At 46.6% G+C, this 70,557-nt stretch overlaps 3 protein-coding genes across 5 annotated transcripts in view; all 3 read right to left on the bottom strand.

Annotated features, from left to right (window-relative positions):
* CCZ1 (CCZ1 homolog, vacuolar protein trafficking and biogenesis associated) overlaps positions 1 to 4,064 on the bottom strand; it is a 17,151-nt gene extending 13,087 nt beyond the window's left edge. The window contains exons 1-4 of one of the 3 annotated variants that reach the window (XR_006415067.1): positions 3,880 to 4,064; positions 2,374 to 2,471; positions 978 to 1,071; positions 531 to 605 (exon numbers count right to left, since the gene is read on the bottom strand). Coding sequence is in view for 2 of the 3 variants with exons in the window: in XM_044433620.1 (XP_044289555.1) it covers positions 531 to 605; positions 978 to 1,071; positions 2,374 to 2,471; positions 3,880 to 3,990 (378 nt within the window). In the remaining variant the exon portion in view is untranslated. The remainder of the gene's footprint in view (positions 1 to 530; positions 606 to 977; positions 1,072 to 2,373; positions 2,472 to 3,879) is intronic. The other 2 variants (XM_044433620.1, XM_044433622.1) reach the window with 2 other exon arrangements.
* Positions 4,065 to 13,941: 9,877 nt separating this feature from the next.
* LOC123025152 (parvalbumin, thymic CPV3-like) lies at positions 13,942 to 16,238 on the bottom strand. Its single transcript, XM_044433663.1, has 3 exons — positions 16,178 to 16,238; positions 14,991 to 15,123; positions 13,942 to 14,086 (listed from the first exon to the last, which is right to left on the bottom strand). Exons 1-3 carry the CDS (start codon positions 16,236 to 16,238, stop codon positions 13,942 to 13,944), a joined length of 339 nt encoding a protein of 112 aa, XP_044289598.1.
* Positions 16,239 to 27,642: 11,404 nt separating this feature from the next.
* LOC123025151 (parvalbumin beta-like) lies at positions 27,643 to 36,352 on the bottom strand. Its single transcript, XM_044433662.1, has 4 exons — positions 36,292 to 36,352; positions 31,027 to 31,159; positions 28,322 to 28,431; positions 27,643 to 27,668 (listed from the first exon to the last, which is right to left on the bottom strand). Exons 1-4 carry the CDS (start codon positions 36,350 to 36,352, stop codon positions 27,643 to 27,645), a joined length of 330 nt encoding a protein of 109 aa, XP_044289597.1.
* Positions 36,353 to 70,557: the final 34,205 nt, after the last annotated feature.

Here is a 70,557-nt window from a genome sequence, read left to right as displayed (position 1 = left end):
GTGGCCCTGCTGTGCAGGAGGGATGGAAAAGTCTTCCTGTCCACTTCCTCCAGTATTATTTACAACACAATTCAGAGGTCAGGTCTACACCACTGCTCTGCTCAAGATCACTGCTTTGCTATGAACCTGAGTACTGCCCAGGCATCCTCTCAGATTTGGGGCAATTTAGTCTTTATTCCAACACTCCTCCTCTGAGGTGTTTCTTTCCATTGGTATTGTGCAATATAGTATCCCTCATCTTGTTTTGAACAAAAGCTTGAGGGCTAATCGTGTTGTGTTATTAAAAATACATTCGAGTTTGCATCCACACTTAGAAGATAGCTGCAACTAATAGCAACAGCAAAAATGACATCAAATCTATGCTTGTGTAAACGAACTGATTTGCTGAATTCATTGTGGTTATCACAGAACTTCACAATAATTTAACTCACGGAAATGACAGTTCTAAACAAAATGAGGTCACATTAGATTTACCTAATCAGAAGACAATGTGCAAAATATTCTTAAATATTGAGAATAACAGTTATTACCAGTAGCTCTTCTTCTTGATATTCAACAACTGGTTTGCCATCTTTGTGTTTTTCTATGATGGGGTTTCGTACAACCTTGAAAGTGGAACAAGGACAGAGATTTAGAGCTACTAGTGCCATTTTTAGAAATTAATTATACAGTGAAAGAGAATCAAAATATTTATTTGTTTTAATTAATAAAATGTGTATGCCATTCATTACTTGCGTCTCTGGATGGCTTACAACATAGATGAGAATAAAATAGATAAATTGACTATTCCACGCTGGCTGCAATTAATAATACAAACAATAAAATCCAACGCAATGAGCTCTGGGGGCATTTCTGGTGGAAGAGAGTGGAAAAAACGGTTTAATAATGCATTCCTCTTCCTCCCTTTAAAATATTTAAAGAAGCTTTAAGAAGTCCTAATGGAATGTGTCATAAAATAGCATCACACAATTATGTACCATAACCATCCAGAAATTTTCTTCAGGTTCATTGAAGAACTGTCTATTCTTCTGGGTATGGAGTGATTTTGCAGGTTTTGTAGGACTAAAGGTCCTAAGGGAGAAATATTATATGAATGAACATTTCAGACGTACGGGCATTTTCACTTATCTATGAACTATGAAGCAGGGCAGCAATGTTTAATTGATTAGTAGGTTAGATTAAGGGTACAATCCAGTGCACCCAATAAAATGGCAAGATTACAGATACCCGTGCATGATGGGAACAAAGCTCGCTTCCACACGACCTCTACCACACGAAACATTTGGAGGGCTGTCTGTCCAGCCTCAGAGTGGACAGGAAGGAACAGCAGGTTCTGCCAGACTCTCTCTGAATGCTCCCATTTCTTGTCCCCAAAAGCATGCCTCCAGGAGCATTCCCAGAACCTCAGAGCCACACCAATGCAACTCCGTCTGCACCTGCTACGCAGGTGGGCACTCCCACCTTGGAATCTCAGCTCCATCCTTGGAGCAGCTTCTTGAGGCTGGAGCTGTGATTGGAAAATCCTATGGCCATCCAGAATGTGTCTAGTGACCATGGATCACGCCGTAAGGATTTTTTAAAAATCGTAACATCAACAAAAGGTGACTCAGTTAATCAGCAACAATTTCTAGGAACTGCAAGTGGCTGGTACCAACACACATGTCCAGGAGAAACGCTCCTTCTTAGCTAGATGACGTGTGTACATGATGTTGCAGGCATTAAGAACAAAGGAAGCACACTTCTTGATTCACAGGTGCTGGTTTTACTAGCAGGCAGGCTTAATCGGAAGCCAGCTTAACTTAGCCTTATGAATCTTCACTTGTCTAGGCCCATTTAACTATGAGGTTCAGAATTATCACAGATCTATCCCCTTCAATGCCACCTGCTCCCAAAGGGGAGAAGCAAAGCCGAAGAAGGCAACAGGTGAGTGCACACCCCTCATTCCCACTGTGGTTTATGAAGCCATGATTCCTGGTTTAAAGTGACATCTGACAGCTAAAATGGAATAGCAGCTAGCAGGTTGAAATAGGAGGAGAGCCCAGGTTCAAGTTTCACTCAACTGTGAAGCCCACTGGACAACGTTGGTCAAGTCTTTTCTCAGTAGTAAGGCTGTTGGAAGGATAAAATGGGACATGGGAACCATGTAAGTTGCCCTGAGTACTTAATAAGTAATCAATCAGCCAAGATCTGTATGCTCAATTGGCTTGGACTTCTTTAAATTGGGCGATGGTCCAACAAATGACAAGATTATGATGCTGGATTGTCACGCCTGAACACCATTTGGGCAAAGTGCTTCTCAAAAGTACCTTTTTGTAAAGCATCTAGGAAGCTTTATGCTCCCAGTAAAAGAACAATAAATGTGGAACTTAGTACCTTGTGAATTGTACTATGGCTTCACATAATCCAACACTTCTAATTTTTTCATTCTTTTCTACTTCATTTGGGTAATAAAAGAGAATCTTTTTTTCTTCCTGAAAAAAGTAAACAGTGATGAATCAAAATATACAAATATTAATATGCTTCAATGATGCATGAAGTCTTGACACCTCACTCTTGCAATGTCACGCATTTTCATTATGCCTGAATTCACTATACATATCTAAAATAAGTATTATGGTGAATTTTAAAAAAAGATTCCACAATAGTCCAGAGATATTTAAGAAATAATAAGTGTCTAACAAGAAAAGATGCCAAAGGGCTGTCTCGGATATTTGGACACAAACATTTTCTCTTCCAAGCCAATATAGGTTAGGGTTAGTTAGGATTGGACTTTCTTATTGTCTCTTTTAGTTCTGCTCTGATTTTACCAGAAATGCATGGATGTATTTTAAGTTTGTGTTAAGAATTTTATTAGAACTCTCTCTTTAAAAAGAACGGCAGGACATTAAAGGTGGGATATAAACACAATACAATGATATTGAAGCATCTTAAATATAACAAATACATCCCACCTGTCTTTCACTATAAATAAATCCTTCTCATATTATGTATTACATTTCTATACTGCCCAATAGCCAAAGCTCTCCGGGCAGCTTACAGAAATTAAAAACCTTAAAACTGCAACCTTGTACAGAATATAAAAACAGTTTACATACAAACATGTAAACAAGCAGTACACCCATGCACACATCTAAATACTTTTAGCATTCAATCACACCTGTCCCCCACCTCGGAGAGGCCATGTGCCTCACCATCCTGCTGAAAAAAAGGTTCAGGGGCTTTGATGATCTCTGTTGCATCTGAGCCCCCTGGAGTAGCTAGCTTTGGCCTACATGGGCTTCACTGCTGTTGCCCCCTCCCCAATCTTTACGCTTGACGTTTTATTCTCAAATTTGATGCCCTCCCCTTGCCTGTCCAGGCATCTCTCTTTACAAACAGGAATGTCCACAGGAGGCAGCATCCTTTAAACGCCCCCCCGGGGGGGGACTTTAAGTCTGTGCCAACCAGTGCGTTGCTTTTGCCCTGTGAGCCTGAGCACCAGATCTTTTAAGCACCCAGCACCATCTATCAACTGAAAAGCAGAACGCAAAGCATCTTAAGGTGCTTTCCTATGCATGCTGAGGGGCGCGCGGGGGGGGGTGTCCTACAATTCCCAGCATCCCCCAGCCAGTGGGGGGATGCTGGGAATTGCAAGGCTCCCCTGCCCCCCGCCTCAACATGCACAGCACTGCGTCCTAAATAAACGAAACGTTAAAATACCCGCTTCCTGCCAGCGCCGCATCCTTCCCACGGCTTTCATGGCAGCGGCCTCCTGCCCGGCCAGTCGTTCCCGCGCCCCCAAACTCTTTTTTAGCCCCCGGAGCAAGCCTTCGGCCTTCCCCGCGGCTGCTCCGCGCTCCCCGACCCCGATCCCGGCCGGCCGGCCGAGTCGGCCCGTACCTCGCCCTCCTTGGGGCCCAGCCGCGGGTTGTAGATGAAGAAGCTGAGCAGGGCCGGCGCCAGCAGCTTCTCCTGCCCGGCAAGCCCGGCCGCGGGCGCCGCCGCAGCCATGGGGGGCCTGAAGGGAGAGCGCCTGGGGCCGGCCGCCGCCGTCGCCGAGCACCATCGGGAGGCGCGGGAGGCGAGGCGAGGCGCAGCTCCGGGCCCGGCGCCGACGACGGACCGCCCTGTCAGCCCTCTGGCCGGCTCCCTCCCGCGCGGCCTACCCGCGGGCCCCGCGCCGCCCTCGCCCGCGCTTCCTCCTCCGCCCCGGAAGCGCCGCGCCCGCCCTGCTCGCCGCGCCCGGGCCGCCCTTTCCCTCGCGGGCCGGCGGTCGGTGGCTGCCTCCCCAATGTCGCGCTGCGAGCCCTTCGCGGCCGGGCCAGGGCCGCGCGGCGCCAGGAGGACAAGCGCGCTCGCCGGGCCCGGGCCCGGCCCCCTGGCGCACGCTCCGGCCGGGACTGCGAGGCCCGCACCGGCGGCTCCCGGGGGCTTTCGAGGTGAGGCGAGCAGCGGCGGAGCGCTGCAGGCCGCGCGGCGCCCGTGGCCCCCCTTGAGCCTGGGCGGCGGCCGGAGCAGGGGCCCCTGGGGGGCCACACGCGGGGCAGGAAGGCGCCCGCGCCTCCTGCTGCCGTGGCCTGTGGAGGCATCTTGCTGCGGGCGCTGCCGGAGCGAAGGCCCCCAAGTTTGGCCGCTCATGCCCCATGCTGCCTCCTTGGGGCCTGCACGCTGAATCCCTGAGCGTGTGCAGAGAGCCTCGGGGCTGTAGGTGTAGGGCTATTTTTAATCCACTGGCTTGTTTTGGAGGGAGTTAGGTAGTCCTTCCTGATTTGGGTAGTTCCTCTTCAGTTCCAGGTGTTTTATAATTTTCTTTCGGAGACCATGGTGAGCTCTTACTTGTTCGTTTCGTGACTTCCCACCTTCCCTCCAAGGAGCCAGGATGGCGCACACGATCCTCTTCCATGTTAGGGAAATAGGTCAGGCTGAGAGTCACTGGCAGCATTCAGTCTCCAAGTGAGATGTAAGAAAGATGCAAGAAAGAATTTGAATCTGAGTGCAATGACAACCTCAGTCTGGTGCTCATCACACTGAATCCCCAGTTCTTAGAAGCTCAAAAATCACAGAATTGTATTCGTTCATGTTTTTCCAGCAAAAGTCTATTTCTCTCACTGCCCTTTCGTAATGCAATTGCCCTAAAATGCACTTGTTGCCTGATAATGGCACAAGCATACAGTCTCCGTGTTTTATTTATCTAGAAGAGTTATGCCAAAAACCTTGGCTGGAAAACAACAGTGCGGTTCTTAATCCTAAAGAAACGTGGTGTAAATCTGGTGCTATTACAAAGGGATTTCATGTACAGCAGACGTGTAAATCTGAGCATCAGTTTAAAGATGGTGTTACTGTTAATGCCTTCATCGTAAAATGTTTCACAGGATGTGCTAAGAACTGTGGCTTTTTATGTTTCCTTATGACTAGAGGCACAGAAAGGGAGAAGAAGGTGGTAATGCTGCTTAAAAGCAAACTGGGAACCAAGATGCACAAGGAAACAGCCCGTTTTCCCATTGCAAGGTCAAGCCAAGCAGGGTGAGGAAATTGAGGTCTTCTGCGTGTTGCTGGGTCACAACTCTCATCAACTCACTGACCATCTTGGCTGGGGCTGTTGGGACTTGGTGTTCTGCCACATCTGGGAGGCCACAAGGTTCCCACCTTTGAAGTAGAGGACACTAGGGTTAGTCACCAGTCTCCATGCAGGAACTAGGCACATGCAGACTTGTGGCAGAATTTTCTGGAGCTTTTGGGAGCCAAATTAAATGAGTACATGCCCTCTCTCTTTGTGTAGAAATTTTCCTATTTTTATGTCTGGAGGAGAAACACCTGTAAAGCTTGCTAAGAGTTCCTTCCTTCAACACCCTTCTCAGTAGGTGTTCTTGTCTAGAGAACTTTAGACAAGTTCTTATCTAGAAAAATTTGCTTCCTAGTTCCCTAATACTGACAGTTGTCTCAAAGAAAGTCCATTGCCTATCCCTTGAAGGAGGAGATGATCTCATAGCCTCCTGGAAGGCCTTTCTTATCTAACATCACTGGGCACCGTTCACAAGCTGTGTGTCAGGCTGAAGAGATTGGTTTTCAGTTCGAAACCCAATACTGGTTTCCCCACCGGTAGAGAATTTACTGCCTAAGAGGGAGAAAGAGGGACTTGTACATGCACAAGGAAAAATTAATGCATTTCAAATATATAAACTGCCTTTCCTTTAAGAGCTCAAGGCAAAATTGAGGGTCTTAAACCACGACTCTGTTCCGTCATCATAAGAACAGTCCTCTGAGCTGCGTGAGATAGTGACCGGCCCAGGGTCTCCCAGTCAGATTTGTGGCTGAGCAAGGATTGGAACCTGGTTCAGAGGAGGTGTTCAGCAGTAACTAGAACATCTCACTGGATCCAGTCACAGGCTTCGGTGATTTCTTTTGACCCCGGCTTTACCTTGATTTCTGATGGCTGAGCATTTGCCAAGGGTGATAGTAAAGCAGGGGTGTGTGTGCCAACTAGAACCTCCGTGAAAGATATTAGGAGGGTGAATACCCGGAGGAGGGCTTTCTCTGCGGTGGGGCCCAACTTATGGAACGCGCTCCCCAGAGAGGTCCGCCTGGCGCCGTCGTTATTTGCTTTTCGGCGCCAGGCCAAGACCTTTTTATTTAAACGTTATTTTAAGTGTTAATGTTATTTACTGATTTTAAAATTTCGCCAGGAAGTCTCCACTATTTCATGCATTTGTATGATGGAATTTATTTATGATTGGAAGCCGCCCCGAGGCTTATGCAAAGGGGGCGGCATATACGTTGTCTAAATAAACAAACACACCTGCTGGAGGAGTTCTTTTGCTTCACCTGTGCAACCTGCCTCTCCTGTTGGCCCATGCAACAGCGATGCTGAGAAGGTGAAGCGTAGAAGGTCACAGGTGAATGACATTGAGGAGGCGGAGGAGCAGCAGCAGCCGGTGACCATGGTGGTAGTCTCAACACGGGGAGACTGGCCATTGAGTATATCTTGCCCTGGGCATTTCCAGACCTGCATGCAGATTTCTTCAGGGTGCAGATGATAGATGGGACCAGCCTGGTGGCCTTGATGAGTTTTGTGATGTTAAGTGCACGAATCAGGCTCTTGTTGAAAGAACTCCCTGCAAGTAGAACACTAACAGAGCAGGTTGAAGAACCTTCCGGTTTGTGTGCTAGCTTTCCCCCTGCAGGGATACTTGGAGGAACATTTGAAAATGGCATCTGAAATTGGATCACAATCTGGCAGGCCTTCATCTAGAGGGACTGAGCATGCGGCCACAGAGATATAAATGAAAGCTAAGGTTCCCCTTTGGTTAATGAGTTAGGATAGCTATGAGATAAGCTTGGCCACTGAATTCTGCCAGGTGAATAACAGTGAAGTCGGAAGCAGATGACCTCAAGAACTTAGAAACTACAGATTAAATTGACGAATGAGAGAACATTATTTTGTGTTAAAAGGGCAAGCAGGGATGTGTTTTTTTTAAAATAAAAGTTGCAATATTTAAACATGCAGCAGATGGCAACAATTCTAATGTACAAACAAGTTAGGAGGAAAATATGATTGTGTGTCTGATTTCATCTCATCTTCTTAATTGTCTGTGTAGTAACACCAGTACCTTGACATTTGCAGAGCGACATTAGATAGTTCCCCAGTTTGAAATTTGATGCCCGTCCTTCCCGTTATGCAAAATTAAACTGCTTGTCAAATGTCCTTAAAATGAAATGGGACAGTGGACGAAAAAGAGTAAAAAAGTACACTTGTTCGGTTAGTCGCAATTGGAGGAGCAGAGAGAGTTCTGAAAAACAGGATCGTTTTATTTTAAACAGCATGACACCGGACTTTAAAATGTGCTGGCAGTGGTTCTAAATACTACGATCAGCATTTTCATCAGCTACAGGATATCAGACATAAACAAATACTGCCATTAATCATCTTGGGCGTTGGAGATGACAGCTGTGTGAATTAGCACAGTGGCAAAACGAAGGATCGGTCTCCCCACTTACCTCCAGTTCACTTCAGGATACAAAGTGCATGTTTTCTTTGTGAATACTCAGACATCTTATCTAGGGAAAACCAGGATGGATTATTCTCTGATAAAACTTAAAAGCAAATGTTCTGTACATTTCAACATACTTCCTCTTCCAGGACATCCAACATTCAAAACAACCTGTCAGGAACTTCCTGCTTTCTAAGTTCCCCCTGAACTCTGGTTTCTGAAATGCAGATTTTTCTATATTTGACTTGTGGTGTAAAAGTAAGCTATATTTTAGATGGACAAGGAGTTTTCATAATGTTTATATTTTGGACATACAAAGGAGTTCTCATAACCCCAAATGTGACCATGTGCAATTTGTAGTGTAGTTGCTTTGCAGTCACCAAAAAAGAACATTTCTTGCATGAGTTTGTGGCGAACATGTACCAGAGAAAATATATGAGACTGGGATAGCTCGGCCTGGTATAAGATAGTATATTTTGGTGGAATTCAGGCAATTGGTTGCATGGAACAAGGCCTTTTCCATGATGGTTACACCCAGGAGAGATTCCTCACCCATTACAGAACTGAATTATATGTCTCCATAATGACAAGTGGCTGAGGGTTTTTTTCTGCTGATTAAATGTTTTGGCTGATGCAGATGCTTGCTCAGATTTTCATAGCTTAAGGAATTTTCAGTGTACAGTGGAACCTCGGCTCACGAACGCCTTAGTTCATGACCAAATCAGGTCGTGGACAAAAATTTCATGAAAATTTTAACATGGGCCGCGAACTCCGCATTGGGTGGCGACCAAAATCGCAGCCATCTCCCCCAGCCCCCCAGTGGGGAGATGGCCATGATCGCAGCTGCATTCGTGCAGGGAAGATGTGTGCGATCACGGGCGCGCTCCTGCAGGAAGGACAGGCACAATCTCGGCCATCCCCCACAACCAACGTGATCGCAGCCATCTTCCCCCTCCCGAGTGCTGGGGGCAAGGGGGGGAATGCTCGAGATCGCGCCCATCTCTCCCCCAGCACACCCTGTTCATGCCCGTCTCTCCTCCCAGCGGCCGGGATGGCGGACGCATGCCGGGGTGGAGGGCATGATCTTGGTCGTGCAGGGATGACGGGCATGATCTCGGTCGTGCTGGCGGGTCGGGCAGATGGCCGCGCTTGTGCTTGGAGTGGGGTGGGGGGAGATGGCTGTGATCTTTGTTGTTGTCACTTTGCTTCACATTTTTCTAATTTAAAAAATGGTTACAGAACAGAGGCTTCGGCAAGGGGCGGCATAGAAATGTTCTAATATTAATAATAATAATAATAATAATAATAATAATAATAAACCTTATTTACATTGAACCTTATGGGGAAATTTAACTTGGGTCACGACCAGAGTCCTGGAACAGATTAAGCCAAGGTACCACTGTATTTGCATTTGAATGGTATGCTGTATATTCACCTGGCTTTGTCTGGGTTGAAATAACACTTTGCTTCATACAGTGAAGAGTTCAGGATTTTCATGGCTGTTGAAATTTCCCCATTGAAGCCTGACATAGTGGTTAGAGTGTTTGACTGGGATTCGGGAGATCTGGGTTCAAGTCCCCAGCTCACTGGGCGACCCTGTGCAAGTCCCTGGCTTTCCGCCTAGCCTACTTCACAGGATTGTGGTGAGGCTAAAATGAAAAGGGGGAGGAGAAGGAGGTTCATGTAAACTGCCTTGGGTTCTTGCAGAAGAAAAGCAGGATAGAAAGAAATAGATAATAAATAGCTCAATATCTAGGCATGGTCTCTGTCATGGTGTAACCTGTAACATCATGAGGGAGAGGTCTTCTCATTGGTTCCCCAGGAAGCAGGGCAAGAGGACACCCACATAACTCTCCCTTCCCAAATGAGTAGGGAAGTCCACCACCTAATGTCTGAAGATGAAACTGCAAGCACAAAACGTACGCACACACTTAATTAAAATGAATGTGTGCACTATAAAAACCATCCACTCTGCAAGTGTCCACTGCTAGGCTCTCCTTAGTGTGCACGTAAAGTTTCGGGTGTCCAGGTTTCACAGTCTCGACGCTCTGACCAATAGATCCACCATGTCTGTTGATGGTGGACAATGTACCGTGTAGATTGCAGATGGAAATATTAAGAGTAAGCAAAAGCTCTGCTGCTGTTGAGTAAGCAAGAGCAAAGGATCATACGATTGGCCATCAGCAGCCCTGGAAGACCATTTCTTCTCATAGCTTCCTGGTAAACTGACCTTCCCATCTGCATAATACCTGGATGGTGATATCCCTCCTTTGTTTCATCAGGGCTAATCTGAAGGTTGGTGATTGCTTTTGAATGGTTGCTGAAGAGCTTTACCTTATGTGTGGGCAGAAGCTGGATCTCCAGATGCTTTGGACTTCAACTCCCAGAAGCCTCTGCCATCATGGGAAATGATCGGGAACACTGGGAGCTGAAGTCCAAAACATCAACCCATTCTTGTCTTGTGACATTGGCTGTTGGAGAATAGTCTGGCATTTTTGTGTGTGTTTGTCTTTTGTACTCCCTTTGGTATAATTTGCTATGGTGCTCCACTTGCTGCGGAGCTTGGGCAGGATGGTCCAGTTGTACCGAATCCTTGGTCCGATCCAGTGTAATGCTTCTTGTGCACTCATGTTCTTAAAGAACATAGCAGCGTGTGGGAGCCATTGATATTCCAAGAGAAAGGTAAACACAGGAGGAACGGATCAGGAGGAATCTGCATGTTACAACACTCCTTGAAATAATTATTATTGGTTTATAAGTATGTATTATTGGTGAATAAATCAGATACACCGGGTCTTAAGCAAGAATAGAACAGGTTGGATTGTTCTATCTTGCCAAATCAATATGATCAAATGGTTAACAGATCTTAGGTTATGTCAAATTCAGCAAAACAGAAATTAGGTTTTGTGTAAACCATCTTGAGATTCTATAATGATTTGATGGTATATAAAAACTTTAAACAAATAAAGGAAAAGAATGTTTCAGGTATATTGAATGGTCCAATATCTTTCTTTTTAAGTAAGGGGTTGCGTACATCAGCCAGGTGTTGGAGGTATAACATAGTTAATGTTTTAATCTTTTCTCAGTACCAATATAATATCCACACAGGTTGCATTGCGTATGCTGTTGTGTATTTTTTGCATTAGCAGATATTCATATGTGATGTACATGAGGCTGTTCATCCACTGTATCCAGATGAAACTGTAGTCTGAATTCATCCAGAAATGAGAGGTGATCTCAACGCAAGCAGCTTTTCTTTTTCTCTTTTCAGCCACATAACCTCTAGTGCTGTGCCATGGTGGAATCACATAACTACAAAAGTAGGAAAATACCTTTTCTTTCCCTTCCAGAAATTATACTTCATTTTCCCCACTTGAAAAAGGGTGCTTTCGAAGTGAAATGAGACGATCACAACATTTTTAAGGAAATTGTAAACAACTAGGAGGAAAGATGAGCATGCAATGAATACTTTGAGCAGAAAAGTTTGCATAAGAATGTGTGGGAGACCCAAATGTGTGTGACACCATCAAGTATGGCTGGTGCAGCACTTTTCATTGTCAGCCCAGTACCAAGACTTGCAAAGCTATTCAACTGCTGAACCATGAGAAAATCTCAAAAAAGATGGGGGCCCAGTGCTGGAGGGACCATTGACAATATTGCCGGCAGATAGTCATGTGCTGAAGATACTTGGCAGGAATCCTGCATTTACTCGACCAACGGGGACAGCGCTGAAGGCAGAAGCATGAGGCCAAACAGATGAAAAAGACATGGCAGCCCATGCATGTTTAGACAGAAACACTGCAGTGACTCCCAGGATTCCCCAGCCGGTTGTGGATGCTGGGAGCTGGGGCACTTCTCTGGCTACATGTGCGTAGGGCAGCTCTTCCCTAATCTAGTTTGTGAACAGCCCAGAGAGCATTGGCCGTTGGGCAGAAAAGAAATTAAATAAATAAGTAGATCATTTTCTGGAAATCCTCAGAAGGTCACGCCCCTTTTCTTACAATGATCAGTCATTTGGTGGTTTTCTGGGCTGATTTCCCCTCTTCTTAAAGGTTGAAATGCCTCTTCTAAGGCCTAATCACCAACAAGAAGAGCTTTGGGTACAATAGGCCGGCCCTTTTGCCCCCCCCCTTTTGACTGTGGCTCCACCCATAACTGAATTTCAGCCCCCGAGAGCTTCTTAAAAAGGGAATTTGGCTCTCAGGCTGAAAGAGAGCCAAGAGCCCAGTTTAAAAGAGGGATAAGCCCAGAAAGAGAAAGGACTGATTAACGTGTCTAATTTTCAGAGCACTGATTGCTAAGATGACAACCAAGATCAACACTAACACAGCTTTGTCTTTATTAACTAATGGAGCAGTTCCTCATTAAATCTCTAATGAATAACACACCATCAAGAGGAAAACAAAATTAACAAAGGAATCTGGGTTTACATGCTTTGGGAAGAGCTTCTATAGAAGCACCAGTTCTTCCTCTGCACACGGTCACGTTCGGCGCCTTAGGAATGGACCATTTCCTGGAATTCTGCAGCAAAGGAAAGAAAAGCAACTTGCAAAGCCAATTTGCAGTATGCAGACATTTGCTTGTTATAACAGGGCAGCCTTGGGCCAAGACATTTTGCTGCCTGAGGCAAAAGACAAAACTGCACCTTTCTGAAGCCGACTGCATTGGCGGCTGAACTCTTATTTCCATGCTTGTACTAGGATGGCAAATCCAGACCGCACACTAAAAAGCAGAGACATCACCCTGCTGACAAAAGTGAGTATATTCAAAGCTATGGTTTTCCCAGCTGTAATGTATGGCTGTGAGAGTTGGACCATAAGGAAGGCTGAGCACCAAAGAATTGGCACTTTTGAGTTACGGTGCTGGAGAAGACTCCTGAGAGTCCCTTGGACTGCAAAGAAATCAAATCAGTCAATCCTAAAAGAAATCAACCATGACTGTTCTTTAGAAGGTTAGAAACTGAAGATGAAGCTCAAAAACTTTGGCCACCTAATGAATTGGAAGGACTTGCTGAAGAAGACCCTGATGCTGGGAATGATTGAAGGCAAAAGGAGAAGGGGACAGCAGAGGTTGAGGTGCCTGGATGGGGTCATTGGGGCGGTAGGTGTGGGCTTGGGTGGACTCTGAGGGATGGTGGAGGACAGGAGAGCCTGGAGGAATGTTGTCCATGGGGTCGTGAGGAGTCAGGCGTGACTTTGCCACTAAACAACAGCAACTAGGATTGCAATTTTTGCCACACCTGAGCAAGGCAGGTTATTTCAGGGTTGCAGGACAGGAACAGGACATGAACAGTTGTGTCCTCCAAGAGGAGGGAATGGCTTGGGGGCTCTTGGGAGGAAAGACCGGAACTTGCTGGCCGCCCCCTGAAGCATCTCCTTGCCGGAAGCTGTTTCCTCACTCTGCCTCTGGTCTTGCTGGCCTTGTAACAGGCAACATCCGAGCACCATCGTGGGGGACTGCAATGGTCTACCTGGAGCAGAGCTGAACCTTGCTCAGCCCAAGAGCTGAGTTCAGTTTTGGAGAAATTCTCTGCTTTCCATTGGCAGGTGGAGCTGAAGGCAAAACGGTTCGGGCCCAAAGGCAAGGGGACGAATTGAAGTATCAAAAACAACAGCTCAAAGTGCTCATTAAGAGTTGCCTTTAGGAATGGGGGTGGGGGAAGCCACAGAAAAGCTCAGAAGCCATGAAATGATTGACAAATGATTGGAGGAGCAGGGAGGGCCTTCTTGGGAACTCCAGGGGGCTGGATTGGGCCCCAGGAAGGCTGGGTTTGAACTGTGGAGCTGAGGTTCTGTGTTGAGCAAGTCTACCCATCCTAGCAAAAGGGAACTTCATGTTTCGGAAGCAATCCGGCAATACCCGCTGAGAGGCACCAATGCATGCAGCTCCCTGCCTTCAGGGCTCCCCAGAGCTTTGGTCCTCAGGAGACCAGAGTCCCACCACTTCCCCGCTGCAGTGCAGAGATGGCACGGTCTTACATGGGGCCCTCAACCTCAGCCAGGTCCATACCTTCAGCTCCAATTTTTCCGTCTCCATCATGGTCAGCCGCTGCCAGAAATGTTTTGGTTTCTGTCGTTGTTAGCACTCGGGCTCCACACTCAAACCTCTGGAGGAAATACCTAGGGAGAAAAAGCGGAAAAGTGGCAAGAAGGGCCAGTCGAAGGGGGCTTGGGTGGCTCTCCATCTGCTTTCTCCACCAGGGCAAGTGTGGGGAGGCAGGCACTGGTGGTATGAAGGGGATTCTGGTGGTGGAGCTGTCCCCACACGGATCTCTACAGAGCCACGCACGATTGCACCGTTGTGTTATGGAGGGACCTGGAGGAACATGTCAAGCTTGTGCATGTGGCAACCAGCTCCGCAAACCTCCAGTCTGAGTGGTGCCCCATGGAGATTTCCCCAAGCTGCCTAGGAGTCTTCTCCCCACACACGCTTGAGGACATTGTGGGGAAGGGGGAAGGAAATGGTCCCTGCCAGGGCCAATAAGTTTCTGACATGTTCCCAAGAACAACACCCAAAACACCCTTTATTGCTACACCCAATAAAGTGGACCTTAAATAAAACCAAACCAAACTTTGCCCCATAAATCTAGAGCTATCTCAGGAATGGCATTTAAAATCAAGACAACTTTAAAGGAGAAAAGCTGAACTTGACTGATTTTATTTAATCCATGTTATTTACTTAATAGATTTACTTCTTCCCTTTTGCAAGGAACTCAAAGAACCATGCCAGTTCTTCCTCCTCTCCTCTTTATCCTCCCAACAACCTGGTGAGGTGGGTTAGATGGCGAGCCAGTGACCGACGTAAGATCACCCGGCGAGCCTCAAGGTCAAAGGGCAATGAGAACACGAATCTCCCAGTTTACCTCTCTAACCACTCTACCACAATGGCTTTAATTCCCAGCTGTTTTCCAGAGGAAACATTTTGAGACCTGAAACTCAACCCTGTGTGGGAGTGTGTAGGATTGCCCCTTAAACCATTTTGAAAGAGGAGAGAGCACATGGGAAGGGTGAAGGTAGTCCTCACTTGAGTTCTTCTTCCTCAATGAAACCACTTTGATCGTTGTCCAGGATCCGAAAGATCTCCTTCACCTGGTTGCTGCTCTTTTTGGACATGCCGCTGATCTGGAAGAATTTTTTGTGGTTGAAACTCTCAGGAGCTAAGAGAGAAGGAGGAAACTGTGGTTAATCAGGTGTTTGAGGCCAAATTATGTCCACTTCTTTCTGGCCTAGCCATCCCGCCTGCAAAGATGAGCAAGGTCCTTATCCATCTTGCTCCTGCCTGTCTTTGCAAGTCATTTAGATTTCCTGCATGCATTCAAGTTTGCAAGCACAGCCCGGTACCCTCAGGAGAAGAACTGAATAAGTGGAACATCTTTATAAACTTTGTTTTGTCTTGCTCCTGCCCTGCACAGGAGCAAGCTTTGGATTGTGCCCGAATATTCATTAATATACATGAAGGGTTAAATATCATCACAGACTATACATATATGCTAATGCCAGGTCTATGCAAGTTTGCTTAACTTTAGTAAATCGCCTTCAGTATACTACACTGGCCACATTTTATAGCTCTTGGAGAAAGCCCAGAAATATGTGATTGGAAGCCTACTTTGATGAATAAATTTTATTTTCCTACATCCAGATTTGTTCTCTCCTTCCCATTGGGTTCTTTTGGATGTTCCCCAGTTCTGCTGGACCCTGATTACGGCAATTAGGACTAGATGGACTTTTGGTCTGAACAAGCATGGAGATGTGTCCATACTTCCAGATGAATGGTTCCAGTCATGCAACTGGTGCATCTCCTCCTGAAAACAAGCTCAGTCCTGAGGATGGGCTGAATCTGAGTTGTCAACAAAATGTGGATTATCCTGTTGTGCTGACAGGCCATGGTTTGTTAGGTGCAAAACCCCACAAGACAGCCTATAGCTTGCCACTGGTTTGTGAGCTATAGGTTGTTGTTAACAAACTCTGGTTTATTATCACAACTACATTTAGACGACTTGATAACCCATGTACCAACAATAACACCTGGTTCAATGACAACCCCCAGTCAACCCATAATCAACCCTTGAGTTTGGGATATCATGTTGTCTGAACCCACCTCAAATCTCTCTGTCCAGAACCTCCATAGCATTCTGTGAATTATGCTGGACAATTGCACAACGTATTTCTATTCTGGAAGTGCTCGGCCTTTAGTCCCACAGATGTCCTTACCTTGGCAATCTCTGAGTGCAGCAGCGATATCCGGAGGGCTGAGAATGTCACTGATACTCATATTAATCTATTCCAAAAGAAAATAAAGAGCAGGGAAGTGAATCCATCCTTTTGCAGAACTGCAGGATGCACGACAGAAGAAAAAGCAAGCAAAAGAAGAACAACAACTTTGGACTTTTAATTTATCTTGATGCTCACTTTACATTTAAATTGTCTCCATGGTCACAATTACCTCTTCTACTCTGGCCTACCACAATGCAATATTTACAGCAACACCATGGGAATATATATTTCAGGATAAACAGAAAGGAGATAATAAGATAATTTTTTAAAAAAATCATGCTGGCTGAAAAATGAAAACAAAAGGATAGCAATAATTTAGCTTCATCCATCTTCCAGGCAATATTGATGTTATTCTATGCTGCCAAGATGCCTCTGACTTTTGGCAACCGTATGAACAAATGCCCTCCAGGACAGCCCTGCTCAGCTCCTGTGAACCCACATCCAGACAGTGGAGGGTAAATAATGGATGTTAATTCCATCTGGGATTGGAAACTTGGACCTGCTCATAGATACTTCTTCCCTTCATTCCATTAGCTGGCTTCTCTTTTATGGTTTCTTCAAGCAGAGAAGAAGTAAACAGATAAATAGCAAAAACAGAGATCCATTATGGAGAGACAGTAATATACTTACTACCTAGACGGCATGGGAAAGGTATATGCTCCACAAGCCTATGCATGTCTACTCAGAAGTAAGCCCTAGTACATTCAATGGGACTTCCTCCCAGATAAATGGGTATAGGATTGCAGCCTTACTCTCTTAGCTGGATCCTCACCTTTAAGGTTTCCCTGAGCAGGGAAGAGGAAAAGAGGGATAAACAAAGAGCTGAATCAATACCAGGAAAAGGCACTTTTGGAAGAGAGCTGTTTGCCCAACTTATATAGGATTCAAAAGGTGACAATAGCTACTCAGGTTACCTTTTCATGGATTAGATGCTCAATTTGAGACCCTGCTCAAATGTCTTGCTTAACTAATGAGCTGGGTTTTTTCTGCCTCCTCTGTTTATACCAAGGAGAATATAGTCGAGTGAACTAGTGGTGCATTAATGCATCAACTTGATGACAACGCGTTCATGCATCGACTTGAATTAATCCTGAACAAGGCCAACAACCAGGAAACCTACATGGGTGATTCCAAGAGCTGAAGTGTTACATCCGTGCTCCAAAATATGGTTAATCTTGATTATGCTTTATTGAAATGAGCAAAATTATAGTCATGAACTACAATAGTTACTGTATTGTTTCCTGTCTGACATGGATCGATTTATTGGGTCTTTTATCCCATTTCTGTACCACCCAAGAACTGAAGCTATTAACAGTGTCTGCTTTTTAAAATTTAGAATTAGAAAAAGAAAGAAAAACAGAAGAAAAGAAAAACTGCAAACTTTAATACCTGTTTCTGGGCAACTTCTTCTTCCTTCTCTTTCTCCTCCTATATTTTTATTTTATACTGATAACTTTAATTTTGTATTTGTAAATCAATGTATTTTTTGTATTGTTATATTTAATGGTAATTTATTATGTACTATTGTATTTCAATGTATTTTATCATGTTGTAAGCCGCCCCGAGGTTTCGGCAAGGGGCGGCATAGAAATGTTAATAATAATAATAATAATAATAATAATAATAATAATAATAATAATAATTTAGCCATAGTTACAATTAGCCTCGGTTTATCCGGGGTCAGACATGAGAGCATTGCAGCAAGCTATGGCTGCTGGTCCCAGTGTTCATGGGTGGTGTATCTCCTCTGGATTTCATTCTCAACTGCTCAGGAGCTATTCATGGTGCTGAAACTATACCAAAATCAGGTTCAGCAGCATGGCAGCGCCTTAGAAGTCCACACTGAAACCCTTCTGACCTCAGAGCTGCCAGTTTCGGTTGGCGCACCTAGTTAGTAACAAGAGCATCTGATCTCACGGCTGCACGGAAGGGAGAGAAGGATGTGGCAAGTGATGTGCCCAGGGCTCGTTCATGTAACACTAAACCATGGTTTAGCATCATTTTAGGGAAGCACCATGTTCTGCTTTGCATGCAGAAGGCCCCAAGTTCAACCCCTGGGCGTTTGGCTGTTGCTGCCAGTCAGTGTGGACACTATGCGGTTTCAATGGCCCCTTGGCTCAGCTTGAAACAGGGCAGCTTGCTATGTTCCTTTGTCCAAATGCAGCCAGCGGAAGGCAGCTCAGCTTCCAATGTGCAGAAAAGCTGGTTTTATTCCCCTGTGCTGGACCATAAGGAAGGCTGAGCGCCAAAGGACTGAGGCCTTTGAATTGTGGTGCTAGAGGAGAAGGAAGGACTCCCTGGAGAAGAGCCTAATGCTGGGAACAATAGATGGCAAAAGAAGAAGGGGACGGCAGAGGATGAGGTGGCTGGATGGGGTCACTGAGGCAGTTGGTGTGAGCTTAGGTGGACTCCAGGGGATGGTGGAGGACAGGAAGGCCTGGAGGAATGTTGTCCATGGGGTCACGATGGGTCGGACATGACTTCGTGACTAACAACAACAACAATTCCTCTGCGAGGGCTCATCCTTGGAAGGAAATTGGAACTATCATCCCCAAGGACTTCTCTCTCACCTAACAAAGGCAGCCTGCTATTTGGCCAGAGAGAGCCCTCCTAGGATTTGAGAAGGACGCTCTTCAATGACCTACTCTTCCTTATGCATCTGTGCAAGTCATTTCCCAAATGACTCAGGAATGTGACACTTTTGAGGATGGCCAGAGCTGGGGTAAATCTAGCTGGGTGGGTGTGGGCGGTATATAAGGGGCAATCTGAACGGAACTTTTAAAAGTCCTCTCCAACCGACCCCACCCCGGCTGAGGTGAGGCGGGCAGGATTGCTCTCCATGGTGCTGAAGTGAAGTGAAGTGAAGTGACGCCGTCCTCGGAGCAGGACCTGCCGCTCTGTCCCAGGCCTGTCTCAGCCAGCTGCCTCACCCTGAACCCTCTCTTGGGGGATCACCTCAGCGTCTGTCAGAGGTAGAGATGGTTGGCACCTGTCAAGAGCCCAGATCCCAGCCGGGGAGGACTGGCAAGAGCTTCCCGGAGTCACTGCTCTTCAGAGTTGAGCCTACGCATTCACATGCCTCTTGCAAGGCCTCAATAACAATCTGAGTGAGATGGAGGTTTGACGGATGTGTACACTGCCTGCCAATGCAGGGTGGGACAGAAGTAGGTATACAGCACTGATCAGGTCATATTTAGTCTCTTAGGTGCAGGAAATGTCTTCCATCAACATTCCAGCATCCCTGGCCTGACACTGGGATGCAAATTCTGGTTAGCACCAACGTCGAGAAATGCTTGCGAGATCAGCTCCTCCAATTTGTCCACTGTGTCCATGACTCGATCGGTGGTGCATCCCTACATTTGGCCCACCCTGTATAATTAAGGGGGACTTGCAGTAAAACAATACAATGGAAAAACTGAACATGCAAGGGGAAGAAAGCTGTGGTATAAATATAAAATAACCATCATAATACAAGATTGAAACAATACTGGGGAAGTCAGCAATTCTTAAAAGAAAAAGAAAAAAAGAAAAAGAAGGTCTTTTTCCTGGAACGCAAAGGACATTGGAGACGACCTGTGAGTGGATTTCACAGGTGGGCAGCTACCACTGAGAGGTACAACTTTGTCAGAGAAGGGTTACAGTTCAGGGGTTCAGCATATGCTATCCAGGCAGTATGCTCTAGACTCAATCCAGGTAGTACATGGAAGTATTGATCTCGGAATCAACACCTCTTCAGGCCCGCAGCTTTATTGTCCCTTAAACAAGGACCAAACATCTTGCTGCTGCTGCTTAGAAATGGAAAATCAGTCCAAGGCCCTGCTAAGTGCACAGTCATTTTACAAAATTATCCTCAAGGTATCAAATGATATTCCTTTCCCCGCCATTTCCATAATTGTCCACTAATGTGGTTCTATAAAATATTTACATATTTGTGTGGGATAAACAGTATTAGTTACTCAATGTTCTAGTCGATCCGTTGTTTTGCCTGGGTGGATTGAAGTCCCTCTTGTCTGTTGCCTGGGTTTGGGGGAGAGCCAGACTGCCTCAAGCTGCTGTTGAGAGCAACCGTTTGCTTCGTCGATGGGGGTCTCTCCTCTGGGAGCTTTGTGCCAGTTTCCCCTCGCTGACCCCATCTGTATGAATCCCTTAGGGCACAGACCTATGGCCTCGTGACATTGCTGGGGCATAAGATAAGTTGGGGTCCCAGCTCGGATTTTGGAAATCCCCAGTTCAGTGTCCACCCCAGAGGGCCCTCCCTACACCCTCTTTGCTGGTGTGGTTCTTTCCATCTTCAGGGTCCTCGTGGGGCGAGGACCAGGAAAGGGAGGCATTGCCGATCTTCAAGGCATCCAAGCCTCTCCTCCTTACAAGGAGGGGAAAAATAATTAGATGGCCAAAACTGGATGTCTAAATGTTTTGGAGGGCAAGAAGAGAGTGGAAGCAGCCCTAGACACCACGCTTGCACTGGATGCCTGCAATCCTCCTAGTGGGATTTAGACCCTTAAGGATTTCTTTCCCTCTGCTGTTTAAGAATGCACCAATAGAGAATACAGATAGATTTATAAAGCTGTAAGGACTGGGGAAACGGTGCCTGAATGGCTACTGAAGTGTAAAATAACCTTGCACATTCCTTTTCCTCTGCATCTATTAGAAACTGTTGAATAACTAACCTGAACTACAAAGTCAAGAGGCAATAAAATCAACTCAGAATGTGACAAAGAAGAAGTTGCCAGGTAGTGGCTGTTCAGAACGGGATCCTCTGAGTCTGAAACTGAACACCAAGGTCCAAAGTGATACTAATCCTACCTGAAAGGTTGGTTATGAAAGCAGAAAAGAACTGCGTTTCAAAACGGAAGGCTGTTCTTCTGTATAGTGATACAGGCAGTATTCTATAGTGGCTGGCATTTATTTATCAGCTGCTGATACTCCGATGCATTGCCTTCTGTCTGCCTTAATTAGAATGAATGAAATCATCAGGGGCTAGTGCTGCTGATAAAAGGGCATCTTAATTACATACACCTGGTCAAGGAAATTTCAGATAGGTTGGGTTTCCTCCATGCTAAATGGTCTCTCTTTGTCTTAAAGCATTTTCTTTGCTGAAGCAATTGTCATTCACAAAGCTTAGCTACAAAGAAGTAAAGTAGGAGGGTGTCCTTTGCACAAAACTGAAGAGTGAATTAAGACAAGTCCTGCTGGGAGAGGCGAAGGCAGGAGAGGAAGAGAAGAGCAACTATGAGATGGATTGACTCCATGAGGGAAGGAGTCTTGAATTTGGAAGTGCTGAGCAGGTTGTCAGTGGTAGGACATTGTGGAGGGCGTTCATTCATAGGGCCACCCCAAGTCAGAGATGACAAGGAAGAAACGAAACCTACCATGACCAAGATGATCTAAGTTTATTCAATACTGTGATGAGATATAAATGTAGAATATAAACAAGTGAAAGAAAGCAGGCACTCCTCTGATCTGTGGCTGTGTATTTGTTCTGTGTCTAGGCCAAGCATAAAAGATAATGTTTCTTGCCTGCACATGGTTGATATTCTGTAATTCCTTATTTCTGGGGGACAATGGAGGGATAAAGCTGCTCAGTAAGGCCAACAGACTCTTTGTCCCAGCAAAAGTGGCTCTTTTCTACAGAACGGGGAAGCTCTGGTGCTCTTCCTAACAAGCTGAAGGCTGTTAAGCCTTGGCACGGCTTCAAAAAGGTATTCTGGCTTTTGGAGGCTGGGAAATTCACCACACTACCTGTTGAGGCGTAATAATGTCCCTACCATTCTTCTGCTGGAGCTCATTCAATATACCTGGGAACACAAGCGGGCCACCGCTATTGCACACCTGTCGTACTTGTGAGAGTCCCACAAACAGCTGGCTGGCTGCTGTGTGAACACAACAGATCTTTGGCCTGATCCGGCACGACTCTTCTTGTGCTTTGAGGAGCTGGAGTCCAATGCATCTGTTGGCCGGCAGCTTGAGGAAGGTAACGCTGCCGTACACGAACAGAGCTGGGTTTGCTCAGGTTGGCTGAAGGTCCCTTAAGGAGATGCTGGCATGAGCGCCATGTGTTTGGCTTCCCTTCAGGGCACATCCAGTGAAGATGAAGGGTGAGCTGACCCAATGGCCCTTTGAGCACAAGGGCCATTTCCATTTTGGAGACGCTCCTGGGGATTGCATTCCAGGGAAAGCCAAAAGGAGGAGGCAGTGTGGCAAAGAAAGCCCATATGTTCACGCAAAGGCCCAATCCTAGACGTAAGGAAAGGCCTACAACTCCAGACATGCCTCAGCCACCCTTCTTCCTGTCCAAAAACAGACAGGGTCACATCCCGGAGTCCTTTCTCCTAAACCAGCCTTCCCCAGCCGGGTGGCGTTCAGACCACAGCTCCCAGAATTCTCATCTGGCAAGGCCGTTGACTGGGGATTCTGGGTGTTGCAGTCCAAATGTGTCTGGAAGGCACAAGGCTGGGGAAGGCTATCCTAAACCAAGCCTAAGGAGAGACATTTCGAAAAAGGAGGAAAATGAGTCTAAACCAAGACAACCAATCAGTGGTCAAGGAAAAGGAAGTGTGGCCAGCTGGGGCTGCATTAGGACCCCCGCTGGGCCAGACTGGGCTTTCCCACACTCATTATAGATGTTTATCATGCATCTATGTTGTAAGCTGCCCCGAGGCTTCGGCGAATGGGGCGGCATAAAAATGTTTTAATAAATAAATAAATAAATAAATAAATTTATTACATTATGTTATACCCTGGACAGCACTGTATACCTTTCTTCCTCCTGCAAAGAACCCAAGGTGGCTTCCAAGCTTCTCCTCTTCTGCAATTTATTTCACAACAGTCCTGTGAGGTTGGTTAGGATGAGAGTCTGCAATTGGCCCAAAGTCACCCCGAGGGCCTCATGACTGTGTTGACTAGAACCTGGAGCTCCCAGATCCCCAGTCCAGCATTGAAAAGACCACCCCAGGAGATGGTCCTTCCAGGGTGGCTCCTCCATCAGCAGGGCTGTGCATCCACTCCAGCTTTTACTCTGAACTTTTAAAGAGCTAGGGTTCAGCGCCATGGATAGCCCTTCAAACTGCTGACAAAAATCTGGAGTGTCTGTACAACCCTGCCGTCCTTGGAGTCACCAGCCTCCATCAAGTTGCTGGCACAGTTTGCTGGACCTGGGCTTTCTTCCTTTTGTTTATGAAAAATCCCAGACATTAAATTTTATTAGCAGCACAATCATCCGAGCAGTTTATGCTCTGTACTGGACACACAACTTTGTGGGCATATTTAAGGCACATCTGTTGCAATTGCTTCTGTTTTGACAGTCATCTCTTTTATGAGGATTGTGAATTGCCATCCTTGACCCAAGAAAACTATTTCGTGACCTCAATGCTCCACGCAATCTGGTTACAGGAAGCTGCACAATCAGGGACAGAGGCCTCCAGATTGCTGAATTATTCAGATTTTCCCTGTTAATTGAACAGTAACTGTGCCTTAAAGGTTAGAGGATGATGAAAGGTTTAGAAAAACTCCCTTGAGAATCGGATAAAAAATGTTGAGCCAAGAGGGAAGGTTCTGGCTGAGTACTGTTTATTATTCCTTTCTGCTTCAGCTCTTCTGTTTCTTATCTTTAAAAAAAATGCAGTGGATGCAGAGAGAGGCCGGCGGATGCATGAAGCGTGGGTTCAAGCTTGGGGTTGATGTCAAAGGCCTTGCCACTCAGGGCCTCCCAAATCACCACCGAGAGAGGCAGGTGATGGGGAAATGGCGACCAGACCTTACATCCACACCTGGCCAAAGCTGAAGCTACTCACTGCAGGATCCTCCCAGGCCAGCTTGCATAGCTCATTGCTTATTTTGAAAAACATTTTACAGTTGAAGCTGACAGATGCTCAGTGGCTTTTTCTTTAGATATTTATTCTGCTTTTCTGCTGCAAATTGTCTCCCGAGAATATGTGATTAGCATCAGGGCAGCAGAAGCAAATGCCATTTATTCTTCTAGTCAAGATGGCAGGGTGGAGAGACAGTATGATGTAGTGGTTAGAGCACTGGACTGGGACTTGGGAGGTTCTGGGTTCCATGATGACATTGCAGTTATAACCCACCTTAATTCCTCTCATGCGGAACCCAGGTCAGCTTGCATAGCTCATTTCATCCTCACAATAACCCCCCTGTGAGGTAGGTTAGGCTAAGACTGAGCAACTCACCCAGTGGGGACTTGAACCCGGGTCTTCCAGACCCTCCATCCAGTACTCTAACCAACTCACTGCTCTGGTTTCCCTAGAAGCAGGCCAGCGGGGCTAATTTGAGGAGAGCCAGTGTGGTGTAGTTGTTCAGAGCATGGGACTGGGACTCAGACGATCTGGGTTCTAGTCCCCACTCGGCCATGGAGCCAACTGGGTGACTTTGGGCCAGTCACAGACTCTCAGCCCAACCCACCTCACAGGGTTGTTGTTGTGGGGATAAGATGAAGGAGGAGAGATGATGTAAGCTGCCTTGAGCCCTTTGTAGGAAAAAGGCAGGATACAAATCGAAAAATAAATAAATGATAAAGAACAACTCCCCAAGAGGAAAGGACTCCTCATGAGCAAGGGCCTTCTTGTGAAGAGGGCTTTCAACCTGAGGATTATAACTATCTACAGCTGGAGCTTATGAACTGTGGCTGCACCATGTTTCAGTTTTGGGCTAGCTCTTGCCGGAGCAGCAGGATCCTTTGAGCTCCAATGTCGTGCTCTCCTGACCCTTCTGTGGGATTGAGCTTCGGAGTTACCAGCCCTTGGTCTCCTGCCTGACTCTGCTCCTTGGACTGTGTGTTGCGCTTGATTGTCTCCGTTTTGGTCTTGGCTGTCTCTTCTGGAAGCCACCTGCTTGCCTGGTAATGCGTGTTGAACCATTTGATTCTTAACTCTTTGGGTGTTTCCACATATTTGTCTTTGAGACATATCCAGTTAGAGCAGCAGAGTCTGTTGTCACAGACACCTAGGATTCAGCTTGGGCAAAACGTTAAATGAAAAGTTGTACTACCTTTCAGAACATAGAGGTGGGTTTCTATTTCACAACCAGCCCGGCCACTTCGTCCTTTTGGAACATGCCCACTCAGGACAGAATTATCGAGGGAAAGCCCTGGGTGCTGTGAGTTGTTTCTCTTTGTCGGGGACAGCTTTTCTAGAAGAAGGCATGAAAAGTTTGGCAGAGAATTGTTGATAGAACTATCTGGATAGTTTCAACTGCGGTATGGTGAGCCTGTGAGTAAAACAAGAGTGCCATCAAGTGGTCAAACATTTCTGAAGAATGCACAGTTTATTGTATTATCCTTAACTTCCCATGCTGAGCCACAGACAAATTCCTTTGTCTTGACTTGTAATTAAGGGAAACGCCAAGAGGTGTTGTGGGACGGGGCTCGCAAGGATGCCGCAGGGTCAACTTTGGGCTAGTGAGATGGCTAAAAGTAGTCAGTTGCTACCCGCCCTCGCACTTCCTCCCTGTGATTCTAATAGCAGCTGGACAGAGGCTGAAGAGGAACGACCTTCCTCCATTATAATGCAAAATATATTGCAGTGGTTTGCTCTTGAATGGGCAACTCAGATGCATCATCTTGGCACATGAGCTCCTCCTGATGGAGGAGCAAACTGCCAGCACTGGTTTGATATATGGGTAAACACTTTGCCACTGGAAACCAGCGGCATCCAGGTTCTTCTTCCTGCCACCAGTTCCCTCCCCCTCCCCGCACTACACAGCTCTCTAATTTCATCCTCGTTGCCCTGCGAGACCTGTTTTATCCTAGCTGGCAACAATGCCAGCTTTCTTGCAGTCTTGCAGAAGATGCTGCACCTGGAACTGGGAGCGATGTTCTGGATCTTGCGCAGTTGCGTGTGAGCTGAAAGTCATGCCTCCCCAGCCATTGGAGCTATTGCGAGGGATACCCCTCAAGGGGCAGAGCACGTGTCTTGCCCTCAGGTGGTAACAACCAAGCAGACCCTTAGAATTGCTCTCAGTTGCTTGACCAGCCCTGTTTGAGATCTGAGATACACGGCCACCAACTTTAATCCTTCCAAAATAAAATTTGGAAGGATAAAATTGTGGAACTGCCTGCCCCATCCTACCTTATTTAAGGTGTTCCAAGTCAGTATGAGCAAGAGGGCAGAAGAAACCTTGGGTCCCCACTGTCTCTATCAGACAGAACTGGCCTACTATCCTTACCTGATACTTGCTGTTAGGCCATCTCTCCCATGAAGCAGAGACGAGAGGCCAACATCAGGCAGTGGAGAACTGTGCTCTTCCTCCTGCCACTGCTGCTGCTTTGCCACAGATACAGTGGCTCTATGGAAAAAAGATGGGGCTTCTGTACCTTTAATAGCAGTGAGACATGTGCTATTAATAGGTGAGGGCACACAGCTACTAAAGGTGCAGGAGACCCATCCATCTGGCCACTCTAGCTGCATAATTCCTTAGCCTCTAGTCTCTCTTGCCTTCTGTCCAGAGCCTTCCAACCAAGCCGCCTCTGTTTCCCTTATCTTGCTCATGGGAAGGCTGTCACATTTGAGCGGAGAATTGCTCATGAGGAGACAGTTCTCTAATGAACTGACCTGAAGTGCGGAACTTGTGCCTTTCTCCATAGAGGGTATCCCACTTTCCACATGTCTCCCTTCCCATCTTCTTGATGTATCCTGTGATGGACCCTGTTCCCATATCTGGGGGAGGGTGCAGAGTTTGGGAAGGTGGACTGGTGTCCCCTGAACCCACACAACAGATTAGAAATCTACAAATGGTTTCAAAGCATGAGGCAATTAGCCCAGTCTGGTGGCCAATTATTCATTCATCATGTAAACACAGGAACTGAAGGACATAATATCAGTGACAAGAAAAAAAAAGAGACATTAGTGAATGATGAAGTCACTTTATATGTATGGATGAACAATTCCACCGGTGTTACTATAGCAAGGCAGTTCATGAAGTTGGTTATGTCAGGGAAAGATTAGTTTAAACATTCTTGGGTAGCTTTGTTTAGTTTGAACATAAGCACAAATCAATGTGATTTTTCTTTTCCTGTGTCATGGACCTCGGATGGAGGGGAGATGGATGTTTTGTCTTGCCTTAGAGAGAGATCTTTGAAATCTCATACTTACTTAATATTCCCAATAGAATCTAATGCAAATGAAACCAGAAGTTCAAAGTTCTTCTCTTTAGGTTCCAGCGTTGTCTCTTGTTTGATGTAAAGCCCTTTGAATTATGAATTTACAATGCTAGACAATAAGAAAGATCAAACAGCGTGTTGATGAGTTAACACAGTTCTCTAACAATAAGAGATAATATACTGGCAACTGTCCGTGCCATTTCACTGTATAAAATGTTTAAATAAATAGAGTTGTAATAAGAAAGAGTGTTTTACAATACAATTGGCTTTGGTCTTCCTCCTGATCACTTTAACATTTAACGAGGGCTATGAACTCTAGGAAAGAAAACAAAAGCAAAATCCAGATTTCATTATCATGTGCTTAGGACAGGGGGAAAGACACCCTTCCCATTTCCCCGCAATTCATATGGATTCTTTCTAGGACTTCCACTCATTTCTGCCTTGGGGGCCAAGTGGTGCAGGGGAGAGCAAGTCCTGCTACTCCAAAAGGGTCGGGGTGGTAACTCATGTCATCTGCCCCCCCCTTCAGAATCCCCTCTGACCTTGCTCTACAATTCACACAGTAGCTAGGAGGGTCGGGGTGGGAAAGGGGGTGGGATGGATTGCTTTTCCATCCAGGAAAAAGTGCGGAGATCTAGACAGCACTAAAACTCTTTTTTAAATGCCTGGGAGAATAAAGAAATCACCCCAGAAAGTCTATAGCGTAGGATCCCGGTGAGCCTCTTTGGAGAAAGCATTCCACAAGCAGGGTGTCGCCACCCATGAGGCCCTCCTCTTGGAGGAGGGCCTCACGTCTTAGGGCTGCAACAGGTACCTCTTGCAGTATTTTCCTGATAATTCCCACATGTTTCCGCTATTTGCCCCAGGCAAAAAACTTTGGGTAAAGAATAGCAAATTGTTCCAAGGGGAAAGCGTGGCAGTGGCAGCCTCGGCACCCAGCATGAAGGGCTCCCTTAGTGCGCACTTACCGTCCACTCCAATTTTGCCGTCTCCGTCGGTGTCGCCTTTTGCCAGGAATTCCTTGGTCTCTTTATCAGTCAAAACTCTGGCACCATCCTTAAAATTCTGCAGGAATTTGCTGTGAGAGAGGAACGGGTAGATCAGGGGAAGGACTGCAAGATGCGGGCCAGCTCTTATTCTATTGGCATTAGAGCAACTCCCTTTTTGGGGGTGGGGGTGGGGGGGGGCTAGGGTTTTCCATAAGATAGAAAGTTTTTTTTAAGGCCAACTTATTCTCCAGGTTCGAGATGGATAATGCTGCACAACCTGGCTGGCACCGTGCACTTTGAAACACTGTGATTTCGGAGGAAAAGCTTCAAGCATGTATTTATTTATTTAAAGCTCCTAAAGAGTCTTTTCTCTTTATCCTGATTAAATGGCAAAGCACTGAAATTGGGCTGGATGGTGAGCTGAATATTATGCAAGGTTTGTGTATAGGTGCAACAGGCTCTCCAACTGTCGGTATGGCTCCCAGCATTCCAGAGCATTAGTCATGATGGCAGATGGGGAAGTCCAAAACATCTGGAGAATTCCAGCTTGGGAAGGATTTCTCTCTCTCGTGCAACTTGTTTGAGAGCACGGTGACTATCGGAATGCATTGTAATAGAATCAGTAAACATGCACCCACTGGAATGAAAAAAAAAAAAACCCAAAAACTGCTCTATGCAATATGTAGGAAAACCTGCACTGGAACTAAGAACAAGATTCGGTATCTACAAATCTGCACTTCTTTCTTAGCAAAACAGATTTCAGCACTGCAAAACATTTTAACTGGCCTGTGCCAAGTCTCCCAGGTTTATTTATCTATTCGTTTAAAGCTTTTACATCCTGTCCAGCTGCTAGTGTCTTGGGATGGTTTTACAATAAAAGCAACACAAATGATTTGCAAGTGGTTCCCACTGAAAAAAGGACACTGACATGCTTCCCGGAAGGGAAAATACCTGGATCTAGGAACTCAGCAATATTAGTCTGTGCATCACTAGCCCGGCATAAACATTGTTGTGGGCATTATTCTCATTATATTCATATCCCAGCATTCATTCTCTTGCACAGAGTGCAAGGTGACTTACAAGGTGCTTCTCCTCCCTGTGTTTCCCTCACAACAACAACCCTGTGCGGTAGGTTAGGCAGAGAATCTGTGACTACCCCAAGTCGCCTGCTGAGCTTCACGGCCAAGTGGGGGCTAGAGCCTGGATCTCCCGAGTTCCTGTCCAGCTTTCTCACTGCTAGGTCTCGCTTCTTGCTTCCCCTTCCTTCGTCCTGCTGTATTCCAAACCGTCATCCTTTGTATTGATTTAACAGCCCAAAGCAGTGGACAAACTGTTTAGCTTTAAATACATTTTGTCATCACCGGGGTGCCACCCAGAGTGGTTGCCCAAGGTGCTCCAGGCTTGCAATATTCAGGCATCCAGTTTTGGCCATCAAAACGTCTTTTTCCCTCCCTGCAAGCAGGAAAGGCAGCCCCGGCATGTTTTCAAGGATGGCCCTGCCTCGTTCCCCCCTTTCTCCACTCTCTGGAACATCCTGCCACCTTCTCGCATCTCTGGAGTGCTGCCAGCGTGGAAAGACCCACCCTGGCCGAGAGGTGCGGCGGGAGCCTCAGAGGACGAAGCAGAGGTCTTTGCTCTCATCTCAGAGACCTGTTCTCCCCTGCAGAGGAAGGCAGGATGCTCTCCAATGGAGCCAAGCTCAGGGAACCGAGGTTCAGTTTGGATGCCAGGAAGTTCTTCCTGACAGTCAGGACCCCGAGGGTGTGGAATGGGCTTCCACGGGAGGTGGTTGAGGCCCCCTTGGTGCGGGTGTTCAAGGACAGGCTGGACATGCACCTGGTAGGCATGTCGTGAGTGGAGCCGGGGGTCAGACTGGATGACCCGGGAGGCCCCTTCTCGCTCAATTTCTGTTTTTCCAAGGTTGCAGCTGGGACGCCAACCTACTCAATGTGCCCCCAGGAATGTCAGACAGTCATCGGATGGGGTCTTCAGCCTATCAGTCTGTCTTATATATTTTAACTTAAGTCTGACTGCATCCATAACAGATCCAGCACCTCACTGATTCTATGCTGCTTTGCTCCTCTGTCTCTCTACACACATGCACACATGCACACAAACACAACACATACACATAGATGCCAAGGCTTATTTTTACAGGCTTTGGGGGTATAGGCAACCGTTCATTTCTTGATTGCTTAATAGGTTGCATTAGTGCTTTTACTGCATTCTGCTATATATTTTTATTAGAATTCTATCCTGCTTCTTTCTTACAAGAAACTCAAAGGGGCAGACATAATTCTTCTCCTCCTGCTCTTAATCTTATCCCCACAACAACAACTCTGCAAGGCAGGTTGGGCTGAGAGGCTGTGGCTGGCCCAAAGTCACCCAGTTGGCTCCATGGCTGAGCGGGGACTCGAACCCAGATCGCCCGAGTCCCAGTCCTGCGCTCTTAACATGTGCTTTATATTTGTCACTTAGCTCCCATTTTTGTTCTTCATGTTTTATAGGGTGGGATACAAATCAAATGAAGGAATACATACCTTTAGGCTTAGTTTTACTTCTGGCTCAAAAAGTCCCAGGGAGAGATGGGACTTTCTGCAAAGTGTAGATTTCCTCTGCAAGAAGGGATGCCATAGAACGGAAAGTAAGATCTCTCCGTATGTTGTGGCTTTTTTCGTACTCACCTCAGTTCTTCTTCCTCAATGAATCCACTCTTGTCCTGGTCAATGACTCCGAACACCTTGGACAGTTCCTCTTTGGATTTGCCGGTCAAGCTGGCTTTAGCAAAAAAGGTCTTGCAGCAGAATGAATCCAAAGCTTGAGTGAGAATCAAGAACCAGAAAGAGAAGCACAGGGTGCAGAAAGAGGGAAGAGATGAAAGGAAGCGCTTTAGTCCAAGGTATCGTGAATGCCAAGCACAAACGAGTGTGATGCAGTGGTCAGCATGTTGTTCTGGGACTGGAGAGTCCACACTTGGCGAGAAAGCTGATCGGGTGGTTTTGGGCCAGTGATCAACCTGGTTCGCATGGTCTGAGCGCCCGCCATGGGTTAATTTAACCACAGTGGCTGTTGCGTTGCGTCAGTTACCTGGCTTGCAGTGACTGACCACGTCCTACAAGCCCAGGTGGTGGGGCTTGAGCATGAGGGGGCCCTCAATAACTCTAAGCAAGCCATGGGGTTTTGAGGGTCTAACTCTCAAACAACCCCGAGGCTTGGCTTAGTATGACATGGAAGGCATAGCATAGCATCACGGACACCTGTATGGCACGGACACCTGTATGCTAAGGCATAGCATAGCATCACGGACACCTGTATGGCACGACAGCCTCTGCAGGGAAATGAGCCCATGGTGGGCTCTGGTGCTATGAGACCCAGTCATGGGCTCCTGGCCTAGCCTACCTCACAGGGTCGTTGTGAAGAGAAACTGCAGAGGAAGGAGGCTACATAAGCTGCCACAGGGTGCTTGGATGAAAATAGTCTGGGCTGCTTACATACTTTTCCCCTCCATTTTATCCTAACAGACCTATGAGGTGGGGCAGGCTAACAGAAGTCATTCAGTGAACTCAGAGCTGAGTGGGGACTAGAACCTGGATTTCCTGAGTCCCAGTCTGGCACTCTAACCAATAGACCACGCTGTCTCTCTGGAAATAATAATAACCTGGCAAATAAATCTCAATGGTAGGGCTTTTGCAGCTCTACCATTGAGAATGGACAAATCCATCAATTCCAGTTTCTTGCAATTTTTCATTTTTCCAATCTGAAGTTTAATTTCATTCAGTACTTTGAGATTTTTTAAAAATGTTCCATAAGAAATAAAAAATTTTAGTGCAGGCTTCTTTTGCATGGATGTCTGCCTAACATGAATATTTTTACAAGCAATTTTCCTAATGCACTTTAACCTTGTTTCCCCCATTGCATGCACTTTTGATTAGTCTACCAAAAACAGACTTTTTTTTTTTTTTGGAGAAATATGGATGCCTGAGTTTTGCTTTGCAGAATGGTTCAAAAATGCAATGGTAAAATGCACAAGTGGAAGGAATAGATTTGTGAAATGGTCCTTGGATGAGCTAATTCTAGGATTCATGGGCAGCGTTAGCGATGGATCAGATGACTCAAACTCCCCCCTCCCAAAGGCCCAGTACATGGCTGGGTTCAGACAACATGATAAACCAGGCTCAAAGTGTTGGGTATGAGTTGTTGTTGAACCATGGGTTGTTGTTGAAAATTATTTATTTGTAAAATTATGTCACCCACTGGTCCGTAAGGATTCTCTAGGCAACTTGCAATAGAATCATTACAAATACTAAAAACCACCACAACAATAAAGCCAATTAAATATAAAATCCATAACAGAGCCATTAAACATTAAAATTATATCAGGCAAACAGGACAAGAAGATGTTAGAAAGGGATAAAAGATCGAATTCGAATCAATTGTTGAAACACTCAGAAAAGAGATGTCTTTGCTTGGCACTGAAACAAAAACAATGTTGGTACTAGGCAGATTTTTTTGCAGAGTCTATTCCACACATGAGGGGCAGCCACAGAGAAGCCCCTTCTTCTCTTTACCGTTGCTTTCACCTCCTTGAGGGACGGCTCTTTCAGAAGGATCTCCTGCCCAAATCTTAATGGGCAGGTAGGTATATATGGGAGAAGGAGATCTTCTTGTTCTCGTTGTTTAGACTCACCTGTGCTAACAAACCATGGCTTGTGGATCACAAACCACCTATAAAGAGAGCCAGTGTGGCGTAGTGGTTAAGAGCATGGGACTGGGACTCAGGCGATCCGGGTTCGAGTCCCCGCTTGGCCATGGAGCCAACTGGGTGACTTTGGGCCAGTCACAGACTCTCAGCCCAACCTGCCTCACAGGGTTGTTGTTGTGGGGATAAGATGGAGGAGGAGAATGATGTGAGCTGCCTTGAGTCCTTTGTAGGAAAAAGGCAGGATATTAAAAAAAAAAATCGATAAAGAGAATCCATGCTTTGCTGTTGGGTTTCGAACTGTGGTTTCTTCATCAGGGTTTGTTGCCTTGACTGAGTTCAGACAACTGGGTTTCAACAACAACCCACAGTCCAAGGAGAACTCAAACTCAACCGCTTAACCCAGCCAATATGCTAAGCTAAAGTGAATGCACACTGAAACAATTACACAATGTTGCATTGCATCACACAACTAGTTGCAACGTGAATTCACTGCACATATATCCTGGCACACCTTTCTGCTTATATGAGTCAGTACCAAGAAACTGGAATTGTTCCATTTGGAGAAAACCCTAAACTCACCAACCCTCAAGTCAGGCAAGATCAGTTTGAATAAGCAGCGTTAGGCAGCAAGTATTAGCCTGGTGCTTCCTATAACCAGTCACTTCCTTTCAGCCTCGCCTACCTCACAGGGTTGATGTGAAGACCAAATGGACAAGGGTCATGCAAGCCACTCTGGAGGGAAAAAAGTGGGTTCTAAATGCAGTAATAAGAAATAGAAAAAAAGCATGATCCTTCCTCATCCGTATTTCCCTAACAGAAAAAGTACGTAGAAGCTGATGATGATCCTTATTTCAACCAGAAATAGTTGTGCCATTTTTGTTTGTCTGTTTAGTTTTTTTTAAAGAAAAGGCAAGAGAAGGGAAAGCTTTGGAGACTTCCAGATCTCTTCAACTAGGAAACATGCCTCTACCTATGACAGGGTCACTGCCCAAGAAAGCAACGAAGGAGAGGAGAGGTGCTTAGATCTTTCCGCGCCCTCTTCTCCCTGCTTTGGAAATATCCACCAGGGAAGGTTAACTGTCCAGCCTAGATTTTTTTTTTTTTTGCTCCTGTGCTTGGAGTTAACGGTGGGTGCTGTTGGGCCCAAAGGAAGGCTGTGGGTTGGATTTCAAGTTGCTTGCATCCAAATGGGTTGCAGGAACTGGAGTTGTGTTGTGGCCAGGCAGGGGAGCTCTCGGAGGACCTTTCATCCCCAAGCAGTGTCAGATCTTTGGACCGATTCTCTGATTTCCTCACGATTAAGAAATGGTGAGGCAACAACTGTCTGCTAATCTGCTCTGCTCTGCGCTGCCCTGAAACCAAGGCCCTCGAGGCACTTGGTAGGGCCCATGAGAAGGGCTCTTCCCCCCTTCCCTACCAGGGTCTCTTTCCTTGGCCCCTTCCCTGATGAAAAGACCTGGAGACTTTAAAAGCTTGCATGGCTTCCCTAAATTTTCCATTGGCTTAATAGAGGAAGTGCCCTGTTTGGGAGGTTGCAGCACAGGGATGCAAAAACATCACGGGAGTTGTCCTGCACGTGTGCATTTGGATGCTTTTCCAGGAATGCCTCCACCAGAAACACATGCTGCAAAAGCATTTAAGCATGCGCCTGCCCTGTCCTCACATCTGGCAATCTAGATTCTCCTTTCATGCCTTTTCCATTTTTCTGACTTCTTATGTTTCTATCCTGCCTCTTTTTGCAAGGAACCGCCGGCAGCTGGCGTGCTTCCCCCAGCCTCCAGTTTATCCTCACAACAACCCTGTGAGGCAGGCCAGGCGCAGAGGGAGTGGCTGGCCCAGAATCACCCACTGTGTTTTTGCGGCTGTATGGGGACTAGAGCTCCCAATTCCTACGCCCCAGTTGAGTGCTCTAACCACAACGCCACAGTGGGAGCCAGCGACGCCTGCCGTCTAGGTGTCCCTGGGCTGCCATTTTGGGAGCCTGGATATTTTTCCAGGTCAGATAGCAATGCTGAGCTCTTGTGTGCCTCCTTCCTTGTGCAGTAATTCTGTAATCATAGTTCCCCTCGCTTTGCTCTTTCTTGTGTGACCACGATACAGTTCAACTTTCCCCAGCTTGTTGCCATTGTGAAGTGCTGGACTGCAGCCTCCATAATCCAGAACTGGGTGAGGGTTATGGGCTTCGTAGGCCAACAATCTGGATTTGAGGGCACCAGGTAGGGGAAGGGTGGTATAGAAAATTTGCAGTGGGGCTCTGGGTTGTTGTTTCATACAGCTTGTTTTCCGCTGAGTCCACTCTGTATTTGCCGCCTTGTCATTTGGACAGCAGGTGACAGAATACAGAAACCCTGACCTCCATACAGAGAGATAAGGAGCATCCCAACACCAGGGTATCTGTAATGCACCAAAAGATGAATTGCTTGAAGTTCTGCAGAAGTGGCAACAGCAGTGAAAGTGAGGGAAAAAGTGTCTGTCTTTAGATGGTAAGTCAGTCCTAAACATTACACCCCTTTTGTGAGAAAATGAAGAAAGAAACAGCCAAGCTGCTGTTAAAAATGATCTGAAGAATTAAAACCCAACCAGTTCATTTGCACCATTTCATCTTGATCCATTTCAATTAAGGTAGCTCTTCATTTTTTTTCATCAGGAAGCTACATGTCTGGTAAGACACTGAGCTTCAAAATGGGTATTTTAAGGTCCCAAGCAAAACACTGGATGATTGGTTTTGTGCAACTGTCCATTAACATTGGCTATGTCTCTGACTGCTATATTTTATCCCAGTACTTATTAGAGCTGTCCCCTTGATCTTTTCTTTTCAAATTAGGAATTTTAAATTTTTTTGGCCTTATATACACCTGTTCCTCTTCAATGTGGCTATTTAAGTGTATAGATCTCTTCATTTGTGGAAGTTTTTTTGCTACTGCAGAAAAAATTTGACATAGCACTGATTCAGCTCTGATGCACGGAAGGTGCAGCTCAATGCACATTATGGGCTAGCTACTCTCGAACATCTGGCTATTTTGTTTTGTCTTCTTTTAATAACTCTTCAGAACAACGGAAGGCACTGTTTTTTAATTTGGTTTTAGCTCCGGGGAAAATGCAAATGCGAAAGGCGTCCATCTTATTTGCCCTATACAGTTAGTCGGGATGAGGAATAGAGGATGGAAGAAAAGATCGGAGAAAGTTACACATTTTTATCTCACTGCAGGAGGGAGGGGAGGGCAAGACTGGAGAAGAAAGAAATTACCTTCACAGCTTTGTAGAGCAGCTGCGATTTCTGCAGCAGTCAAGATGCCCAGCAGTGCCATGTCCGAGCTATGGAGGAGGAGGAGGAGGGAAAAATAATTAGCTGCAATTAAAGATAAGACAGGAAAATCAAGGGCTAATAACATTTTTAAGTAGAGGGTTCAGGGAAAGCAGTTCTCCAGGTTGGCCACGGCTGCAGTCGCCGGAGCTTGTCTTGATCTTGGCTGTTCCACAACCACCAGATGGGGCAGCGATATGACACCTCCTTGTTTCTTGGGGAAGTAAGAGCAGGAGAAGCCGAGAGTGCAGTCCAAGGCAGGGGAGCTGCCCGTCCTCAAAAAATTAGACGGCTCCTGTTGTCCCCACAGGCTCTGATTTTCTGTCTTCCCACGCGATGAACATGGAGTTGAAGGACTGGGCTTGTTCCTCACAGCCGGTTTCCAAGTTTGTGCAAAACCAACACCTTGGCATAAAACTCTCAATGCACAACCGTGCATTTGCTCTGAGAACCGCAAATTAATTAATGAGATAATCTCCATGCAGTTGGGCTATTTTAATGGGTCAGTTGTTTCCGATGACTGCAAAATAAAAACCCTCTAGGCTGAGAGCTAAACTCACCTTGTGGCTGTTTCCAAAGCTGGGAGGAGACAGGGGCAGAAAGATCCAAAATCTAAGGATGGCTCTTCTCTGAGGTTATTTGCTTGGGAAGGGACCCTGTCTTATATAGGCTTCACTTAAGACCCCCCAGGCCTTTTACAGAAGTCCTGGGTCTACGTCATTGCTCAAATGCCCCAGGGGATAAGATACTGTAGCTGACAAGACCTGCTAGCTAATCAAATTGATATTTATATCCCAAAGGAATGTACATTGGAGCTTAGACAATATAGCAAGTTTTTGAGCACACAAATGTGCTTCCAAATGGCAGTTTCCTAAAGACACCCGAGTAAGACTTATTTTTAAAGAAGGTACGTTTTTTGATTCTTTTCTATCTCTTTTTTTGACTTTATCTAGTGTTCTAGTATATGATCCATCAAGAACTCTTTTCATTAGTTGGAGTAGATACACAATTACTTCTGTGCTTCTGGCAAGGAAAATTCTTTGATTCAATCAAACTTATTTGAAAGAAGTTGCATTTGTTATAGTCAGTGTGGCCTAGTGGGTAGAGGCTTGGACTATGATGGGGAAGCTTAGCCATGAAGCTCATGGGATGACATTGGGCCAGCCATAGAATCTTCCCCCTACCTACCTCACAGGGTTGTTGTGAGGATAAACTGGAGGGGAAGGCGAACCTTTCAAGTTGCCTTGGATTCTTTGCAAGAGGAAGAAGAGTGGCCTATAAATGTAATGTAATATATTGCAGTGAATTATGCCTGCCCTTGGGCAAAGCATTTTGGAGGATGTCCTAGCCTTGGGTGGATGCTCAAGTTCCATCTGTTTTCTAAAAGACCTCCTCCTTGCTAGAGCTGGTTTGCAGATACGAATGGCCGCAGGGTTTCGAACTTTCTTTGGGGCCTGGTTCTAGGAACTGCCATGTACATCGCTCATCTACATGCTTGCTGGGCCGGCACCAAGGGAGAGGCATGGCTGGAACCCTGCCAAGGGCCCAGACCGAGGCAGGGGCCTGCCTCACTGGTGACGTTCCTCCTCATTTCCTTTGCAATCTGCTTGTCCATGCCTTGAACCCTGGTCCAGACAATGGAGGTGATGAAAAGAAGCACGGAGGACGTCTTGCTTGCTTCTTGCCTCGCTCTCTGCCAAGCGAGCGAGCGCACTGTGGCATTAATAAACATGAGCCGCACCAGCAGCTGGTGACAAGGCAGGGGGAAGACTGGCTTGCTGAGGGAGGGGGCCAGGGAGGGTGTTCCTGAAAACCCGGAGTCTCAGAAAGCCAGATCTGCTTCCCCCGGGGCAGATCAACCAAGGCGCCTTCTTTTCTCACCCACCCACCACCACCACGCCATGCCTGAGTCTAGATTCTTGGTATGTGGAGCAAAATGACAACACCCTTTCAACCAGCCTCACTGAAGGGAGGAAAAGCAGCCGCAGTTCGCATTTTCAGTCCATGAAAACCGTACGGAGCAGAATGAAGCAGTTTGTTTCTGGTGCTGAGCATGTCCACTCTGGGAATATATTTCACAAAAGCACAATGCATTTTAAAAGCAGAAGGAAACAAAGAGAGAAAAGCTTCATCCTGGGGGGTCTGACCCAATTTCTGCAGCTCTTCTGCCCCTGCCCCCTAACACTCTTTGCGGAATAATTTGGTTCCCCGCATTTCAGCCCCAAAGTCCAGCCCTATTTGCACTACTGAACACATTTAATAGCTGCACATGTAAACTTACAGACTTAAGGGGAGTCTTGTAACATTTCCTTCTAGGGTATGGGATGCTGTATAAATTGGGGGCTTATTTATCAAGGAATGGAATAAGAAGATAATAGCTAGAAAGACAGGAAGAATTCGTAGCAGCAAATGTGCTTTTTATGGTAAATTGCAGGTTCCAAATGACAACTCTCTCCATATTTCTGTTAGAATTGCATCTGGTTCTTCAGGGGTCCTGGGAGAATAACAAAGGGGAAGATAAGAAATGTTTATTTCATTTATTCAAATTTATATGCTGCTTTCCACAAAGGTATCCAAGTGGTGAACATGGAAGACAGCTGCATAAAAACACCAGTAATAGTGTAATCAAAGCAAGTGACTTGGCCAGGAAAAGGGTAAAGTTTGGGGTAGTTGAAATTGCCTGTCCTGGTTTCACTCAGGTCCTCACTTTTCCTCTCTTAATTTTGTTCTGTTCCATCACTGCATCATTTTGTAATTTTAAGTCCACATGAACATTTTCATGCTTTAATATGCACAATTCTGTGTGCTCTTTGTCTAATCACTGCATCTTTGCAAGCCATTTTCTCTAACAGGATGCAGGTTTGGGCATTATTTTCACAAATGTATACACTTTGCTTCACCTTCCCCCTATTCTACACATTTTGAATGTGTATTTTGACCACAGAGCAGCATCACAAAATTCAGTGAGGCACACATCCTGAACGATAACCATGCATTTGTTTGTGTTTCGGTCCAGGAAGTGTGAATGAGCCAATCAAAGGGTTCTCCCGTTCCTACAGATGTGGTAGGCCCATAAACTGCGATCCCCAGAACTTTCAGGGGAAAACTTAACATCGGTGGGAAGTGAGAACCAACTTCAGAACTCCAGGTGAGAAACAATGATACAGATGGTAGTGTTATCATAAACAAAGGTAAAGGTTTTCCCTGCACGTGTGTGGTAGTTGTGTCCGACTCTAGGGGTGATGCTCATCTCCGTTTCTAACCTGAAGAGTCAGCATTGTCCAGAGACACTTCCGTGGTCATGAGGCCAGCAAGACTAGAGGCTTTCACAGATGGAACACTTATCTTCCCACCAAAGTGGTACCTATTTATCTGCTTGCATTTGGGTGCTTTTGAACTGCAAGCAGAAGCTGGGGCAGGTAACGGGCGATCACTCCGTTATGCGGCACTAGGGATTCGAACTGCCAACCTTCTGGTCGACAAGCTCAGCATCTTACCCGCTGAGTACCGCACCCCAAGTGTTATCATAGGGATGCTGAAAAAAATCCACTATAAATTGAAAAGTGTTTTGGATTTCTATGACTCCAGCCAGCGGATTCTGTAATGAACCGGCTTTTGCCATCTGGACTTGAAGGCTGGTTTTTCGCTTTATTTTTGGGAAGGGGGAGATTTGTGTTAATGTTCACATGGCATTAGCACTGCACGCACGTGGAAATGCACTAATGTACATTCATTAGTTCATCGGCAAGTTTGCACGAGCGCTAATGTGAATTAGTACACATAGAAAAACACTGTGGTAAAAATAGACGATTCTGTCCATGAGCAGACGATGGAATGACAGACAGTGACAATCCGTGAGATGCGGATGGGATGAATGGAACAAAATCTGTGCAATTCGACATGGTTTAGGGAACTGGTTCCCCTAAACTACCTTTGGGGGTTTGCAGTAGCCTCTGCTCTTGTCCCCCTTAGTTATTAGTACTTCCATAAGTGGCTTTTGAGAGAGTCTTCGGACTAGTAGAGCAGGATATAAGTTAGGCAAATAAATAATTTAAACTCTCAGATTAGCCCGGATGCTTGCGTTAGGGCCATGCGACTCGTAATTCCAAGTCTAAACTTTTGTCCGAACAGGCTGTTGGTTCAAGGTGTTTGGCTACCTCCAGCTTCTCTGGACACTGGAGGCACACAGTCAAGGGGCAGCTGGAAGGAGACCAGAAACACGTCTGCTTTTGGGAAGGCACTCCCTGTACTTCTGCAGGCAGGAGGTCAGCCCATTCCAAAGCCATGAACTGCCTCCTTGCACTCAGCAACTGAGTTGTGCTGGCGTGTGTGTGAGTGTGTCGGGAGGGCGGGTGCATCTTTTGCTGCGATCTGGGACTTCAGATTGAAATGACAGAAACGAGAAGGTGCTTGGAGCTGCGTTCCGATGCACGCTCACCCTGGAAAACGCCCAGTGGAATGCCGTGGAATTTATTGCTGGGAAAACACGGATAGTGGTGTGATGTTACATCTCTAGCTGCTGAATTCCTATGAGCACAGCCTGTCTTGGCATCGGAACATTTAATTTGATTGATAGATCATAGTCAGCAATGTGAGAAACGTTTCACTGAACCAATACCTGCTGGCGAGAGTCGGCCGTGCAAGCTTGAAAGCCACACAGAATTCTTCAGGTCCTAGAAAGATGGTCCCCACCACCCGGAGCTTCCTTCTCCTTGAAGTGGGGTGCAGATATTTTTACTGTCAGTACCAGGTCAGTCCTCTTTTACAGTCCCCTATTTGAAGGACTACCCAGGGACTCTCCTCTGTTATTACATTTAGACGGACCTTTACTCCTTCAGGGAACACAAGATGCCTTCCATGATCTGCCTCATCCTCTCCATTTTACCCTCACAACAGCCTTGCAAGGTAGGTTCGGCTGAGAGACGGTGACTGATCCAAAGTCTCCCAGTGTGCATCATGGTTGAGCATGGGCTGGAATTTAGATTTCCCGAGTCTCCGTTCAGTTCTCTAACCACTACACAACACTGCCTCCTATATGAAGGACTTTTCAGTCCAGGTCTGATATAACAGTAAAGCACAGCTGGAGAGCAGACTGAGGAAAGACAGAGGCCTCCAGTCACAGACTCTCCTCATAGTGAGATACACCATATTTCTATTTAGGTTAGAATAATTATTTCCAAATGTGCACTGAAGCAGATCATAGATCAAATCAAGCCAGAACTTTCTCTTACAACCCTGATTTGGTGTTGCCAACTAACATAGCACACTTGTAATTCCAGATCATTTATGAGCCAATTAAAAAGCACTGACTTCAGTACAGATCCTAGAGGAATCCAACTGCTTACATGCTTCCATTCTGAAAGGTGACTTTTTGGGTTTCTTTCCTTTAACAAGCTACTAGCCCATAAGAGGACCTCACCCCTAATCCCATGATTATCAGGTTTGCTTGGGAGTCTTGGATGGGGGAGTTTGTTGAAAGGCATTTAGAAGTCGAAGTAAACAATGTCTAACAGCTCACCCTTGTCTGTATCTTTATGAACACTTTCAAAGAACTCTAAATGGCGAATGAGAAAGGAATTCCCTTTGCAGAAGCCATGCTAAGTGTTTTCCAGCAAGGTTTGTCCTTCTATATATTTCTGTATATTTCTACTTGTAATTATGCCTCCCATCAATTGAATCCAAACTGACAATCAGCTCACTGCCCTGTAATTTGCTGACTCCTTTCAGGAGCTCTTTTTAAGAACCGATGTTATGTTAGCTGTTTCTCAGGTAGCAGGCATAAAGGCTGATAGTTACGTTACATATTTTTGTTTGAAGACAAGCAGTTCCACATTTGAGTTCTGGAACACTCACATGGATACTCCGTAACAAGTGTTCAAGGATAGGCTGGACATGCACATGGTGGGCATGTCATGAGCGGAGCCGGTTGGAGCCAGGGGTCAGACTAGATGGCCCGAGAGTCCCCTTCTGACTCACTCTGTTTCTGTGATTTAGAACTGCAGCTCTTACTTCCATTATTTGCACAGATTCCCTTGCCGAAAATATCAGCTCAGCCTCAGGAATCTGGCCTGTCTCTTCTGCACTGGAGAGAGATGCAGAAATTCTCACGCGAGCCGCTGTACTTATGTATATGTTGCTTACTGGGATATTTATATCCTCCTTTTCTCATGCATCTGAATTACTCAGTGTGGCTTACCATGATCAAAACCCCACACCCTGGGATAAAATGGCAATATAAAACTCAAACCATAGACAAAGAGATGCCTCAACAGGAGGGAAGGAGCCCTAACCGGCGTTCACCGTACAAACCTCACCTAGTCTGGGACAAAAATAGTTTGCTGGAGCATGTTTTCACTGATGAAAGGAAAACGATGTGGTGTGCAGGTGGAGGGGGAACTTCAGAGGGAGGAAGGGCGCGATCCTCCCGCAAAGATGGTGACTTGAAGCCCTCGTTGCTTCCCTGGTCATTAAACACCCCGCACAAATACTGCCCCTTGTTTGAAAAGCCTCGGCGCGTGACCGTTATGTGATTATTGGGTTACAATGTGCCAAGAGGTGGCACCAGGGGGAGGTAAATTCCATGGAGAGTTCCTCATGGATGTCACCCCATGCGGCATCTCCGGTGATTTATATGAAATGCCTCTTCTGGCTCCTGGTCAGAGGCTGCCGGAGAATGCTCGGCTCGGCTCGGCTCGGCTCAGCCCGGCCACTTCAGCCTGAGGCGGAATAGCTGTGCTGTCCCCTGTGAGATTGCAGAGGCCAGACCGGCTTGCTGTCGGAGTTCCAGTGCTCTGCCTGCTGTACTAAGAGCAAAAGACAAGCCGTAAGAAGAAGGTGGCCCTGAGTCTGTCTTGTCCGCACAGTGGCCCCTGGAGACCTCCATGGCCAGTTCATGGAAGACAGGTGTGCACCAACGGGACAGGTGTGTGAGCACCACCTCCGGACTCTCTCTCTGGAAACGTACTACCTCTGTTGCTAATGACTGTGTTTCCCCAAAAATAAGACCGGGTCTTATATTCATTTTTGCTCCAAAAGGCGCACTAGGGCTTATTTTCAGGTGATGTCTTATTTTTTCATGTACAACAACCTACATTTATTCATGTACAAAAATGCACATTTATTCAAATACAGTCATGCCATCTTCTTCTGGAACATCGTCATAACCCTCCAAACCCCTGATTGTGTTGCAACGGATGTACTAAATGCATCTGTCTGGCTGACCATCTTAACTGGGGCTTATTTTTGGGGTAGGGCTTATAGGATGAGCATCCTGCAAAATCATGCTAGGGCTTATTTTCTGGTTAGGCCTTATTTTCGGGGAAGCGGGGTAGGTCCTAAGTGATGCCCCCTCATTTTGTCTGTTGTGGGCTGAAACACTGGAGATAATCCGCATTGCCAGGTGAGCTTGGATCGCAGTTTTTGGAATGTGCTGTTAATTCTGGAATAGTTTTCCAGGTTCAGTCCAGCTGACCGGGCCCCTGCCAAGAGCCTGCGTCTGCCCCTGGACTGATTGTGCCTTTTCAACATCGTTCGCCTTTGTTTGCCCTGGGCTAGAGAGCAGTGGCCGAGAAATGGAGGATCAGGAGATGCCTGACGTGCTTGTTCACTAGCCTTCTGCCTGGTGTGGGAGGCGATGAGGAGCCTGGGCAGCAGGTGCCTGGGGTGACAGGGGAGGTCCCCCCTGGATGGGGGCCAGTGGAAGGTATCTAGCCCAAGGTGCTCCAAAATGTGGAGGCAGCTTTGCACACGTCTCGGAGTAGCAGAAGCATTTTATGTATTGATTTAGTTGGGAAACTTGTATGCCGCCCCATTCGCACAAGCCTCGGGGCGGCTTCCAACAAATAAATAACAATACAAAAATATAAAAATTGGATACATCCAGGCAATAAATAAAACCAATAAATAAATTAACAATTAATTAAAATAACGTTTAAATAAAAAGGTCTTGACCTGGCACCGAAAAACAAATAATGACGGCGCCAGGCGGACCTATCTGGGGAGCACATTCCACAGGTGGGGTGCCACCGCAGAGAAGGCCCTCCTCCGGGTACTCACCCTCCTAATATCCTTCACAGAGGGCTCCCGGAGGAGGGCCTCTGCTGCCGATCTCAAGGGGCGGGAGGGCCAGGTATGGACGCAAGCGCTCCTTTAGATACCCAGGTCCCAAGCTGTTTAGAGCTGTATGGGTAATCACCAGCACCTTGAATTGGCGTTGAGCAGACGTTGAGTTGGTTGAAGCCTTTTCTTTCAGGACAAAAACTGGGGATGCCACATCAGCCCTGTATGTGATAATTTGAACTCATCCAGATGCCAATGGGTGATAGTGTGTCAGCATTACCAGCTCACCTGTACGAGGAGTTTAATCTGCAGCTTTGCTGAGGCGTCTTCCTCTTATATTGTGGGAGGAAAAATGTGTTGTTTACATGTTTTCCCCAGCAGGGGTTCCTCTTTCTCGTCTTTATACATTCTGTTCACCAACCACAAGGGGTCGACATGGTACAACTGCAGTATTGCAGATTTGTGACTTTTCATGGAGCTCCTGCTCTGGTCTGTTGTGCTTTGAGATTTAATACCAGACTTTCCTTACATTAAAAAGTCTGGAAAACGTCAAAGAGGCTCTAGAGGGTGACATGGTCATGAGAAGGCCTCATAAACTTCCATGAATGAGGGATCAGGAGAGCAGGAAAACACGCATCTTGTAGAGAAGTCCTGTTTGCAAAGCCCAGGTAAAAACAACCAACCTGGAAGGGGTCAAGAACATAGCGATGCACATTGTCATGCCGGATTAAGTGATTCCCAACAACAGCTCCCAAAATGCAGTGCGATATTGCCTTCTATTTATTTCGCTGGATGTTATCGTATTTTTAAAAACTAGCCAGGAAGGAGAGGCATTCTTCTGGAATTTACTGTCTCGGGTGCAAAATAACTTGGCTGGCCTTGGGTAATAGACACCATGTGTGTGGGAGGTGCCGTTTGCTCCACTGCAAAATAGCTTGGGATCCCCCGAAGCAATAAAATATACTTGGGGATTCATACAGCAACGTCTATATGTCCTTCCTCAGATTATGAAATGTGCAATCCTTTCTGTTCTGTCCTGCATGCACATAAACCTCTGAATGCAGCAGGCAGAAATCCCGTGTAAGCGTTGCTCAGCCTCATCCTGTCTCGACCACTCCAGCCCTCCAGAATACAGGGGACGCTGGTGACTCCTCCATCTGGGGCTTCCTCACCCATCACAGCTTTTCTTTTGAGCTTCATTAGAATTAGCCATGGTGCTCCACGGTGGCAGACCTATTTGGGAGATGGAGTTGAGCATCGTGGATCGTGCCTGTGAAGCTGAAAAGAAAAGCTGCCACGGATGAGGAGTCCCACCAGCAGCCCCTGGCTGCTCCTCTGTTTCTGTGAAACAGAGCAGGGTTCTCTGATCTCGCTGTCGTAAGAGAGCCCCATGTGGGTTGGCTGCTAATTCAAAGAAGGAACTTTAGCCGTCTGGGTGTGAGTTCGGAATGAGAGTGTCCATATCCTGTTTCCCCCTCTCTGCGCTTCTCCTTAATGCAACTCTTCAGAATGGCTTTCCCCCTTGTCTCCTATTAGTCTATGGCTTCTCTTGTCCCAGATAACACACAGATCTTGCAGCACAGGCTGTGAACTTGTACAGGTGTTTGCGAAGAACAGGTTCCTGTGACCTGGTTCCTTTCCTCAAATGCTCGTGCTTTTAAACCAGGAGTGTAGCTCTTCTAGCAGCCCCACGGCCAGATTCCGCTTTGGAGACGCTCTCCAAAGATGCATTCCAGATTCCAGAGGTGGGTGGGGCTGAAGTCCAAAAGAGTGAGGCCACCCCCCACACCATCATATTCTCATTTAAACCTGTTGCTGCAGGTCCCTAACCTGTAGGCATTTCGGCCTTTCAGAAGTGCTGAGCAGGAGATGTTGGAAGAGCGGAGCAATGATCGAAGGATCAGGAGTTAAGGGAAGTGGGTGGCACCCCCGGGACTGGGGCCACAGGCGTGCCAGAGCGTCCGAGGTTCCCCACCTCGTGGAGAAGACCCACTGGCATGAATGGGGCTTAGCTCAGGCTGCATTCACTGTTTATGCCTCGGGTCCATTCCTTTCAGTGGGTCCCCTCGAAGTCGGACTAACCGTGCTGTGTGTGAAGCACATGCCGTGCATCCAGAAAGCTCGGTCTTGGGGATGGACTGTGTCACAAGGGCATCTGGAGGGGTTCAGTTCCAAGAGTGACTAGAGAGGAATAAACACTCCTGGGATGAGTATCCACTCTGTCCGATAGATGCGATGGCCCTAAAGGCGCCTGCTTTGGGCTTTGTTTTAGGAGTGCCCGGTTCTCTACGAAGTGCTGCCAGCCTCTGTCTCCATCGCTGGGCCCTGAGTCCACGCCACTGCTTAACTCTCTTCCCCTTCATCCGGACTCCGTTCCAAGTCATTTGCTGTGGTTTTTCTCGTCTTTGTTGGAACTCGGTGAGGAGCGTAAGCTGAGGCAGCAAACGGTGGCCTCCTCTGTCTTTTGTCTCTCCGCCACTGGAGAACGGCAGGAAGAACACGTGTTGGAGCGTTTATGTAACTTTCGTTGCTCCCGGTATGTCTGTGTGTTGCAAGCCGATCACGTAATGCATAAGGAGGCTCCGTTGCGTCCAGGAATGAAGGAGGCTCATTTGGCAGATGCGAGATGATGAACTCAGACAAGGAATCTTGCCAGTCCGGTGCCTCGACCACGGAGCGTCACACAGAATGCTCACAGATATAAAATCCTGAATTTCTCCTCAGTCTCTTGGGGGTGATATTTTAGCTGAAATTAGACCAAGTTCAGAGTACAATGTGCGCATTAGGAACCAGTGGTGTGGTTTCCTTTGGGCAATTCTTTTCTTTTCCCTTTCTTATTGCCTGGAAGGGGGAAAAAGCACACCCCAGCTCTTCCATAAGATAAAAGAGATGACTGGTGTCAGTCTTTGCAAAGGCGGTACAGGGATCTCTTGCAGTCAACCAATGCTAGTCTGTTGCAGTGTAGCACAGAACGCTTCATCTGTTGCAATCATAGTGTGCAAGCTGTTGGGTTGCACAGAACTCCTCATCTATTGCCATGGAAAGGTATCCATTTTTCCTTTATAGAGAAAGCTGCGTGGCATCACTGTGCAGTGTTAGTGCAGTGAAAAGCGCATTGCAGAGTGTCTTTTCTGGAGAGCGCTTGGCTTTGGAGTAAGGAGGATGTGGACTTCCCCAGGGGCTGTCAGGCACAGGGCGTTAAAAGCGGACCACACTGCCCGGAGTGGCTGACCCGGACAAACTCTGCTCAGCCTTTTTATAGAGACAGATGCAGAGGTCGTTTTCTCCTTGGAGAGCTCTGCCGGCGGCGGCTGCTGTTGCGGAATTTCTCAAAGCCTTCTCACGCAGAAGTCATAAATCAGCTTGCCTTCAGCCCTCTTGTGCAAATCTTGCGGCCGCGTGCAAGTTGTTTCTTGGGTGTGCGAACCTTCATATGTGACACTCAAACAGTGAACCGAGTGCAGAGTTTCCCGTGCAAGCTTTCTTGTCCTGCATGAAAGCAGAAAGCAAGCTCGCTCTTTTGATTCTCCTCTTCCTCCAAAGAGCTGAGGAGCAGGCATAGTCTTCGCTTCCCTTTGCTTCCCCACAAAATCCCATGAGATAAATTAGAGCAGGACAGAGTGACTTACAGATTGCCCAGTAAGTCATGAGCATGCGTCTGATCTTAATGGACATATATTATTTGTGCTGTACACTAAATTTCTCTCAGTTTTTTTTCTTATTTAAAACAATTCATAATGACATCCTGACAAAGTATACTGTAATCTTCTGCTGTATTTAAACATTTTAAATGATGCAGGGGTTGATTTCCTGTGCCAAGTTATCTTTCAATTCCTCCTAAATATCATCTCCAAGCTGGGACTGAATCCTTTTATTTTAGCTCTCTTCTGTTCACAACCCTTTTCCTGAAGAATCACAAGAATCAAACTCTGGTGAAATGAAACCATCAGGTATAGGAAAGGTGTTGTCTTTTTCAGCACTGTCAAAAAATGTGTCTCCCGCATAAAAGAGGAGAGGGAGGGGTGGGGAGAAATGTGTGAAACAGCCCCCACATGTTTATTCATGGTTCCCCCTTTGGTTCCAGCCAGCATCTCCACTTTGCAGGTGATAAATGGAAAATGTTGGCATTGCTGCTCGAAATGCCTTTTATATTTTTAGCCGAGAATGCACCGGGGGTTTTTAAACAATTTTTGAATTATTATATTTACGTATTATTTATGTATTTATGTATCCTTTGTGAGCCACCCCGAGGCTTTGTTGCGATGGGGGCGGCATAGAAATATTTTAAATAAATAAATAAATATCAAGACATTCTGAAGTGAAGCTGCAGAAGCGCCTTAATTCAGGAGAGGGGCATGATTTATGTAATAGTTAATATGTAATAAACTGTTGCATAAATTCGCCCTGCAGGGAAAGTTGTGCAGAGAAAACTGCGTGCCTCTTTGTCTTCCTGGAGCAAAGGACTTTCTCAGCAGTAAAGAAAGATTTTTTCCTATTGCTGCTGAGAGAAGAAAACCCTACTACCTTTACTAGCCTGGGAAAGCCAGCCATTTCCCCAGCTCTGGACGAAGCAGAAAGCTTGGGAGAGAACCTTTGCTGGTTGGATTAGGTCTGTAGGTGGAGACTCTTTTACAGAGAATGGATAAGCTTAGGAGTTACGATCCTCTTATTTATCTTCCTCTTTCTTTATACCTGGCAGGGGCGGGCTATGTGTGTCCCACAGTTTCAGAGGTACCCTTTACCAATGCAATGCCCAAACATTGGCCGTTAATCAAAAAGCTACACTCGTCTTTTAAAGCAGGGGTGAGGAAGCTCTTTTGACCCAAGCGCCACTTTTCGAAGAAGTTCTCGAGGGCCACATTCCAGTGATGGGCGAGGCCAAGGGCAAAATGGGAGAAGCAACATTGAAAATGGATGCATGTATTTGAAATGCCTCAAAGGCTGTCACAAAGAGGAAGGCCAAGATCTCTTCTTGCTGATGCTGGAGTGTAGGACTCTAGAGTGTATAAATGAAAGTATAAATAAAATTAGAAAAAACTTGGAAGACCTGGGTTGTAGTCCCCATTCAGCCATGAAGCTCGCTGGGTGATTTTGGGCCAGTCACAGACTCTCAGCCTTGTCTACCTTACAAGGTTGTTGTGAGGATAAGAAGGGAGAGGAAGGGAACTAGGTGACCTGCCTTGAGTTCCTCACAAGAGGAAGAAAAGCAAGGTATAAATGTAAGAACGATAATGCTATAATAAGTGTTTGTAGCAGGCCATTTTTATGGGGCGGAGTCCTGGCCTAGGTAGGAGCAGCCTGGCCGGGGCACCTCTGGCCCACACGCTCCGGATGGGGGCCCTCCGCCTCTCAGTGGCCTTGTGCTCCCGCCCCCCTTCCAGCCTGGCAGGGCAGGGCAGGGCCCCCGCTGTCCGAAGCACTGCAGAAAGCAAGGCGCCCCCAGCGAGCTTTCTGAAGAGACGCTAAAACAAACCCCAAACATTTAACATCACCAAGACAGCTGCCTCTGGGCTGGGGCGTCCCTTCCTCCCGCAGCCTCGACTTCGTCAAGGTGCAGAGCACAGGAAAAGCATCCGACAGACGGTGAAGCGCCGAACACGATGCCCTATTTGGGGTTGGGAGCAGGAGCTGCGAGAGATGCTGAGGCAGCGCATTTCTGCAGCGGTGCCCCCCCCCCCCCGCCTTCCCCAGGCCCTGGCTAAGATTAGCCTGTGCACCGACCAGGGCGGCCACCTGTTCTACTTTGGCTGAGACAGCCTGGCTATTCACGCCATCTCCCATCGTGCAGGGACAGGACGATGGGAGATCGTCCTGTCCTCTTCCTTGTGGACATCAAGGAGTTGTTGCCCGGGCAGCCGCATAACCGGCTGCGTTATCCAGGCATCCCTTTAGGATGCTTCTGGATGGAAGGTTCCTAGTGCTTTATAGGGTCACAGAACCTAGAAGAGTGGAAGGGGCCAGGAAGGCCATCGGGTCCACCCCCTGCTCAGGGCAGGACTCCAGACTGAGCCATCGCTCTCTGATGGTGGTCCAGCTGCATCTTGGGTGCCTCTAGTGTGGGAGAGCCCACCACCTCCCCAGGAACTGGTTCCATGGCTGCGCTGCTCTCACAGTTCCATGGCCTAGTGATTCTGCTCTTCAGAATCGTGGCTTTTCAAGCCTGGCGACTGGACAGCCATCAGAGTCGATTTCCTGTTCGGAGTGAGAACAATCTGGCATTTTGGTCCGATCTAGAAACACAGAAACAGAGTGAGTCAGAAGGGGTCTCCTGGGCCATCTAGTCTGACCCCTGGCTCCAGCCGGTTCCACTCATGACATGCCTACCATACACATGCCTATCCTTGAGCATCCTCACCACTGGGGCTTCAACCACCTCCTGTGGAAGCCCTACCCAGACCATGACCTCGATAGAGCGAGCAGAATTTTCCCCGTGTGGTTGTTGTACACGCCCTTCTCTCACCATGCTGAAAAGGATGCATTTTCATGGCACATGTGTTGCCTTTTTGGTGCTGTTTGATTGCAATCACTTCTTTCCAAACCAAAGTTGCTCTTCAAAGGAGTGTCTCCAGCAGAGCATAAGAGAACCGCAGCTACTTTGCTTTTGAGGAAATCCATTTAGTGCTGCCAGGACAAAAAGAGCAAACATTCTGCCATAAAATGGCTGCTCATAGCCTGCCACTGTGAGAACAGCTTGAGGCTTGTTGCAAGTCCTGTTCCCCTTGTGCACCTTAGAAAGGTCTTCCTTTGAGGGCACATCTTAGATATGCTAATGTTCACCTTTCCCGAAGGTTCTGCTCTTTGCATTGTCTCCAACCCTATTGTTTGATCGTCATACGCCTTTAGCCAACTGCCTAAAAAGGATCCCCCACCCTCCCCAAACTGTGTGCATAACTGGTAGGTTATAGTAGCATCTTGTGCAGACTCCATCTTGGTCGTCCTTGTGGCAGTCATGCCTCATGCATTTGCTGTACGTCTGATTAAACTGTAAATGTTCTTTTGAGTGTACACCCCCAGAAGACTCTCTCTGGGTTTTTTCCCCCAGTGGCCGACTGCAAATGCTGCCAATTTCACCTAAGAATTCCCATTCTCTCGACTAGTCAGTTTCCGAATCCAGTCGCTTCATATGGCCAGGCATGTCAGTTTCCAGTCACAGTTCCACCACCTGGCTAGAAAAGGCGCCTACTTGGTTTTCTTTACTCCGTCGTGGCTCTGACCGATTGGCTTTAAGTCCCATTGCTTTCCTCAGAGAAATGATGCTACATAATCCGGTCAATTCCACAGGCAACCACATCTATCCATCATGATGTGATGGCCAGTTTCAGAGCCAGGCTAGAAGAAACCTTGCCTGCTGGATTCTCTCTCCTAAGATGCTGCAGAGGGCATGAAACGGCTTTGAAATCGGAGAAGCTGTTCACGCAATAGGAGAAGGTTCACGTTCACCCAGGTTTCCATGAAATGGCGACCCAGGCCAGCAAGGAGGATTAAGCCAATTCCCCTGGCATGCAACCATTTCACAGGGTTATTCTCAGATATTCTCCGATGCCTGAAAAACTTTCTCATAGGCTCAGTTTCAGAAAGGAATTTCTTTCTTCAAATATGCTGGCCAAAATCTTACCAATGCTTCCACGGTTACTCTCCTGATGTTTTACCTGGGTCAAGGAAGGAAATCCCTTTCCTAAACACAAAATGGGTATAATGAAAAGATTTCCCAGGGTCAGATGTGCCAGCATTACAACTGTGGCATAGACTGATGGGACTAGAAGGCTCGCTTTTCCCATATTTCTCCCATGTGACTCGCTCCTAAGTCTCATTCCCTAAACCCTCCTTTTCGGAAGCGTTGGCACACAAGTGCACAACCTTGCAGAGGCACATAGACCCACGCACACACTGGTGCACACACAATTCACACACAAGTGCTCTTATATCTACACACAAATGCACTTACACGTACGCACCTGTTTCAGTGGACCTAGCCCAGGTGAGACTGTCCGTGCTTCTAGCAGCAACAGGGAAGGTGCAACCCCCATGGGGCAATCAGTGTGTGTGTGTGTGTAACACACACTTGTGGGTCTAATGCAGCCCTGGGCTCAGAGGCAGTGTTAGGGGGTGATCCATAAGGCCTGAAACCCCGGGCACTTCTTGGACCTTGTTGAAATAAAGGGTACAGAAGATCTCCGTTGGAGCTGATAATTCTGGATGAGTTGGTTAATGGATACTTCAAACCTTTCTGGCTGCATCTTTCTTTCTTTCTTTTTTCTTTTTTTGCAAAATCAAATGCCCTCTTCTCCCCTGTTCATGCATCTCTTTTCACAAATAGGGATGTCCTTTGATGACAGGGGTTCCTTTAAAGAAACACCCACATGCTAAAGAGTATAGGCAAAGCAGAGCAGGCAAATTTCTGCATTTCTTCTGTCCTGAGCCCTGGATCTTTTTTAGACCTAGTGAACTCCTGTACTATTTGAGCAGTGCTCTCGAATCTTCATGGTGCTTCATGATGTCCCCTTGGGCTAACCTTTACAACAGCCCTGTAAGGTAGATCATCAGTATTAATATGAGTGCCCCCATGTTCCAGAGAGAGCGTGGCTTGCCAGAAGCCTTCTAGTGAGCACAAGACAGAGGTGCGTTGAACGATGCACATGAAGAGCCGCGATGCCAAATTTTCGGCTTTCATTCTACCCTCTGTGGATGAGCCGTTCAGCAAGTGCTTTAATCGCTTCCTATGAAAGGACCCACAGAGTGGCGCAGGGTGTCTTTCTCCTGCGAAAGACAGAGGCAAAAAGAAACAGAAAGCGATTAAAGCACTTGCAGAGCTATGGCAGAAGCCAGCCCACCCGCCTTCCTTCTCTAGGAGGAGCATTTCCGAATTGTGATGACCGGGAATGAGGCTGCACATGTTCTCTGTGGCTAAATAAGAAGGTGATCCGCATCTCTGGCATTGCCTCTTAACCCCAGCAGCTGGGGAGAGAGAGACAGCAGTTCCAAAATCTGCTGCAGAAGCCCTCTCTGCTTTGTGCCATTGCTGAGCTGCAAATATGCATTAGCCAGCGAGCTATTTAGTCATTAAAATAACTTCTCTGGCTCCTCCGCCCCACCGCCCTGGGGAATGAGGCTGTGTTTGAGGCTGTTGCCATGGCAATCTCTGATATGGGATCTCTTCTTTGCCTAATTGTGAGCGGAGCGCAGAGAACAGGTGTCTCGGGCAGGTGGTTCCACTTGAAGATGGGGACAGAGTGACGAATTCCACAAGGGAAACATGTGCAGCTCACAGGGGTGACGTGATTATTATGTCTGGGAAGTGTGCGGGGTTGGGAATGAAGGCCCCTCCCCAAGAGCCGAGCCTTAGGCAGTCATTTTGCCAGTCGTTAATTATTTCTTGGATAAATTAAGAACGTCCAAAGCGTCTTGCTGGAGCAGATGGCAGTCCAGCACAATGTCCGTTCGGTGTCTCACTGCCGCCCATGCGAAGGGCAGCAACAACACCCTTATGCCCATGTTCCACAGCAACTGGTGAACATACTACTGTGACTCCTGACACAGACAGCATGGTGATGATGTCCTCCTCCAGGCCCCTTTGTCCAGTTCCCTTTTAAGGCCATCCTAGTGGGTGGTCATCACTATATTTTGCGGAACTAATTTCCATAAATCAATTCCCTACGGGGTGAAGAAGACCTTCATTGGATCTCTCCTGAATCTCCCACTACTCAATTTCTTGGGATGACCCCATCAGGTTCTAGTATTTCTGGAGGGGGAAACGTGATATCCCGTTTACCTTTCTCTACACCATACATCATTTTATGACCTGCCTCAAGCAGACCTACATCCAAGAAGGCTGTTTTCAGCATGGAAACTTGGAATTATCTTCTAAGCACAAAGATATGTATGTAAAGATACCATCTTACATAAAGATGGTAGAATTCAGCATCATAAAGCCAGAATGGTGTCAGGGGAACGCGACAAACTAGCCAGGTTGTTTGACTTTTAACTCAAGAGAACGCACATGGAATCTGCAAATGAACCTGGTCAAGAAAAAAGATGAATGCAGAGGAACAGACTTGGTCCCTTTCCACTTCTTTGAATTGGAGCAGAATGGAAGAGTAGTGGAGTTGGAAGGGGACTCAAGGCCATTGAGTTCAGCCCCCCGCTCCGCTTCCAGAGGGGGTCACCCATCCAGCTGCAGGCCTGCACCTTCCCAGCTTAGCAAAGGTGACTTGACCTGCCAACACAATGGAGAGCGATGCAGGCAGGATGACGTTGACTTCTCTCTGGGTTTGAGGCCAAAGGAAAAAGCATCGGCAAGACTGCAGAGACCGAGGATACATTTGACATCTATGGATCCATTCTTTAGTGCCAGAAAAGATTGCACAGGAAAAAGCAGGTTTATGGAAAAAGTATAAGAAAGTCCTGCCTCGGGTGCTATTTTCTTGGTAGACGGGAGGGGGTTGAATCAAATCAAGCTCGATCCAGTTGAAATCTTTTCTGGGCCACACAGCCTGCCCTGCAGCATCAAGGGAAGGCATGGCTGGGACTCTGCTGGGAGCTGGCACTGCGGCCGGGATGCAATGCCAAGAGCCCCTTCGACCTGCTCCTCTTCATCAAGGAAACCTTGCCTGCCTGCCTGCCTCCCGCGTCGGCCAAAGCAGCAGGAAATGCAGAAGGATCCCAGTGGGCTGCCCCAGGGAGGGGATGGAGCAGGTGTGGTCCATAATCGAGTGAATCCAGGTGGGTCGGAAGCCACCAAGAGCCCGGTGTCCTTTTCAGCAGGTGCCCATGGACAGCAGGGGTGTGCTGAAGACATTCGGGACTCCAAACGGAAAACGTGGGTCTCCAAATTGTTTGTTATATTTCCATCCCACCTTCTTTCCTTTGAAGGAACTCAAAGAAGCTCACATAATTCTCCTCCACCTCTCAAATTTATCCTTACAAAAACAACCCTGTGAGGTAGGTTGGGCTGAGAGTCTATGAATGGCCCAAAGTGTTGAGAATGACTCAACGTATAAACAACCCACACGCTCACAGGCAATAAAACTAAAGTCTTTTATTGGTGCTTGTCTGCGAGATTCACAGCACTACAGATAAGCTCGACTGTTAAGGTCTTTACAAGTCAGATGCTAACTCTTTAGTGACGTCTCTTCCTGAGCCCACGTGGGACTAGCTATCTTGGTCCCGCCTTTCCTCCCTGAGGTGGGACAAAGTCTGTTTTTGTTCTCATCATCTCGGAATTCGTCTATTGGTCGCGAGAGAAAAGTCTATGCTGCCTCCTGGTCTCCTGCGTCATGCTCAGGCGGTTCAGCGTCAGGAGGAGGTGGGTCAGTCTGCTCAGGTTTTCCACGGGCAGAATGCATATGCCTTTTCCCTCGGAGATCTCTTGCTTTGATGTAGGCTCGGGTGTTTGCTCAATGGGTAAAGGGTCAGGATGAGGTACGGCTATCTGTTCAGCCGTTCCCAAGTTAGGTTGTGGGGTTGACACTTGGGTACAGGGTCTCAAGCACAAGACCTCCTCGTGAGTTGCTGCCTCTGTCGGGGCATCAGGCACGACACTAAGCCGCCCAGTGAGTTCCATGGTTGAGTGGGGACTGGAACCAGGATCTCCCGAGTCCTAGTCCCACACTCTTAATCACACCAGTTCTAACACCACTTCTGGTCATTGATCTGGTGTATTTATTTATTCACAAAGGGCAAGGTGCTTCCTTTGTCAACGGCTCATTTGAGAAAACCTTGAACATGGCTATAAACTGCACTGAGTTCAGCTGGGCATTCTCCCAACTAAAGAGACAACGGAAGGAAGAAGTGTAGCTTCACGATTACTGAAGAGCAGCTATTACGGCCGAAATTGCTGCATAACATAAGTCAAAGCCCATCACTCAATAATAACTGATGATCTATGGCCGTGCCTTTTTAAACCGCCTTCCTTATTCTGCTGCTTATAATAACCCTGATTGCAGCAAATGGCTTTCACACCTGTGTCTTGTGGACATTACAGGCCTTGGTTCAAGGATGTCATTTCCTGCTCTTAAATTGGCTGCATGGCGTGTTGGTTTAAACTGCAGCCCACATGACCTGTTTCTTCTGCTCCATCTTCCTCGATCTGCTTCAGGGACAGAAGCCAAGCAGTGATGCTGTTGGAATGGAGGTCAGTCCAGTGGGACGGTGGAGAGACAGTGCCCAAAGGGATGAAGGGGCCGATTGATCAGCGGGGATAGGTTTAGTGTGTGTGTTTTTTTGGGGGGGGGGCTGTCCTGCTGAATTTTCTCTTCTCCCCCTAATACACATACATGTACACATGCAGGCAGGCATGCAATCACTTTAAAAAGTTTGTAATGTTGCCCTTGAAGTCTCTGTTAAGCAACTCCTCTGTAAAAGATCGATGCATCTGCTACACAAAAGACTTTCTCTATATACTGTCCTCACTCTGCCTTTGCCCAAAATGCCAGTTTAGACAAAGGTACGATGTTTTACAGTTTCGGCAGTGAAGACAGGTCAAAAAATTCATTCCCTTCTCCATCAGTTAATGATATTGCAATGCAACAGCTCACCCTCCTCCCCAGCCAGTCCTTACGCTTTCGAGGAATTTATTTTCATTGTTTGTCTTAATGGAATTAGTGGTGCAGCTCTCAGAACCCCTCCTTCTTTTGCATTCCAGATTGTTGACTTACATTTTCTTGGTGTGAGTTTGTGTTCCATTTTCCTGAAGCAACCTTTGTTCTCCTTCTACACTCAGTCCTTGTTTGTGGGTTCTCTTGTTGTCTGAACGGAGTCAAAGACTCTTACCTGTAAACACAGGGCTTGCAGAAACCTTGAAAGGGCTGTAGCTGGTGTCTCTCTCAAACAATGGATTGCATTTCCCCAAAAGCTCCAGCCTGCACATCACTTTTTTGAGTTTTAGAAAGCAGGTAAAGACAGCTCTTCTTCATCTTGACTTCAAATGATGTAGCTGTTAGAGCATTTTAATTGTTTATTACTTTTAGCATCCTTGTTTGTTAATGTGTTCATGTTTTATTGATTTCCACAGCTGTAAACCATCTTCACAGATTTCAGCAAATCAGTATGCATATATGTTATTCATGCACGCATTCATAATCACATGTTCTGCTCACATGGTTTATTTGTGGGGTCATTCTTAACAGTGTTTCCACCATTCCCTTGCAGTTCCTCCTTTCATAGGATTATGATTCATGACATGGCTGTGGCTGTAATTTCTGGAAATCCCCACTTAGCCAGACGCTGCTCAGGGTCTGCGTCTTGACCACTGTCACCAGCCTCACGGTAACCGTTCTCTCGGCCTCTGCTGCAAGCAGTGCTCCGGTTGCTTTGCACCTTCCCGCGAATGCCGAGAGGCCCTAAACTTGATCCGTGTGGCCCCATCGGGGGCTTGTTCTGCCGAGAGGGTGTTCTTAGGTGGCCTGACCCCCGCAGGGTCTCCTCAGCTGTCCGCAGCAGCTGTACTGACCCCTGGTGTTCACCGGGCACTCTCTCCGATTCACGCAGGACAAGAGAATGCAACAGCATGGATTTCCTCACACTTTCCCGATCTGCTGGAAGTTCAGACGTCCTTCCAACCAACCAGGAGATATTGGTGTCTTTCCCTAGTCCTGGCAGTTCCCCTCACCAAGCTTTGTGAGAGCCATCTGTGATGCACCGTAATGATGGACCTCTTTTGGGGATTCAGCACCATGGATAGCTCTGAGAACGCTCAGAATAAATGCTGCAATGGATAAGGAGCCCCACGGACAGAGGAGATGGGGTGCCCCATGTGTAGGAGCAAGGAGGAATCCAACGACCAAAAATCAGATAGCAAGGAAAAGGCGACTTTGGGGGCCCCGGTATCCTTCCTTGAGGGGCTGCCCCTACTTCTGGCTTTTCTCCAGATTGCTAGGGAAGCCCCCCAGCATGTAATAATCAGCTTTCTCTGAAAAGGGCACTCTTCGTCCCCACCCCAGGTGGGTAACTTATCGGCCCTTCTGAGGATGCTGGCCAGGAACTTCCTCAAGTCCTAGCCCGCCCAGCCTAGCTAGTGGTGGGGGACCCTGGGAGCTGCAGTCCGACAAAGTTTTGAGGGTCCACTGCACTGCGATCTGCCAGGAGGCTCTTTCCATCTATGCCGTGATCTGGCAGGCACTTATGTCGCTTAAGTCTCACTGACTTCCAGCAGGGTTCCGGCTTTATTATATGTTTAATTATTTTATCACTTTAATTCAAAATCATGGTTGGGGCAGGGTCTCCAGCTTCGTATTTTCCAGATGTCTAGTTACCTGCATTCTTTAACACTGGTCATGCTAGCTGGCCCGGATGGGAGCTGAAGTCCGAAACATCTGGACCTACTGAAGCGTGGAAGTCTAGGGTCGGATGTTGGACTCAGGCTGCATTTTCACGACAGCCATCAAACTGACTGTGTGAGTAACACTCTTTGTCTCTAGCCTACCTCACAGGGGTGTTGTGAGAAAATTCAGAAAGTGGGGGGGGAAGGCTTTGGTGGGATGCCTGGTTCCTTGGGGGAAGGGGCAGGATAAAATGTTAGTAACAGAAGCCTGGTTTAAGGGAAATACTTATTTAGTCACATTTAATCTGGCTTTTTTCCCTGCAGAACACATGGTATATCCATCTGAGCATTGCCTAAAATACGGAAATACTCCCCCGCTGCAGTTTGTTATTTAACATCAGTGAAATTCCTTGCTTATTTTTTTATTTTATGCTTTTGTCAACTGTCACAATAGCCACGTGGCTCTCTGGACAGTCACACAATTAAAACCTTCAACAAAACATAAACAATAACATAATAGCCAATTCAATAGTAAAACATCAACACCAATAAAACATCCATTCCAACAGCAGGAGCGCCTTCCATGCTGACATAATACATTAACAGATTGGATGATACCTTAAAAATAACAATTAAAATTCATCAATTAAAATAACAACCTAACATTAACATTGAGTTAAAGTTAAAATTATCAACAATTAAAATACTCTGAGAATAAAAAAGTCTTCTCCCGGCACTGAAATGTATACAGAGAAGACGCCTGGTACACATCCTTGGGGAGCTGGTTCCACAGAAGGGCTACCACAACTGATAAAGCCCTACTCCAGGTAGCTGCCTTCCCAGCTTCTTTTAAAAGCAGCTTCCGGATCATGTCCGGCCACCTAATTCAGTATTTGAATTAGGTGCCTGGACCAAAGGAGCGCCTGCGTTCATACTTGCCCTCCCGCCCCTTGAGATCGGCGGCAGAGGCCCTTCTCCGGGAGCCCTCCGTGAAGGTCATTAGGAAAGCAAGTACCCGGAGGAGGGCCTTCTCTGCGGTGGCGCCCAATCTATGGAATGTGCTTCCCAGAGAGGTCCGCCTGGTGCCGTCATTATTTGCTTTTCGATGCCAGGCCAAGACCTTTTAATTTAAACGTTATTTTAATTAACTGTTTATTTATTGGTTTTTATTTATTGCCAGATGCATCTAATTTTTATATTTTTGTATTGTTATTTATTTATTGGAAGCCGCCCGGAGGCTTATGTGACTGGGGCAGCATACAAGAACCCCAACTAAATAAATAAATAAAATTGGCTGTATTTAAACACTAGAAAGCTTCCCTAGCTTTGCACGGGTTGGAACAGCCCAGGGTCTGATACTGCGAAACCTTGAAGCAAACTGGTACAGTTGCCACAGCTGGACATGTTGTGGCAGCCCTGTCTGAATGAATGGGACCTGCTGGATCAGCAAGGCAGGTTCCCAGCCATGGCGCACCCTACAGCCTCATGGGGGAAGTTTCTTCCCACTGCGTTCCCCTGTCCCATATCAAGGGGAAGGACCAGTGTGTAACTGATCCTTGATTTACCCATTGGTGCGGGTCTTCAAGGATAGGCTGGACGTGCACATGGTGGGCATGTCATGAGCGGAGCCGGCTGGTGCCGGAGGTCAGACTAGATGGCCTGGGAGGCCCCTTTGGACTCGCTCTGTTTTCTATGTTTCTATGTTTCTACTCTCTGCTAGCTTCAGACTTTGCCATCTCCAATGCTAAACGAGCGTTAGGAAGGTCTGCCACCTAGTGGCTGCGGTTGGTATGATAGGTTTCCAACTTGCAAACACATTTAAATTAATTATAATTGAGCCATGCATTTTGGGAGCAAAGCAACCTTTGGGGTGGGTACTTCTAGGCTCCCTTAGCCTGCACTCTACATCCTAGGTGTCCGGCTTTCGTGGCCTTTGTTCTGTGGTGTTACAGCACTGACGGACAGACATTCTCCATTAGCAGTATTGTGATCGATATTTCGCCACCTTCTTTGTGTGCCCAAACTTCTTATTTATGAATTGATTAGATTTCTATCTTGCATTTTTTTCCTGCAAGGAAAGGGAGCTCGCACCTTCCTTCCCTCTATTTTATCTTCCCAACAACCCTGTGGGGTAGGCTAGGCTGAGAGCCAGTGACTGACTCGTAGTCACCCAGTGAGGTTCAAGATGAAGTGGAGTCTCTTGAATGAGTTCCAGGCCAGCACTTTAGCTGCTGTGCCGTTCCAGCTTCCTAACATCCCCTTCTTCTGAGCACTGTGATGGAAGGACCGATGCCTGTAAACAGATGCACAAAGAGATCTGTTTGGGCTTAGGGGCAGTACAGAAACTAACTTTGTGGTTCAAAGTCGCACCCGACTCTTCCCAACACCACGGACAACAATCCTCCAGGTTCTCCTGCCCTCCACCTTCTCCTGGAGTCCACCCAACCCCACACACACCTACAGAAACGAATTAACGAAATTATAATACCTCCTACTGGGGGAAGAAACTCGGTAGAGGTTCACCTAGTCAGCTTTTAGCATCTCAGCGCTCTCTTCCAATGGCCAAAAGAGTTTTCACTGATGCTTCTCGGGAGGCTATTCTGGGGAGAATCTGTTTGCATAACAACCGTTGACTGACAGTGACACGGATTCGACCTAGGAGGGCTTTTCTGAAGTGCTCGCCTCGGTGACCCTTGACAGCGCTCCACCAAATTTCACTAGGGTTTCCACTCTGCTGCTTAATTTAAGACCTTTTCAATCCGTCTGATGAAATGGACAATTTAGCCAGCGCTCTACTGTTTCAGCCAGTAAGGAAATTCCTGTCCAGACCTTGCAGATCAGATGTCCCCTCTTTCAACCGCCCCCGATCCCTTATGCTTACTTTAGCACCATTCTTAGGGAACTTCTCAGACCCAGAGGGAGGGCAGGTGGTCAGCAGACCAGTTTTGATGCCTTGGGGAGTGAGAGGAAGGCCACGAAAGGTGATTCATTCCCATTTCCACTGAATCTGAGTTCTCATAGTCTCCGGGATGACTTTGTGTTCTAGAGGAGGGCTTTACGGAGTAGTATCCAAAGTCTAAGTATGCTACTTAGACCCATTCATTTTTGTGGGTCTGCTCTTAAGTGGGGTGAACACTGGATAGCATTGTGCGCTTTCCGTTTTCACTTGTATGGGTGCTTTGGGGCAGTATCCAGTGGCCTCCAGGCCTTTTCTGGGAGCCATAGGACTAAATTGGAGTCCCAGCTCCAAAGTTCTATTTTGGGGATAGGATTCAGCACTGTGGATAGTTCTTTTAATGTTCAGGCTAAAATCTGGAAGGGATATATAACTGCTACCCACCTCTAGTTGAAAGTCATATAAAGTACCTTTTCTATGCTAAACATGTCCTTTGTCGACCTTTTCCTGGGCAGCACCTGTGCTTTGGAAATGCTCTTGTAGTGCTTAGACAGTAGAAACAATGGAACATGTTCTCTTATATTGCAGCTTTTGTAAGGAATGCAGAGAGAAATTGATTACATGTTTCACAACAGATCCTTATGGGAATAATTCTTCCACGCCAGTATCAAATTGTTTAAGGGATGCTTCCTTTTATATGACCAGAAATATTGCCAAAATTTTTATGACTGCAGTGCAGATTAGGAAAAAAATGGTCACTCATTGGGGTGAAAATAGTGTATAAACTGTACTTGTTTTTACCTGCGTTTTACTTTTTCTATTGCTATTTTATCTTTTATCTAAAGCTACTATGCCTTGGAAATAGCAGCCTGATACCTGAGTGAATGTTTTATCATCCTTTGATCTGCACTGTACGAAAATAAATCACAGGTTTCTTCTTCTTCTTCATCATATTAAGGCTGTCATTAAAGGTGCAGGAGCAGATCTGCTTTTTAAAAAGCTGGGCAACCTCATTTGTTATGGATATCTGAATGGGACGGATGCCACAATTTCAAATGTGGTTACTTGGAAATGAAACACATTCTGATCATTGTAATTGACTTTGAAGTAGGATATACATAGGACCACTATTCTAAATAAATTTGTCTTCTGTATTATTATTCACCAGTGATAACAGAAGATCAATGTTTGTTTAGTTAATGGAATTGGGGGTCCCATTCCTATCCCAGGAACAGTTTCCTGTAAGTCCTGTTAAATCAGTAGATTATTCTTCTGAGTAAATATGCATAACATTGGGTTTGAACAACTGCAACCTTATGCATAATTTCCAAGGAGTAAACCCTCTTTATTTATAATGAATAAACGAAACATAGAGCAGCGTAAATATGCATTGGATTGAGCTCTAAATAGCCTTAAAATTAACAACTGAGTATTAAATTGCTTGTGGACTGTCCTAAAATGGAGCCAGATCATTTGCACAGTATAAAATTAGCCATATTAGAGCCTAGCACTCCTCCTGTTCTAATTACATGGTGACACAGAGATGAAAAAAACGGGACTGATGGTTATTCGTTTTGCCAAAAGACCAGACCAAATAAGTCTAAATAATCTTATAGCAGCTTGTGGAGACCTGACGGAGGTTTAGTGTTACGTGATCGCCAATACAGTTCAAGCTGACACATATCTCCATGCATAGTGATAGACTGGGGCTATATTTAACAAAAACTTGGAGATTGAGGCCCTGCTTTCTACATTCAAGAGAGGAATGGGATGGAGAAGCTGGAATGATCTGCAAGCCTCAAATCCACACTTTTTAAGAATGCCGCCGAAGTAGAGCAGCTTGTAAAATGGCCTGATTGCCTTTCTGCTTTGTCATTTCAGGATATTCCCTAAAAGTAGAGATGGGTAGCAGCTCAGAATCAGAGTACCTGCTTTACAGGAGAATGCCTCAGGTGGGAGTAATAGCTAGTAGTTCCAATATTTGTGGGGTGTTATATCCAGATTTCAGCCTGGACTTTAAATAAGCTGTCTATGCTTCTAAACATGATTCAGCACGATGGGCAGCTCCCTAGAAGCTCAGACTAAAACCCAGAGTGGATACACTGCCCCAGTCTCTAGGTAGGGTCATCATTTATACCTTGACAAACAATTGGAAATGCCTCACCAAAAGGAAAAAAAAATTAAAAAAGAGAAATTAAAAAAGAAAGAAGCATGGGACATATTGGGCATTTCCTCTCCCCACTATGTTACCACTTCAGGGGAAACTGCTTTCTTATGGGGCAGTGCCCCCTACGAGTTTCTTATTTATAGGCTAGGATATGTTTATGCTTCTGGGTCTGTGCAACTCATTGCCACTGCAACTCAGAGTTCCTCAAGCTGACTCTTTCCTACAGGCATTACTTATGTTAGACTACTTTAAAACCTCCTAGGAGCTGGTGTCAGCGGGGCACGGGCATGGGCGTTTTATCTAGTAATGGGCAGTCTGATCCCAAATGGCTGCATCCTATGGTGGGCAATAGGATTGAGGAGGCCAGGAGGGCCTGCATGCTTCCTTCGCCCCCTGGTCTGCAAGGAGAGGAGCATCTCCAGGATTCCTCGTAGCACGGCTGTCTCTCCCTTCACCTCTCCCCACGACTCCCCTTAATGTCACCCAGTGTTGGCCCCCAAGAATACTCCACAAGATACAACAACTTATTCCAGTTCTCTTTGGCTTTCTCTTAGTCCTTCTCAAACACCACACACCACCCATCAAACCTTCTCCATCTCTGAGTATCGCAGACTAACTCCCAAAGGCAGAGAATTACAGGCAATCTGCATCTGCCAATCTGCAGAAATAATGGCTGGAATTTCAGCAGAAATGCTTCTGCTCTCCCCCTAGGGGAGAAGGCCATGAACTGCATGCCTTTCCGCTCAGTCCGCCATCTATTGGGGAATAGGTTTTGTCCAACAGCACTTGAGACGGAAAACAGGGGCATGATTTAAAGAAGACCTTTACGTAATATTAACAGGAGTCATCTTCTTACAGCAAAAGCATGCAAAAGTGGGGGGGGGGGTGAACCTGCCCCAGCTCTCTCCATGCATTTACCAATCCTTTGCGTGTTTTTTGTTGTTGCTGTTAGTTGCGAAGTCGTGTCCGACCCAACGCGACCCCATGGACAACACTCCTCCAGGCCTTCCTGTCCTCCACCATCCCGCAGAGTCCACCCAAGCTCACGCCGATGCTTCAGTGACTCCATCCAGCCACCTCATCCTCTGCCGTCCCCTTCTTCTTTTGCCATCCATTGTTCCCAGCATTAGGCTCTTCTCCAGGGACTCCTTCCTTCTCATCAGGTGGCACAAAAGTCCTTCATCAGCCCACATAGCTCATGCAACATTCCCAGCGTGGCTGACTGGGAATGCTTGGACTTGTGGTACTTTCCTTTGAGACTGCATACGTCTCAGGCCTGGCTAGCACTTTGATCAGTTCTTCCCTCTTCGTACAGTCAGTTTGCCTGCCCCTTATTGTAATGGGGACTTTGCATCCTGTCTCTTTTCACCCATCCACCTGTCTTTTCTTAAGTTGTTTCTAACGCAAATATATTTCCAGGACACAGGACTGCTCTTTTATAGCATAGTCCTAGGCCGGCAGGTGTAGAAAAAAATCTTACCATTCCCAGCATCCCTCACCCATCACAAGATGCATGATATCTAACCGTACTTTCGACTGTGGGCTTCGTGTTTTCCATGAAGCTAACCAGAGGTTTGTTCTGAGTCTGATGGGTCTGCAGGGAAGATTTGATCAAGAAAGTTGCTTCATGGATCCAGCATGGACGGCAGCAGCAACCTGGCTTTTAAAAGAATGAGAACTGTTCTGCTAAGAGAGCCAGTCGGGTTTCTCTGCGTGATGCCTTCATCGTGCACTTCCGATTTCTCACTTGTGAGTGCACACATCTGAGGCAACAAAAGCAGTTTTGCTTGAAAGGACAACAATAACACAAAATGATCTGGGCCCTCCAAGTTACCTGACATGGGAGAAGCTCCCCAGAGACAGCTGAAGATAGTTAGATGCCATTTTGGATTTTCTTTTCTTTATTTTTATTTTCTTAACATAAACATTTACACAAAATAGAATGTGAAACAGAGCAAACTAAAATGAACAAAACAAGCGAAGATAAACAAGGTGAACAAAGTTGCCAAGGGAATTGTACAGATATACAACCTATACATTCAGCTCCCGCAAATCTATCTATCTTCCTGTCTTTCAACTCTATGAGAGTTTAAGCAAAAAGAAATCATTAATCTATATAACAACAAATCTTCTAATCACCTCAAATTCTCTACTGCTTTTTTTTCTTTTCTAATCTCCCCCCAGAGCCCATTAATCATGCTGAGGATAATAAAATTTCCATTTATCATTAAATTCTTCTAAAGGTCTTCCGCTCACATAGTTAACTTTGCCATGACAACATATTCTGCTAATCTATTTCTCCATTCTTCAGTTGTTGGGGGCTCCAATTCTACTCCATTTAGAAGTAATTGTGATTCTTGCTGCAGTTGCCATAGACTTAAATAACTCTAAGATATTCTTTGAAAAGGTCTCTGGCACTATTCTTATGCTTATAAAGGCATATTCTTGGAACTCATGGGAAACATAATTTTAAAGATTTTCTGCATTTCTGCATGTGTCCGTTTCCAATTTTTTTTTCATTATTTCACAGGTCCACCACATGCCATTTTGGATTTTCTACCTCTGACACGGGGGGGGGGGGACCCGTCGACCATCTCTGTGGGAAGCCCCTCGCATTTGACAGAGCTCTGAGGCAAGGTAGGTTCCCTTCAGTAGAGGGTTCTCAAAATAGACGCTGTTTTGGCAGCTCTGCTCAGAAACCCTCACTCTGACACTTTGGCCCAGGATCACACATGAAGCTGCAGCGTAAGATGAGGCTTCCCCGCGGGGACAAGTACGGCGCAGAGTCTCCACCGTGTTCCCAGCTCTGCGCCAGGGAAATTCCATCCCTGTTTGCAGGAGGCGCTGACGGCTGAAGTGAGAGAGTCAAGGTTTATGGGAAGGGCATACCCTTATAAATTATTGGCACAAACAGATGACGTTTGCCTGTGGAAATCAAGGGCCGAGAAGGCTCCCCCAAGCAAAATTCTGGCAAGGTTCTCGCCTGCTCTTTTCAGAATGAATTGCTGCTGTGAAAGGCCCAGCCAGCATGAACACAACATCCTCAGAAGGCTTGTCCTAAGAGCCATCTTAGGCCAGGGGGTAAGTCCTGTGCACACTGCAGCTTTGTTCTGGTTTTTTTTGTCTTTTTTTTTAAAAAAGACAACCAAGTTTGAAAGGCCATGGACCAGCACTGCCCCAGCAGTTCCTTCCTAGTGGTGGCCCCCACCTGGACCAGCAGTCGCAGGTTGCCTAGCCCTCTCCGGAAAAGTATTGGGTAATGCAGCTTCAGCAGCCTCCATTTTGATTTCTCCAGCATGCTTCTGGGCTATATGTCAAGGCCCAGGAGCATTCTGGGTAAATGAAGATGGTTGGTAACTGTAGCCACCTTGCCTATCTTTTCTCTTCAAGGTGTGTGTGTGTGTGCATGTATAAAAGACAATGAAATAATTAAAAACAAAGGATGGTTAGGTCAAAAGTGCTGTGCCCAGCCATTCATTTGTCCCATTATGCAGAATTCTGATGCCAGTACACACAGCACAACTGTGATTTTAAAGCTTTTCCTATTGGTTTTTCCTTAGAGTTCTCTTCTTTGTGAACTGCATATACTAGTAGTGGCTGAAGACACAGCATCCAAACGTTCCTTTTAATGGGTACGGCCAATGATGGCAATTGCAGGAAAGGAAATGAGATGAATGAATCCTCAGAAGGCTGAGACTCAATTTTGGACTATTAGAATGGAATGGAAGGCCCTTTAAGGACGCATTCGGAAAAACGGCTATATATCCTCATAAGCATCATCTTACAGGTTTATCCCAACATGGGGATGAGAGAGGGAGAGAGAGAGAGCGAGCGAGCAAGAAAGAGCACACATGTGTGACAGTATTTATATTATTCTGTGCAAATAACCAACTGTGAGCAAATGCATGCAAGAGATTCTAATTTTGTCTGATGGTATTGGGTTGCCCTTGATTAAGTTACATAATGATAAGCAGAGTAACTGGACATGATCCAGGAGAGAGAGAGGCATGACACCGGCACTTCCCCCCCTGGTGAGTGTAAATTTGTATCAGCAAGAAACAGGAATTCCATCAACTCCGGGCGGGCGGGCGGGCGGGCGAGGAGGAGCTGCTGGAGAGATCTGTGCATTTTGATACCCACATTCTTCTGGAATGAGTCATTCTTGGAGGCAGCCATCGGCTCTCCAGCATGCGGAAGCTCATGAGACACATGCAAACATCAGTCTGATTTAAACCAGGATCTTTAACAACTTCAGTTTCTGTACTTATATGGTCTCTATACTCAATGGAGACTGAAAGTTCATAAGCAAACTGCATGCTTCTTCAAGCAACCAAGCTATTTCCCCAGCATCGAGTTGTTATTACACAACAGCTTACATCCCAGAGGAGAAATAACGTACAACCCATGTTGGTGCAGTCATTCCTGGGAGTTGTGTTTGTGTTTGTATGTTGTTTAAATGCATGCGTCATTTTCCACTGCAATTTTTTTAAAAAAAATCCTCACAAAGAAATGCAGAAATTCTTTGTTAATGTAATGGAATCCGAGTCCCCCACTCCAAATCAATGCAAAAACATACTCAGCACAGTGTGGCGTAGTGGTGAAGAGCATGGGACTGGGACTCAGGCGATCTGGGTTCGAGTCCCCGCTCAGCCATGAAGCCAACTGGGGGACTTTGGGCCAGTCACAGACACTCAGCCCAGCCTACCTCACAGGGTTGTTGTTGTGGGGATAAGATGAAGGAGGAGATGTAAGCTGCCTTGAGCCCTTTGTAGGAAAAAGGCAGGATATAAATCGAAAAATAAATAAATAAATAAAATAATACTAATACAGGTAAATGTAAATGCCACAACAACACTATCTCAGACAGGCCAAGATGGAAAGTTTCACTTTCATTTCACAAATTCTTCCCCTAACCTAGAATAAGCACTGAAGAACTTCTTCAAAGACCTTCTTTTTCAGGAAGTGTTTAAAAAATACCACAATTTCTGCCTCCAGAGCAGCATGAGTGGAAGGTGCTTCAGAGGGTGGGGGCCAATCCTAAAAGGACCTGCTCCCAAGATGGGACATGCTGTCGAATGGGCACCAAGGCCTTCTCTGAAGATTTTAAAAATTAGCAGAGGATATTTAGGGAGAGGTGGTCTGTTAGGTATCCTGCAAAGGCATCCCCAGGTAGAGTTCAGCCATGAGGCTCCCAGTCGGTGAATTGGGCTGCCTCCAGATTCCTGGGAAATGAGGTGGAAAGACCTCGAGCTTCTCTGAATTCTGGGGGAAAGCAACAGACCCCTCTGCCCAGCCTAAACTTTCCACAAGCTTTGCTTTGCTTTGCTGCCTCCTAACTTATCCAGGGCTGCCCTCTAGGGGCACAGCAACCTATACTCAGCTCCTACACTGTGCAGTCAGGAGAGTATTATGGGATGCTACTGTATTTCATGGTGTTAACCCCCTGCTCCTCACGTTGGCATCTTCACTCCACCAAAGCTCAGGCAAATCTGAGCTTCACTCCACCTTCACTCCGCCAAAGCTCAAGCAAATCTGGGTTTGGAATTTGCATGGCCTGGTGATTCTCCACGGAGTGGTGACTTTCCTGCCTGGGGCTGTGAACAGCACATCTGTGGCTCTTGGTTCCTTGGTCTGCAAGCAATCCTGGCAGTTGTTCTCTGGGCATTTTCCTAGGAATATCTGGCATTAGCCGGGGCTCAGCTGGGCTGCGGAAGCAGCGATGCCAGACAGCTATTTCTGCGTCGCACCCACAAGTGTCTGCAGCAGCCCCAGTCTGGAAAGGGGTCAAGGACAAAGACCCATTCTAATGGTTCCTTTTTGCCTAGAATGTTCAGCTCTTGGTGAGCAGACGTCTTTTAAGTTAATTTATTTTGTGTTTTCTCAAAGCGAAGCCAGAATTTCTGGGCATGGCTGAAAGCAAACTTGGCACAGATAGGGAATCATTCAGAGCATGTAGAATCATTCAGGGGTTTACATCCCATGGCCTTGAGCTGCATCTAGGTTCCCAGATATTTCATCCCCATAGTCTGCCTGGCATTGCCGTACTTACCATTGCTGGGTTACAACATTTGGAAGTATTACGTAAAAAGTGGGGTCGCTAAAAGACCATTAAATCCAGAGCTGGAATTTCAACGTCCCAAAGGAAAAAGATCCTTTATCATGGTGATCTTTGACCTTTCCTCTAAGGGATACAAGATGGTCCACATGGTCTGACCTGCCCAATGTTATATCTTCACAACAACCCTGCAAGGTATGTTGGGCTGAAAAAAAAGGACCAGGCGGCTGTCACTCAGGCCGAATAGGGGTAGGCAGGCCAGTACCCTCCACATTTTTTGGACTGCAACTCCCATAAGCCTGGCCAATATCACCAATGATAATGGATTATGGGGGTTGTAGTCCAAACCATCTGGAGATGCCTACCGCTTCTCTAACCAGGGAACCACATTGGCTTTCAGGATTCTAAGAGATCTGATTAGAGAGTCTTCGGACTTGTATAGTGGAATATAAGTTGAATAATAAATATATTGCCCATGTGTGAGTGTATGATCATGAACGGAGGTAACTCTTCAGGAAGGTGAGGCAGCGGGATGCCGGTGGGCGTTTCAGGTCACCTGTTTCCTTCCGGGCTGACTGGCTGCAGTTCCTTTTCCTGCCACTGGGGGAGGGAGCTGTGGAGCAGCAAGACTTGAGCGCCCCCGTCTGGGGAGTCACAGAGGGCACAGAGTTGGGCCCGACTGCAGACCTCTCTGGTCTAAGCCCACGTGTGTCTTATGCATATAAACTGCAGCCCAAGACTCTCCGCTTCTGCCTTTCCCCCTTTGCAACCCACCT

Source organism: Varanus komodoensis, unplaced genomic scaffold (genome assembly GCF_004798865.1).
Source record: "Varanus komodoensis strain SLA01 unplaced genomic scaffold, ASM479886v1 scaffold26, whole genome shotgun sequence".
Taxonomy (NCBI): Eukaryota; Metazoa; Chordata; class Lepidosauria; order Squamata; family Varanidae; genus Varanus; species Varanus komodoensis.
The sequence above is the reverse complement of the archived record's forward strand: the minus strand, read 5'-3'. Positions and strand labels throughout refer to the sequence as shown.

What these genes read in the sequence shown, in the direction of transcription:
- LOC123025152 (XM_044433663.1), bottom strand. Translation starts at nt 16,238, where the DNA reads ATGAGTATCAGTGACATTCTCAGCCCTCCGGATATCGCTGCTGCACTC. An exon ending in TGCACTCAGAGATTGCCAAG is followed by an intron (nt 15,124 to 16,177) that starts GTAAGGACATCT and finishes CTTCTCTCTTAG; the next exon opens with CTCCTGAGAGTTTCAACCAC. An exon ending in ATTGAGGAAGAAGAACTCAA is followed by an intron (nt 14,087 to 14,990) that starts GTGAGGACTACC and finishes TTTTCTCCCTAG; the next exon opens with GTATTTCCTCCAGAGGTTTG.
- LOC123025151 (XM_044433662.1), bottom strand. Translation starts at nt 36,352, where the DNA reads ATGGCACTGCTGGGCATCTTGACTGCTGCAGAAATCGCAGCTGCTCTA. An exon ending in TGCTCTACAAAGCTGTGAAG is followed by an intron (nt 31,160 to 36,291) that starts GTAATTTCTTTC and finishes TTCTCACTCAAG; the next exon opens with CTTTGGATTCATTCTGCTGC. An exon ending in CGGCAAAATTGGAGTGGACG is followed by an intron (nt 27,669 to 28,321) that starts GTAAGTGCGCAC and finishes TTTCTTTCCTAG; the next exon opens with AGTTCATAGCCCTCGTTAAA.